The sequence below is a fragment of the Crocodylus siamensis genome, chromosome 7, assembly GCF_052110815.1.
Source record: "Crocodylus siamensis isolate JL-2025a chromosome 7, ASM5211081v1, whole genome shotgun sequence".
Taxonomy (NCBI): Eukaryota; Metazoa; Chordata; order Crocodylia; family Crocodylidae; genus Crocodylus; species Crocodylus siamensis.
Genome location: NC_143401.1, coordinates 90,779,844 through 90,851,932, shown reverse-complemented (window position 1 = coordinate 90,851,932; position 72,089 = coordinate 90,779,844). Strand labels below are relative to the sequence as shown.

The 72,089-nt window shown below is 41.9% G+C and overlaps 1 protein-coding gene and 1 long non-coding RNA gene across 5 annotated transcripts; one reads left to right on the top strand and one right to left on the bottom strand.

Annotated features, from left to right (window-relative positions):
• Window positions 1–13,451: 13,451 nt before the first annotated feature.
• GPAM (glycerol-3-phosphate acyltransferase, mitochondrial) lies at window positions 13,452–52,147 on the bottom strand. Of its 2 annotated transcripts, none has more exons than XM_090057224.1 (21): window positions 52,005–52,147; window positions 49,814–49,944; window positions 48,198–48,320; window positions 44,506–44,579; window positions 39,666–39,779; window positions 38,556–38,705; window positions 37,847–37,943; window positions 36,699–36,835; window positions 35,360–35,459; window positions 34,387–34,599; window positions 33,858–33,971; window positions 31,130–31,215; window positions 29,934–30,049; window positions 29,005–29,075; window positions 27,356–27,620; window positions 26,542–26,684; window positions 24,930–25,007; window positions 20,172–20,309; window positions 19,043–19,232; window positions 18,855–18,913; window positions 13,452–16,742 (listed from the first exon to the last, which is right to left on the bottom strand). In XM_090057224.1, exons 1-21 carry the CDS (start codon window positions 52,129–52,131, stop codon window positions 16,626–16,628), a joined length of 2,643 nt encoding a protein of 880 aa, XP_089913350.1. In that variant the 5' UTR covers window positions 52,132–52,147; the 3' UTR covers window positions 13,452–16,625. The 2 variants fall into 2 exon arrangements, with proteins under 2 accessions (XP_089913350.1, XP_089913351.1); XM_090057225.1 differs by having other exon boundaries at window positions 20,172–20,312; window positions 52,005–52,146.
• A 36-nt stretch (window positions 52,148–52,183) lies between these two features.
• On the top strand, window positions 52,184–65,502 carry LOC149860122 (uncharacterized). Of its 3 annotated transcripts, none has more exons than XR_016443470.1 (4): window positions 52,184–52,352; window positions 53,736–53,912; window positions 64,015–64,129; window positions 64,630–65,502. It is a non-coding gene; the product is annotated as an uncharacterized LOC149860122 (long non-coding RNA). The 3 variants fall into 3 exon arrangements; XR_016443469.1 differs by having other exon boundaries at window positions 52,188–52,352; window positions 64,015–64,270; XR_016443471.1 differs by lacking the exon at window positions 53,736–53,912 and having other exon boundaries at window positions 52,191–52,352; window positions 64,015–64,270.
• Window positions 65,503–72,089: the final 6,587 nt, after the last annotated feature.

The window sequence follows — 72,089 nt, the reverse complement described above, 5'->3', positions numbered from 1 at the left end:
CAGAGCAGCAGCCTCTCTCAGGACGTCTCATCTACTCAGTCATGCTTTTCTTGTCTCTGGGATAGATTATTTTAAGCCTTTACCATCAATCATGCCAGGATGTTCTGCTAAACTGGATGCAGGTGGCATTCAGCCCTGCCATCGGCCTTGTTAGCAGGACTTGAGCTACTGCTCATAATTTCCAAGTCTTGCTTAGAAGCCTTTACCTTGGCTGCTTCTCAGAGGAAGAGAATTGATTTCCAAATGCTTCCTGATGAGCTGGCCTTGTTTTTATTTATATTGCTGACCTTAGAGCACTACAGCCCAGGCTTTTAAATCATCTGCAAGTAGGTACTGCCTGGCAACTGGGGCCAAAGCTTTTGATAGCTATTCTCCTAGGCTCTGAATTTCTGCAGCCTGCCTTTGCTGTAAGGGCAGCATACTCTGTGTTGGGCAGTTGGACTATTGATCATATGCTAACTTCTGCCAACAGTTTCAGTCTGGGAGGAGCCCGCTGAGTACTAGAGTCCATGTCGTGCCAAATCAGACTCAACTTCAGAAGTGGGACATTGCAATAGCAGTCTGTTGTTCTTTGTCCTCCTCTGCCACCTACACATCTTTCAGAGTTTTATGCGTTCAATACTACAACAGAACTGACCTGGTCCCTTAACTCAGGCAACAGAGGCTCATACTTATCAGAGCTACTGCAGTTTGACTCCTGCAAATAACGCTGCGTGAAGTGACTCGTCCAAAGGATGAACCAAGCAGAGCTGGTAACTGAGCTCAGATGGCTTGTATCTTTGCAACGAGAGATGCTGTGGCCTTTGCATAGTGGGAGAAAGAAAGAAAAACTCCACGAGATTCCTGCTGGGAAACAGTGTGGGGGTTTGCTACCTCTCCGAGACTTCGGTAAAGCTTGGCAGAAAAAAAAAAAAATTATATTCCTCATCTCCCTACTCTCAAGACAGATACTCATCCAGAGATGAGCGTTTTCCTGTTTTGACTTAAAACCTACTTCAGAATCTGAAAACAGCTTGGGAAAGTCGAGATTTATCATTTGTTTTACAACTGGATCCAATGCAAATAAGAATGATGTTACAGCACAGAACTGTGCGCTATTCTCTGGAGTCCCTTCCAGCTGCTCCTCTAGCAGCTTTACAAATAACCAGGCAGGCGCAAAGTCCTCTTCTTCCCAGATAAACACTGCAGCTAATTATGATTGTGATCATAGCAGGTCCACAATGCACAAGGCTCTTGTGACGATGCACAAAGAGTTCCTAGGCAGGCAAAAGCCATGTCAGAAAATAGACCACAAGTCATAAATTCATAGGAAGTTAGGGTTGGAAGGGACTTCAGGAGATCTAGCCCAGCCCTCTGCTCAAAGCAGGACCAAGCCCAACTAGATCATTCCAGCCGAGGCTTTGTCTGGTCGGGTCTTGAAAACCTCCAAGGACAGAGTTTCACCACCTCTCCAGGTAACCTGCTCCATTGTTTTACTACCCTCCTAGTCAGAAAATTCTTCCTAATATCTAACCTCAACTTCCCTTGCTGCAACTTGAGCCCATTGCTCCTTGTTCTGTCATCTGCCCCCACTGAGAACAGTCCAGCTCCATCCTCTTTGCAGCCCCCCTGCAGGGAGCTGAAGGCTGCTACTAAGTCCTCTCTCAGTATTCAGTATCCTCTTCTCCAGACCAAATTATCCCAGTTCCCTCAGTCTTTCCTCATAAGTCATGTTCCTCAGTCCCTGAACCATTTTAGCTGCCCTCCACTGGACTCTCTCGTTTGTCCACATCCTTTCTGTAGTGAGGGCCCAAAACTGAACACAGGACTCCAGATGTGTCCTCACCAGTGCTGAACAGAGGGGAAGAATCACTGCCCTTGATCTGCTGGCAACACACCTACCAATGCAGCCCAGGATGCCATTAGCCTTCTTGGCAACAAGGGCACATTGCTGGCTCATACTCAGCTTCTTGTGAACTGTCACCCCCAGGTCCTTTTCTGTTGATCTGCTGCCCAGCCAGTCACCCCCAGCCTGTACTGGTGCATGGGATTGTTTTGTCCTAAGTGCAGGACTTTGCACTTGTCTTTGTTGAACCTCATGAGATTCCTTTTGACCCAATCCTTCAATTCATCTAGGTCGCTCTGAATCCTAGCCCTACCCTCCAGCATATCTACTACTTCCCCCAGCTTGGTGTCATCTGCAGACTTGCTGAGGGTGCACTCTGTGCCATCTTCCAGGTCACTAATGAAGACATGGAACAAAACCAGCCCCTGGACTGACCTCTGGGGGCCTTCACTTGATACCAGCTGCCAACTAGACATCGAGCCATTGATTACAACTCTCTGAGCCCAATGCTCCAGCCAGTTTTCTATCCACCTTCCAGTCCATGCATCTAGCCCATACTTCCTTAGCTCACCTGCAAGAATGTTGTGAGAGACCGTATCAAAAGCCTTGCTAAAATCAAGATACACCACATCCACTGCTCTCCCCGCATCCAGAGCCAGTCACATCATCACAGAAGGCAATCAGGTGGGTCAGGCATGACTTGCCCTTGGTGAATCCATGCTGACTGTCCCCAATCACCTTCTTCTTCTCCAAGTGCTTAGAAGTGGATTCCTTGAGGATCTGCTTCATGATTTCTCCAGGGACTGAGGTGAGGCTGACTGGTCGACTTTGTGCACCCTCACTGTAGCTGTGAGGGTGCATAAGGTCCTGTCCATGAAGGAATCATTGCAGGATCAGGCCCTACAAAATCAGACTTGTTGGAGCTTGCTACATCTTACTGTTGTGGTAGAGAATAACTTCTGTAGGCACCCTCTGTCACTAAGAGCTGTCCATTTGTTAGCAAGGCTAACACTCGGCTTCCACACCTTCAATTAGCAGAGCCAGAAAGCCATCCATGAGTCCATCACTATTGAAGGGCCATTGATAAGTGACAGTGGACATTCACCATCTGGGATGCTCAGACATGCAATTCTACTTGGTCTTGGTTCATCTTTAATGTGGAAGAATCCTTGTCACTTCTGGTTTGGATTTCAAACACCTCTGTCCTGTATACTATTGCCCTGACCAGCGCTGTTTTGCTTGGCAAATGCCGAGCTCGTTCAAGTAGTCAGGAAAGGTCCACAGAAAGTGCTTGACTCGCTGTGCTTGGAGAGCAGGCAGTTAGGCACTCCAAGGCTGGGAAAGCATGTTCATGTGCTGAAGTTAATTTAAAAATAGAGTCGACTGCACAACTGCTGGGTGGGAGTGGAGTAGAGGTGAGAAGGCTGCGATCCCAGAGGGCTGCTGACTGACAGCACTGAAAATGTTGGCATAAGAGACAGGAAACGTGCAAGAACAAAAGGCTGGCTGCTTAGGATCGAGACTCAGTATTGAATCCTTCTAGGACAAATTACCTATTCTAAGGAGAGTTGCGAATTTAAAAACTGCCCTCCAGTGGCTAAATCAGCTAAATATCCCTAGAGCTTAATTAGCTTACATTTCAGATGCAGAGCAAATTAAAAACTGTCAAGGTTTTACTTACATTTAAGCTACTCTTTTTTTCCACTGGAATTAAGGGTTGTAGGCAGTCTGGCCTAGGACTTTGACCAGATGTGGGGGCAGAATCCAAAACACAGACCAAGTCGGGCATCAGGAATTAGGGACTAAGGTACCAGGTCCACGGGGAATAGGCATAAAGCCAGAGTCCAGGAACAGAGCCGAGCAGGGTCAGAAACCAAGGGAGCACAGGACCAGAGCAGACTTTCAGAAGAGCTGTGGCTGGCTTCCAGCTTGCCACAGGTGCAGCTGAATGGGGGGCTGCTGTCCCTGGCACACAATCAGGAGGCCGCGATAGCGGCCAGGTGATTCATTAGCTGCCAGCCAGAGTCCCACAGCAGGTGTGTCCAACTAGGCAGTTAGCCCAGGCTGGACTGCCTGTTCAAAATGAAGCTTTATAGTGATAAGTCTGGCTGTGAGCAGATGTTACCAATGCCAGAGGTCCAACCTGCTCCAGGGAGAGGTGTCAGTGCAGCCAGCACCCAGGGGGAAGTCAGCTTCATGCCCTAACCCCTCTGTGAAGAGCCACTGTAGCGGTCAGGGTCGAAGGCAGCAGAGTTCAAGGCAGCCTCGTATTGCTGTGGGTGGGGAGGGAGGCGACACAGCCAGCAGCTACTGGAGCAGCTATGGATTGAGAGACCCTTGCATGTGCTCCGATTACAGCCGCTGCTGAAATTCATCACAAGCAGCAATCTGGAAAAGGGAAAGCTGGTAGTGAAAAAAAATCAGCAGCTGCAGTAGGGGAAGAGCCAGACCTGGCATTTGATCCATTAGCCCCTCGCTGCTGGCTGCAAAGACCCCACCTCCTTAGCAGACCTTCAGGTCTAGCAGCATCGCCTCGCTCTGCGCCCAGAGTTCATGCTGCTCTCCAACACCAACTCACACCCTGACCAGCCCCAAAGCACAGACAGGGTTAAATCTGGCCCTGTCTAGTTCAAAGCTCACCTCTAGGTGTGGGAAAGCCGGAGGCATCAAGTCAGAACAGCCTCTTCTCTCTTGTAAGACATCTTTAAGATACAAGTAGTAAGGAGCAGTCTTGAATGATTCATGCCTAGGCCACTGTTTGAACCATCCAGAAAAGGAGTAGCAAGGGCAAACGATACACCGTACTTTTTCCTCACCCCTCACTTTTAGGGCTCAGCTGGTAGCTGCATGGATTTCCTTTGCAACTTGAAGCTGCCTCACTTGGTTATTCACCAGCTGAGAGTACTCTGCAGCGCTCTGCGCTCTCCCGGTGCAAGGAGTTTAGCGCCAACGAAACTGAATCTACTCCTCTAGAGAAGGAGTTCATGCTTCAGAGATCCTTAGTGTCACGTCTGCTTTGAGCTACTGCATCAACTGAGGAAACACTGTGCCAGAATTAACGTTGCCAGCCATTGTTCTTCCAGAGGTATTGGTTCAGAGTGCCTCATAATCAATGGTTCTTGTTTGGACAACTGTCTCCCCTTGACGATGTTTTAAATTAAATTTGACATTTGCAGAGTCCTGCGGAGATCCAAGCATCTGTGAGAAGACTCAGTGTGCGCACGATTTCAAGGACCCTGCCATTCCTTTAAGGGTGGTGGTATTTAGGAGAGAGGGTTTTATCTTTTTTTAAAGGAAAAAAAGAAGCAGTTTGAGAATTTGGTTCTTGGCTGGCAATCCTGGACGCCTCTATACACAACAAGACAAGGATACACAGCGCTCGCTTTTGCTCGGGCCAGAAACGAACAAGTGAGAATTCAACCCATGCAACTGTGTGCGATTTTGCTGGAGGGGCTTTCATGTTATTCAAAGAGGCCAAAAAAATTGGTGCAAGCTACAGTGCTCCAGTGACAGATGTCAAACACCTCAGAAACAAGGGTGTTCAGAGGCAGACATCGTGTGTGGGACTATCCTCTGTAAATGCATATATGGGATCACAGAAAGGGAAATGCTTCTACTATGCCCTTACCTCTATCCCTCAGATTTATTTTCAGTCTCAGAGTAAGAGCAGTTTAAGCGCGCATGCATATTTGTAGGAGTTAGAGTAATGCTGCCCGTCTTCCCCTGAAAGTTGGTGTTCTCGGGTGCCACTGCTCATGCACTTCTCCTACGGCTGCCTGGCTCCTGTGCTTCTAAAAATCAGTAATAGCTACAGATAAAATCAGCTTCAAACCAAATGCTTTCTGTGTTAAGCAAACACTGTATCTGGTTGCCAAGGGGATAATTTTTTAAAAAAATGAGTGGCCTTCAGAGTGCCACGTGCTGCCACTGTTGCCCTGCGATCCGACAGGAAGGCGGCGGTAGACGAAACCTCATTGCCACCTAGTGGGCAGAACAAATTCATTCCGAATAACACAGCTTGGATTTCAATAACGGAAAAGCAATCCAACATCCTGGTGGAGAAATGGTCAACAGAAGAAGCATGCTTTTTAAAAGTGCAGGGGCCAAATCCCCACCCCATGCCAGCCAACAGGAGTGTTGCTACTCACTGAGGTCCAAGATTTGGTTCTTGGGCTTGCTTTATAATGCGTGGAGTGGCGCAGCTGGTTAAGAATTGCAACTGCCAAAAGAGGACACCTACCCTGGTTAAAAGTACATGCTGCCCACCACCCCCATCCTCTCAATAATTACTTATATTTGAGCAGCACCTAAGGTTTCCAACTGAGACTGGGCATACTTTTTTCTAAGGCTTGTACAACCACACTCAGAAAGCTTGCCCTCCACTCAAACCCATGAAAAGGCTGGAGGATAGGATGCGTTATTGGGCAACATTTTTCAAAATGCCAAGGTGACTTAGGTGCCTACGGACCAGGCTTTCAAGAATATTTAGGCACCTCAGGAGGGGCTAAGGAACAGGCTTTCAAGGGTATTTAGGCACCTCTCTCCCCTGCGAACAGAATGAGAAATGTGGATTTGGGGGCTTTAGAAACTTGCAAAGATGATCTCTATTTTGACAGAAGGGAAATTGAGAGTGAGAAAGATGATTCTCCCCAAGTTACGTGGGTTATATCAGAACAGCACAATACAGTGCTGCACACGGATACCTGAATTAGCTCTGAGCAAGCCAGTTCAGGTACTGGAAGTGGTATAGATGCACTTATATGGCCTCCACCTGGCAAGCAGAGCTTATCAGCTTGGGCTCATACCAGCACTAACCACACTAGCAGTTTTACCACTTCCAGTCCTGGTTAGTCATTGCTAATGTAGCTGTCCTTGCATGGCACTACGTTCTGCCACATAGAGCGATCCAAGAACCTACCCAGAGCAAAAGATGTATTGTGCATTGCAGTCCATGCTTATATCTTCTGGCTGCATCCCTGCTTGCATAAATAATAAAGGCCTCGAGGCAGAAATCGGACTCTTTCACTAGTCTGGTGAGGAACCAGCCTGCTTGGCACAACAGGTGGCTATCAGGACAGTTCAACTAGGTTTGAATCATGGCACCAAACTGCAAAAGCATCAATAATCTGGTACCAGATACTCCAGTTTTCTCCAAATATTGCAAGAGACCACATGTTCAGTGTTGACCCACTTGCTGGCTTATCCTGAGCTCTGAGTCATGCAAAATGTGCTAGGAGGTTATTGCCGCAGCAGTGGCCAAGCTCTGTTGCAGGGCTTGGATCAGATTCCTTAATAAAAATGAAGAAGTGAGGCATTAATAAAAGATAAGGGAACATCACTGTACGTCGCTGAGCTTATTCTTTTAATGGTTGCAATTGATGGACAAGTTGCTCCAATTCCTAACTTTGGCTCTGAAATATTAATAACCAATTTGTATATAATTTACTTAGTACAGGAGATGAACTACATGTTGCCTTAGACGAAGAGTTCAACATTTTTCAATTTTATTGCCTTCTGCCTCAGTCAGGAGAAAACTTTGTATACATTAATGAAAAATAAATTTTGATGTGCTCTTTAAGCTCTCGTTAAAGGAGCACATCCCAAAACACTAGTTAATCAATCTGTGGGCTTTGGGGGGGCTTTGCTTCAGATTTTTTTCATCTAATATTTGGGTTAATGGTTATAGCTTGTATATACATAACACTTTTCAAAATGCCTAAATGATTTAGGAGTAAATCCGATTGCAAGCTCGAATTTCCATCTCACAGGAAAGTCTGATATGGCATCTCTCTTTTCATTCCAAATTGGAATGAGCAGCAGAAATGTTGATATTTTCTGCAAAACGAAAATTCTGAAAAATTTTGATATGGTTAAAAAACTGTAACATAACTTAAAAGATGAAATACAATATATTGCATAGTAAATGTATTGCATTTAATGTCTTAATGGAAATAAGGAAACAAAGCATTTCAGTATTTTTAAACAAAATGAGAAAGAGCAAACTTTTCCCCCACATCATCAATTCTATTAAAATTATCGCACAAACTGTTTTGCTTAGGACAAAACTGCATTTTCCAGGGAACATGGTTCCTTCAAATTTTTGTTTCTATCCGCTCCATTTAGGAGTCTCTATTCAGTTCTCAAAAGCATCTTAACAGCCTATTGAAAAATCTTACCCTTTGGAACCCAAGCAGTCTAATCATTTTTTAAACTTAAGCAATAAGCATCTATGTAATTTAGGAGATTTTGAAAATGTTGCCCTAACTCTTACTGCCAGTCACAGTATATGTAGCTTGGGTAGCGTTAGCATTGTATTTACAACAACAAGGTACTGAGCACGAACCAGTTTTACCTCAGTTCCCCATCTATAAAAGGTGCAGAACATTTATTTAAATGTGTATTATTCACGTTTTTGAAGGTGTTTGAAGGATGCCATGGAAGATACAGGCAACACACTTTTACTTTCTCAGGCATTTGATGATAAACACATAGGGCATAGGCAGTCCTCAAATTCACACTGGTGCATTTATATAGGATAACATTTTATTTAGGAAAAAATATTACTGGATTAGTTCTGATCCTTCCAAAAAGGAAGTGGTATGCGTTTCCTCTTCTGTTTCTCATTTACCACTCTTTGAAAAATGAAAATTGCAGCTGGCTCTAATTTTAGTGTCTGGAGCTTAGTTTCTCCATTAGGAAAAATATATTTGAAAAGTTGACTCAAGAAAAGAATGAAAGCAAGAAGAGGCACTTACATCACTGAAGTGAAGGGTAGTCAAGGGATCACAAGATCTGATATTCAGGAGAAGGCAAAAGTTTGGTAGTGGAAACTGGAGGCTATAAATGGCTGACAGGATGCAAACAGGAGAGTTCTGGAGTCAGATGTGTTAGGTCATGACAATTAACTGTAATTAAGAGGAAATATCAACATTGAGGACTTCTGACTGGTAGGTTAATTGGTCTCCTCCATCCTGTGGAGATAATATAGGAAGTCTGATCCCAGAAGGTGCCAAATCTGCTGCTACCAAAATTAAGCCTCAGCTAAATTTAGGGAAAGCATGCATTAATATTGCCAGGTGTGGCTGGGAAAATTTCCACAGGCTAGATCACAAACAAGGTGCTTAGCAGGAAAAAAGCAATGGCTCAGCAGCCCTTTACTAATCTCCTCTGAATCTTACACATACAGACAGGAATATAGGTGTGTGTCTTTAGTCAAAGGCTAGACTACAGCCCATGCAAAAATGCCTGAGCTAGCTTTAAGATAGCTAGCTGATAGCAACATAGCTCAGCACAAAGCTCAGCGTGTGCAAGATACCGAGGGTCCCAGGTTGGTATTACAAGCCTACACTGAATCCTTTGCTGCCATGGTTATTGCTTCCCATCTAACCAGTTTAAACCTTGCTCTGCTGTTTGGTGTGTAGACACAACACGATTCTCAAAACGGTTAGTGGCATTTGTCTTCTATTGGTGTGACTGGTTAAGGGGTGAGGGGAGGTGTGTAGCCACAAAACTCCCACTAATTTTGATGGGATTTGAATACTCACTCAGTGGCTTTGAAAATGTAAGCCCATTGTCTATTTATGACCATTTTACATATATAGATGACTAGAAACGTGCTGGGAACTTTATAGATCACAAATAGCCAATGGCTTACATCTTCAAAGCCACTGAGTAGGTCTAGCTATGCAAATCCCATTCCCTTAACAAGTCACTGGAAGCCGCCAAAAGGGTCAAGTGAAAAATAACCCGCCTATAATTTTCTTCACGTGGTATTCAGCGATTTTTGGAAGCTTCAGAGCAGATAGGACCACTCTGTATGTATATTTGCTTATAATTTGAGAATGGTTGGTCCTATCAACTCTATAAACTTTCTAAGATCACAGAATACCACCTGAAGAAAATTATAGATGGGTTATTTGTCACTTGACCCTTTTGGGGGCTTCCAGTGACTATTGAAGGTAACGATGCTTTTCACACGGACAGTTATATGTGGCTTGCTCCAGAGCTGGTAGTCGAAGAGAGTTGTATATACTGGTGCCAAGAGGAAACACCGCAAACATTGTTTACCAAGGGGTTCTACAATAAAGATCATTCATTTGGATGTCATTTGAAATGTCGCTCCGCGTTAAATATTAAATGTTAAATGTGTTGTGCTATGTTCTTTAAGAATAAGCAATATTTTTGACCTAAATATGTTGTACTAAGTCCTTTGAAAATAAATAAATACTGCAATTACAAAAATAATGGCCTGGGCAAAGAACAGGTCCTTCTGGTAGTTGTTAATAAATCAGAGGACATTTTCCCTACTTCTCTTCGAAGTATAAAAACTCTTGAAGGGTTTGGAACAGTGTAGCACTGTTTCCTTGAAACTGGCATTTGTCTCTATATGCACAACCTGGATTGAGCTGATGTGCCTCTCTAACAGCTCTGATAACGGCCCTTTTATTCTACTCCAGATGTGAAGTAAATCTCCCAGATGTGTCACCATAGTGCCATAGCATACCTAACACTAATGCAAAGAAAGTGACCAATTACATGGATACTAAGCTACATTCTCTGATGGGTGACACTCAACTAGCAAAATAATTTTGAGTTCTCTCTTCAGATTGTGCTGCTCTCCTTTGCCACAAGAAGGCCACATAGGACAGTGGGTAAGGCCGCCTCAGTTCAATTCACAGATTTCCTGCTGCTTAACCTTGGGCATGCACCTTTGAGTCTCTGTTTTGCTGCAAAATGAGCATCTGCAAAATGCTGCTGCTTTGTAATACACTAATTCAGGGGTATTTGAACCTCTGGCCTGCAGGCCAGATCCAGCCTACTTACCTGCAGGGGTCTCCCTGGGTCTTAAAATTTGGCAGTGGGAAAGTGGTGGCACCAATTGCCCCTCTCCTGCTGCCAAATTTCCGGACCCTTGGAGAGCCCCCAGGGCAGACTGCACACTGGATTGAGGTGTTGGAGGTGACCCAGGACCCAATCTGGGCACATAGCTGCCAGTGGAAGGCATTGTGGGGCCCCAGAGAGGTGGTGCAGGACCCCAGGGAGGCAGCACAGGCCCCAAAGGGACAGTGCAGGGTTCAGGGAGGCAATGCCAGGTCCTGATCCAGTGGCGCAGAACCTTAGTGAAGCAGCACAAAGCTGAAGGAGGCAGTGCTGGGACCTGATCTGGTGGCATGGGGCCAATGGAGGCAGCACAGGGCTTAATCCTGGTGCATGGGGTCCAATCCAGCCCATGAACTGGCCCTGCACCACTCTTCTGGCCCACAGCCCCAAAAGGTTGAGCACCACTGCGCTAGCTGATGTACAAGGAAACATCAACAGAAGCACTATGATTTCTGTGCTGAATCCCACCTCTACGCAAATCACTTGTAGAACTTATTTCAATGGTACCTGCTAAAAACAGGTACATTACGTATCTGCTTTACTTTTCTGTAACTTTCAGGGAAAAAAGGTAGATGGATTTTAAAACCCTGGTACGACCCACCTGCAAAATGCTGGCCACAAACTGTTACACACCATTCCTGCACCGGACAGAATTATTCTTCGTTTGAGTCAGAAATTTCTCCATTCTAATCGCAGCACTGGCAAGGTCAGCCTCATAGAAAGATTTCATAACAGATGGGGGGGGCAGCTGCCAGAAAAATTAAATGGGGATAATATTTCAGGCCCTGAAGAGATGCGAGGCCTAATTAATGTTTCCAAAGACCTTTGAAAAAAGAAGTATTATTCAGGACAACATAGACCTCTTAGCTTTTAGCAAAGGGCAGCTGAGAACATGCCCTCGTCTACAAGAGAACATAATGCACAGCTCCAATTAAGTGGTCGTTTTAAATCAGCTTGATGAGATGTTATTACAAGCAAAATTAAATTAAGAAAAAAATGGAGATAAAGCATTTAATTTGAAATTTTGGAGTTTTAAATAGATTGGGAAATAGAAAGATATTTACACAGAAAATAACCCAAATGTAAGGTTATCACTGATAAAAATTAGGTTTTAGACAAACGCTGGGAGACGATTGATTTTTAGTTTCCTATCTAAGCCAAGATTTCTCAATTAATTTCTTTTTAGCCTCTAGCTTGCATGAGGCTTGCAGCTAGAGGTCTCTTACAAACAACAGTTCTGGTAAAAGTTTGATTCATTTGCAGTCATTGTACAACAAAAAAAAAGCTCTGAGTACAAATCTGCTCTATAGGTTTTACTGCATTAAAGTCTCGTGCAGATGTATTTGGTTATTTGCCGGGAGCCGTCAGACTTACGGCACAACACGGATTGTTCAGTCACGGAGTTTTGAACAGCCATACAAAGAACTGATCTGGAAGAACAGAATTGGGAGTTTCACAGCTTCCTCAAACTCAGATTAGGAGTTTAGTGACCCTCTTGGACAAGCAAACAGAACTGTGTAGGACTCCAAAAGGAAACAGCAGAGTGGTGGAGCAACCTTTGACTGGAAGGCAGTAAAAGGGGTACAACAACAGCACTATTCACTGTGACAACAGATGCAGCAGCAACCCAAAAGGCTTTGGAGCTAATTCTACAGCCTTTTGAAACATGCTAGCACGGGAGAAAGTCCCATCATCTCCATTCCCATCATCTCCAAGTCCCACTCAGCAGCCAATCGCCTTCCCTTCTCCAGTTACTTTAACACCAATGCCAGCCCATGTAAGGTCTCTTGCGTTAATCCACATCCCACAATCCCTTGCAGCAACAAAAACTTGTAGAATATGATACAACCGACTTGTCCTTGGGCCAAAGAAAGGTTGCACCCATTGCACAGTGCTCCGACTGTACTTCAAGTAAAAGTTTTATTCCTGTTCTAAGGCATTCCACCCATCCCTATGCAGCGAGAAGACTGTATTCAGCACCGTACGGTAGCAATGCGTTAACATGCTTAAATGTGAACAACAAAACTGAAGAGATGAACTACTGGCTGGATATCAGAAAACACCATTGAGGGTTCCAAACTCAACCCTTGTTTACAGACTGGGCTGAAAGGAAACGCATTGTCTTCTAGACTCCCACATTTTCAGAACCCATAGGGAAATAACTAAGGGGCTGTCAGGCCCATAAAAACTGCCTGTGACATTTGTTATCACAGGACATCGTACAGGTAGGTTTGTTCATCAGATTTCATGTTAAGGTCTTTTAGTCCTCCTCCTTATCTTCTGCTGCTCCCCACTGAACCCCCATGCTTTGGACCCATCCACTTTTAGTATCTCCAGTTATAAGGCTCATATCTTGTTGGGAGATTAATTCTAAGAAAAAGAGACATTGCTTGAGGTTCAGTGGAAGTTTACCTTTTCTTGTTAGGCTCTCATGGTTTCTTGTACCATCCTACACTATTGTCTACACACAAGCATGAGAGCCAACGTGCCAGATCAGACAGTGGTCCTTCTAGCTCAATATGCCAGCTGCTCTTTAAGAAACAAGGCAATGGACAGCAAGGAAATTATAAGTTGGCATAATAAACTGGTATAAAAATTCTCCTCGGTCCCAAACTGTTAGGAGATTCCTTTCTATTACTTCATAACACCTGTCAAGATAGAAAATATTTGGTGAAGAAGAAAGTCTTAAAGACTTATTTTACTACATTATTTCTTAACAAAATCTACAAGTTGTCAAATGTTGTATTAGCACAAAACAGTTTATTAAAATAAAACTACAGTTCACCTTTGTGCTTCTTAACAATAGGTACAGTATTACATGGAACAAGCAACAAAATGTGTTAACATTTTCATGGAAGTAAGTGTCAAAGCGCACGGACACAGTCGCAGTCATATTTAACAGCACTTCCAAGCTCAATATTCTTTTAAATAAGATCATTCTGACATGTCTTTACAGAGAAGGCAGTTAGTTAAATTCAAGTGTATGCACTTTCAAACTGAAGATAATAGAATTAAGTCCCGTATTGCCAAAGAGAGGGATTGTATGTTTAATACAGTTATTGGTAAGGTGCAAATGTGTCCACAAACTTACAGGCTCTTGAAAAAAGGGAGGTTTTAAATCTCAGTTATTGCAAAATAAAATTCACAGAACTAACACGGAAAGATTTATCATCTTGTTCATGCTTCAATAGATCCTGATCCTACAAAGTCTTTAAGCACATAAGTATCTACCAGTATGCTCAGAACAGCATGGTGATGTGTGAGAGTATATTTTTTTTAAAGTAACTGTTAAAATACATTTGTGGCATTCAGGGCCAACCTCCTGTTGTTTGTATTGATATGAAAATTAAAAATCGGTAAAAGGAGACTGCAGAGGGCCAAATCCAGTGTAAAAGTGTTCTTATTATTATAGCCTGCTAGTTTTTAAAGATATTTTACTATCAGGGAAAAGCGTAACCATCACACATCTTATCTGCACATACACATGCATACATACAGAAGACACACTTGCCACAAAAAGGAAAAGCTTCTTAGGCAAGCATGTCATTCATTACACATAATTTCCCTACATACTGAGGTTTTCAAATGAAAATTCCATACTAGTTTTAAAGGCATACCCTCCCTCCGTGTACAACAAATATTAATATTTATTTACATGCATATTACACCACCCACTCACTGCCTTAGATAAGCCAGTTTTCCATAGTCTAACAGAGAAACTGTCTTCTGTTGTAACATTTAGCAATTACATTCAGGTCTCCAAGTTAGCTCCTGGATCTTCTATCTAGTATCTCTAAATTAGGCAGAACATTGTCATTAAAACCTAGTTTCATTAGCTTCATATTGCTTGGGTTTTACTTTTCAGTTTATTTTATACACACGCTGTTATTGTATACACTTCAAAATTTACTGAAGTGCAGTAAACTATGAGACGTTATTGATTTACAAGCACCTAGTCTCAGTTGACTTTAAGTGGAAGTCATCAGCCACCTTAACAATTGCTATGGAGAGAGTACATCTGGTTAAGAAACAAAGCACAATTACTCGGATAAGATGAAATTGCTCTCTAAACAGCTGGTCAATTTTACTAGAAAAATCCCAGCTATCCTGCTGGAGATGGTAAAGGACGTAAAAGCAAAAGCAATTTTATGGTCAGTTTCCTTCCCTGTGTTGATGCGACTTTGGTTCAGATTCTTTTCTTTTAAATGTTGAAGAGCACCTGGTTTAGTGACAGCACACATGCAATGCCTCACAATAGTAAGTGATGACGCTAACAAACCATACGCTGCAACTTTCAACTGTTAATAACATTTAACCAGTCAATTCATAGCAATATTTTTGTTAATAAATGTATAGTTAAATACAATCTACTCTGAATGCAGACTCAAATTGCATATAGCAGTGACTGTGCAAAGCCTGTCATTCAGGTACTCTTTTCCAACATTAAATTAAGCAACATGGATTTTCATAACTGTAGTGTTTATTTTACCTGCAAGACTGAGATGGAAAAAAAAATCACATGAAACATTACTGGGGCAGAAATGTTTGATTTCTCTCAGGAGCCAGAAAAATCAAATGAGGAAACACACATTTCACAAGCAAACTGGCTTTCTGCCTCACAGATTTATTGCTTCAACTCATATCCAGTGAGCCAAAGTGCAAGATCACAGCTTGTAATCTGATATGTGCCAGCATAGAGTTAAAACTGATGCCCACAGGGTTCTGGAGGAGAGTGAACCTCTGCTCAAACAGCAGGCTGCAAGACCAGGGTGATCTTGTGTTAAGACAGAACCCCTTAATGAACATTTCAAAGCCCAAACTGGGTCCCAATCAAAAAATGTGTGTGTTTTAGCAAAGGTTGCCAGTGCATCACAAGCTAAATCTGCTCAGCAGCAAAAGGCAGCATGGGAATATGCTCTTCTGGAGTTTAACAGGGGCTGGAGAATTCACTTCTGCAAGACTGCAATGTTATTGCTGAATTTTTTATAGTCAAAATGAAAATACCTTCACACAATACAATGCCATCCAGTAATACGCACTAAGAACCTGATAGTTCATCTCTCACTCTTAAAATACTCTAATTCCAAAAAAAATCTGTCACAGTATTATCTAAAAACATCAATGTCTTCTTATCTTTTTGTAGTAAATACAAAATCTAAGTGGTTAGAATACATTCATGTTTTAGGAAAATTATTTTCTTATTTCTATCAAAGGTTAGAACAACAACCCATGATAAAAAATGCTACTACTCTGTTCTATTATGATAACAGAGATTAGTGCAATTTACTATTGCACTATGCAGACTGAATAGTGCTAGTGTGTGTCCAGTAACAGATAATTTTACAGTCATCTGCTATTCAACTGACTATTATTCTCAAGTGTACATACCTGTTATTCTCATTAGGATTTTGGCATTATGTTACATTCTAACATTTATGAAAAACTATGGCTTTTTCCCAAAGAGTGTACATGGACTATGCAAACCTTTATAAACCATTTACTTTAAACAATAAACTGGGCTGAAATGGGGATTACTTGATGATGTCAGAAGCAGTGTTTCCACTAAACTGCTCAGGGTTAGATCACAATTATCTGCATTTGTGCATCTGTCACAGTCAGTTTTTAAAAGTAGTTATGCAAAATGTAACACTGATAAAATTCCAGTTTTCTAGCTTTAATCTTTTTTTTTTTTTGCAAACATGATTAATCACTTGTATCCAAAGTGTCATCTGTGCGTAACTGAATTATAACTGGACTGGGACTGTAAGAAATCCATACGTCTAAGGCACTTGTCTTCCAGTGATTCAAGTCAGATAAGGCCTTACCAAACCAGTCGCACCTTACACTCTGAATGCCCTCAGGCTCTGCAACAGTCTCCAAACCTGTTTCCACTTCACTCGCAAAAGATACCAAATGTGGTTTACAATACAACAAAGCTCAGAATGAATTCCAGCAGCTTTTGTCGGCTGTGCTGAGGTAGGAAAGTACTGCTCAGTTCCAAAACAGTCTCCCTCCTTTGTTTGGTCTCCTTGAAAACCTAAAGCATAGGGATGAAGACATGGATGTTACTGAACACCTTCAAGCAAAGTCCCTTATTATTTGTAATGAAGAATGTAGAGAAGTTTATGAGCTGTCTTACAACAGCTGCTCACTACAATCAAGCATACACTATAGCAAATGACATGTATTTTTCTCTTTCTAGCACAGGAGCTGACAGTCTTTGAGATATCTTTTGAATCCACTTATCATTGAGGCATAAAATAGCATGGAAGAAAGAGGAAGTATGACACAGAGAGAAGCTGTAATCTGGAAGAAAGGTCTGGAAAAACCCATCTTTTGAAAGATTCTTTCTGAGCAAGGGAGCATTAACACTAGTCAATGGAAACTAGGGATGGCAAGCCAATCAACCGACCAGTCAAATACTGTCAACTGACTAAGTCAATTGGCTGTATATTTTTTGACCAATGATAATAGCAATTTTACAAAAAAAAAAGTACTTCTTTGTAGTTTTCTTGACAGAAATATTTTTTTTTATTGTTTTATTTTATTTTATTTTATTTATTTCATTGTTTTTTGACACACTTCTTAATGGAAAATTTGTTCTTTTTTCTATGTATTATTTGGATCTACTGGCATTTTTTTTACAATTTTTAATTGATATTTGACTGGTCAATTGACCAAGCTTTATTTGACCAGTGAAATACCCAACCTTAATTGGAATTCAAAAACAAACTGCAACATCTCCTGTAAGGAAAACTTTGGCAGGCAGGACTTTTTTGTTCTCCATCTGCAAGCACCTTGTTTATGAGAAACTCTTTGTGGAAAAGCGTGCAGTGTATGATAATCAGAGTAGTACTCACAGCTGTTATGGGATACAATGTGATTGAAGGCAATGTGTAATTCAAACTCAGTTGTCTACTTTTAAAAACAAGTGTTTGAATTAAATGCTATGAGCAGATGCAAGAACAGATGTCACCTAGTACCATTATCCAAACAGCACTGCAATATGCTAGGTTTGATGAATGCTTTCATAAAAGCAGCTTCCCAAAGTGCATTTAACACTCTCTAGAAACTTGCCTTCATTCCACTAGCTCATTTAAAACTCAAGAAATCAGGACCAAAGACCTGAAAGGTGTTTACTAACTCTTACTTAATATTCTTTTGCCTAAACTCTGAAACTTTCAAAATAGGGGGGGAAAAGGTCTTCATCTTACACTCAGGAAGTCCGTAAGATTGCACAGCAGTAGACAAAAATGCCACTGTGGAAAATCCAGACACGCAGTTCACAATTCAAGGTGTAAGAGATCATTTCAGATGTCCTACATGTACCAGTTATGGAAGAGACCAATTCTATCATGATTTTCCCTTGAAATTTGAGGTCTATACGGATGGTCTACTAGCTGTCCCACCATCTCATTGACTAAGACATAGCAGCACCACAGTCCACCATGAAAGTTTCTCACTTCTTGTCACTTACTCAATTTTTCTCAGCAGCAGGAAGTGCAATATTACCCTTTCCCTGAAGCCCTAAAATCTATAAAATGAGAATCTCCTAGGATGACAGGCTTCCCAGACACGCTGGCTGCAAACAGATGCTGCTTTTGTGCCAGCATATATTTTTTTATGGTGGCACAAAAACCAGACTAACACCCACGTTCCTTGTTGCATCACATATGCCCAACATTTCTAGTACAGTAATTGTTTGTGCACTTTTTGCAGCGGATGTCTGTTCATTTATGGTGTGGTTTATACTTCCTCCCCAGCCACCTGGACAGGAAGTTCTGGGGATTCAGGGTCCTAATCCTACAGGACAATGGCCCCAGGCAATGTTGGTCACCGCCCATCAACTAGATTAGCTGTGCTGGGACATAACCCAGCACAACTGACCCTGCCAAAAAGATTAAGTGTGTTGCTTGCAGCCTATTTTTCCAGGAGGACTCTCTCTGGTGCAAACAGTCAGATATAACTCTTTTCTACATTCTGCCTTTCAAAAACAAGATGCATGTCTTATTTGGGGGTGTGGAGTACGCAAGAAAACACAGAAGTAAGGCCTGTCACTGCACAGGATTCCTGGGCAGTCGGTCTGGATTTTAGTAGGTCACCTTTGAATGGATTCTGCTGTATCAAGTTTTGACTATAAAACACTTACCCCCATATCCTTGAAGACTTTCACAGCATTTTTCACAAGGCAATAGGTAGCACTCTCAGCTATGAGATGGTAGGGGAGAAAACATTTGTGGTTACATTTGGGACACTGATGCCATGAGGAATGATAGAAATAAAATCAACAAATGAAATTATGACTCGTTTTTTTCAGGGAGATGCTGTCAGACTTACCATACATCGCAACATTTTTCTCTGTCCTGCTTATTAAGTATTTGTGGAGCTTTTGTAGATACTCCCTTTCTGATACGGGGCCGCTAAAGTTGTGGATAAAGGCAGCAGCAGAGCTGTACGCCTCCAATAAAGGCCCCAACAGCCTTTGCAGGAAGGTGATGTACTGCTGGTGTTCCTGAGACTGGCTCACCTAAGTAGGGGCAATGGAAATGCATGTGAACGAAGCTGGCAGAAGTGAAAAGGTGAACAGACACACACTAAACACCAAAATAGTACACATGGGTGGGTTACAGCCAGTCACTAGGAATTCTGGGAGGCAGTACACGAAATATAACCGCTCATTATTACTGTAAATGAAAACGCAGATGTTTAACAAAAAGAAAACCCCTCTACAGATACTCACACTCACATTCCCCACCCTCCTCAGGCCATTAACTGTGTAATATTATTTTACTAGTTAAAAAACAGTTAAAGAGGCCATTATGCTTCGCAATAAATAGCACAATCACATTTCATTCTTTTACAGATGAGCGCTGGCTTCCAAGTACTAATATCTCAACTGTACTTCCGTTAGCTCAACAAGAAAATGAATAATTTATTTTCCAATAAACAGTGGAATCAGGTTTCTAGCCAGGATGTATGCAGTGGCATTTGTAATCAGAAACCTTATTTTCAGGGATGGTTTGGGTCACTAATTAGTTTGTGTACACACATACATACACACCATAAAACACAATATACATAAGGAATAACACACCACAAATCAGAAAAAATACACACTAACAGTGTATGCCCACCTTTGGTGCATGTGTTATTAGTAATCTAGTACAATCTTTAGGACACTTTGGGATACTAAAGCCTGTAGCAGCTTTCACCACACTGGCCATTCCACCCCAAGTTATGTAGACTTTGCCAGCAGATTATCTGAAGTTTCCTCAGAGAGCTGGTCTTTTTCAGGGAAAAAAGGAGGTTTTACTGATTGTAGCAGACTATTGCTGACTTTAATGCTGGGAATGATCAGAAAGAGAAGTCTTATTATTTTCCCCCAACTGAACTGATAAGCTGAGAGTTACTTAATTTTAACTCTAAAAACATGCCTCACTCTTGTTGATAGCCTTAAATGCGGTACCTTGAGATAACAGTCCCTTTGTTCTTCTCCGAAGTCACTATCCTCATCCTCCTCATCACTTCTCCAAGACAAAGGTTCAGGAAGTTTTTTATCCCATTGCTGCTCTGTAAGACTTGGGCTAATATCCTCCTGATCATCCTGCTTAAATTCAGAAAGACAAAGGGGTAAATACACAGAAAAACAAACTCTGTCTCTTAAATTGTCCATGGCCCAGTCAGTTTAGTGACTTGCAAGTTCTTAATGCACTGGATAGTGCAACAAGAAATAGCTGGCTGAGATACTATTGAGATCAGACTGAGGTACATGGAAGGTTGTTTTTGCTCCTTTGAAAAAGTTGCCCCATCCAACTTGCTACGGCAATTCCAAGTACCAAAAAAAACTAAGATATGTCCTTCCTCTGTGTTTAGGTAGGAGGTTAAGAGTTTATTTGGACATGGACTTTGTTACAGTTGCCCATAACTATTAACTCAAGGATGAAATGCTGAACTGGACTTACATGCTGCTATGTATGCAGACCACCTTGGAAATTCAGCTAGTACAGAACACAGCATACAGCCATAAGCTTGCAAGTAGTAATTACAATCATCTCTTTGCTTTGCAGTAGCTGAAAACTCCAAGAGTTGATTTTAATCTAAATAGTTTGAATCCTGCCTACCTGAGATATAACCTCTCTCTGTACAGTGTATCACATCTACTTGAGCAGGTAGCATTCAGGTTTAACGTGGCAATGCATTTTCAGAGGAAGTCTCGACTCTAACTTACTTGTCTGTTTGCAGTCTCTGTGCTGATCATCAGAGCATGCTAGTGTATCCTTCCTCTAGCTTTGGACGGGATGCATGTTTGGCAGTTCTTTCAGTGAAGTGATCTTTATACTTCTGAAAAAATGAGGGGCTGGGGAGATTTCATAATTTCCCTAATTTTTAATAATGTTTCTTTAACATAGACCTAGGACAGGGACATATTTAGACATCCAAAAATGAAGATATGCAAACAAGTAAATGAGCTGCCATAAGACACTAAGGTTTTCATCTGGGTAGCTTCTGACAAAGCAGTATGTCCAGATTATGCTGTGAAGTGCAGCAGCCTTATTATGACTCTGAATACACTGCATTAACACTATACGCAACACATTCTCATGCAATTGTGTTAACCAAAAAAATAATCTCAGAGGATAGGCTTCCTTTGGTTCTGTTGATTTTTTTTTTGGCAATTCATTTAGACTGAACTGCTGTATCTTACATTTCCTAATAATGTACCCTGAACTGAAGCTGGCTGCATAAATGGGCATTTTACTGACTTAGATAGGTATGACGTCAGCTGTAGATCAACTCTTGTACTTAAGCAAGAAAATGTCTACCTGCAACAAGAAGGGGTTTCAGATTTTTTTTGAGACTAAAGAGAGTCTCAAATCTGTAGGCACCTGTGTTGTCCTTGTGTTAAAGAGTATTATACTCACTGACATGAAATTTTTACAAAGGCTGGTAAAATAATTGGAGGGCTTGTATGAGATCAATACAATTTAGAAGTAGATCCTGGTGTCAAGAAAAGGAGTGAAATATCCAAAGTAAATGAGAAAAGTGAGTTAAGGAGCCGATTAAGTTAAATGACCCTGAAAGAGCTTTAGGCTATGACGGAAATGGCTGAAATTTAACTGTGTAGGAGGAGATTTTGAAGAAATTCATGCTGAAACACTAAAAACCTGTCCTAACAAAAAAAAAGAAGCATTTTAACAAGGTGACATACTTCGTAGGTATGTGAAGAGGTAACCTAGTGAGGTACAACTAAGTCAAAAGTATCCAAGGATCAGTATGTTGATAAACAGCCAATTGAGAGGACATAGTATGGAAAACAACTGATATTTTATTCCTCAGATACAAACCCCTGGAAATTTTAAGCACATGTTCAAGAGAAAAAAAAGTAATCCTTATCCCAATGTTTTACGCTCACATTTGTTTGAAAAATGCTTTAAGATCTAATGAGTGACAAGTATATGGAGGCAGACTCCACAACAATTCTTATGCTGAAAAGCGTGATTAAAGCCTAAATTTACTTGTGAGAAGCAACAAAAGCAGCAGAAAAGGAGAAAAAAGGAACTGAAAAAAATAATGTTATGTTAGGAGCGTTTCAGCTAATAATGGGCAACAGAGGGGGCCCTGGAATAAAAGGGGAAAAAAATCATGAAAACATACAAATAGCACTAGCCAGTTCAACTGACTAGGAAATTTATGTATATTTTATGGTATCCACCATAAAGAAATCAAATGTAATAATCAAAAGATGGTAAAGTAGAAATCTCTCTCAGAGATAAGGCTTAGAAAGTACCAAGAAAATATATCCAAAACTGTGGGGAACAATCCGCTTCTCACAATTCACTGCTGACAGCAAAATAAATTGGAAATCAACATCTGTACCCTTTTCTTCTAGTCGATAAAAAAGATTTACACTGTACAATGGCCTTGCTGAGTGAATTAAGGAGAAACACATAGGGCAAGATAGCACATGGGTTTTGCAGAAAAGTAAGTAACATCACCACAGTAGGTACAATATCTACGTCTGATGAAGACTGAAAACATCAGAATAGAAAATGTGAGCATAAAACACATTTAAAAAGTAGTGGAGTGGTTTGGAGACAGTAATGAGGATACCGTTCAGAAAGTGGCAGATCCAATAGATCAAGAGATTATATTAAGACAATTGCGCAGAATAGTCAAGAAATAAGGATATCAACGTGTCTGAACTGATACAGTAAAAAAAGATGCTAAGGCAGAAGAGTCTGTTCTCATTTGGGTCAAGGGAAGCACCGCAAAAAATGAATAAAAACATCCAAAAATGTAAAGCCAAGAACAGCAATACAAAAGCCCGTATAAAAGAAACCAGAGACAATTGAAATGCTACTGTTTCAGTCTAAGAAATGTGATGATGGGAATGATATTCTCTTTTTCTCGCATTCAGATACCACACTAAGGGGTCTACTATAAGAACCCAGACAAATTATGCGTGTCACCATTTTTTTAGATGATGGGGCAGCGTGCAGCCAAAGGTCAATAAAAGGACTGGATCAAGGAAGAGGCTACTCAATGTTCTGGCAAAAGGATGAAACTCGGATAGAACACACCAGAGAAGAAAAACAAAAGGTGATGGCAACAGAATCTCAAAATCAGTGCCACAACTAGCACAGCTTTCTAAAGGATTAAGTGTTAGTTGCAAGCAAGATGCTTTCCGTAAAACTCCCTAATGGCTGGTCAGAATACAGGGTATTAAGGATGTTTTGCGCAGTAAATAGACAGGGATTAAAGACACCACAAGGAATCTGATATTAGATAGTTAAGTTGAGAGACGGTTCAAACTTGAGTGCTACCCATGCAACTATGTGTGCTAAAAATGAAACTGGGACAGAACAAAAGGCTGTCAAATGTAGTGTAGATACATGAGGAGAAGAACAACAAGAGGTACAAATGGGAAGAATAGACCAAAGGCCATCAAAAAGAGGATGTTCACCCTGTTTCCTTGCAGACTGAAGAGCTGCAGAAAAAAAGTGGTCAAATATGTGTTAAGTTTCCAAACTTAAAACAGTTGTGGTGCCATGACCCAATTCTGACAGGTTAGAAAAACACAAAATTGTCAGTCACTTTTAGTTAATAAAAATAGTTTGGCTAATGGAGCCTTTGGGCATAAATCTGGAAGTTAAGGAAGTACTGCCCTCGTCCATGGGACCAGCCAAGGTGCATCTATACCACACAGAAGAGCAAGGGAAACAAATATATCCTGAGCCTCCAGTCCAGCCCCCAGGAACACACCAGGATATTGGGACACTAGTTAGAGAAGTTTCAAGACTACTGCTTTTAAAGATTTCTCCAGGTGAGTGGAATCCCTAGTTCTTTCCACTAAATGAATTAATAGACTCTTTGTGCTGCCAGATCAATGGAAAGGAATCAAACAAGGGGTAAAGATCTAGACCTCTCATGAATATAAATGTTATGTAGGTCTCAGTAGCATTACAGAGAGTGCATCTACACATGCCTCTTTTTAGTGGGTTTAGCCAAAAATCACCATTTTTAAGGTGCATTAAGGACACGCATTTACATGTACACACCCTTAATCAGCCTTAAAAATGGCGATTTAAGGCTACGTGAGCCTAAATTTGATACCTGCATGAAGCAGGTATCAAATTTAGACACAAATAGCTAAGTCACATAAGCACGTGTGTAGGTGCACTAATGAGCATTAATGCGGTGTGCATCAATGGATAGACATCATGTCAATGACACATTACCACATCTCCACGTGTGCTAATGCGACTTAGCTAGTTGCACTTAAATTTAACGTGCCTTAATGCACATTAGCATGTTCATATGTAGACATGCACCTAAATCACCTTACTGCACCTTAGGCAAAGGCACGTTAAATTTATGTGTGTGTATATACACATGTAGACACGCCCAGAGTAGCTCAAATTGACAAAGGCTCATGTATCAAATCACTCTAAAGAGGTACTGTAAAATATTCCTTACATTCAGAATTAATGTTAAGGGCTTCCTGGACCTATGAATAACATCATCCACATCATCAGAATGAGATTGTACCAAAAATTCCTTGTTCTTAGAAGGTGGAGACATTATACTTCAGGGTTTCCTTAATTTTTCTATGTATGAAGTGATAAATTAGAACTTAATGTAACTCTTACAGCTAGTAAAGAACAAAGGATTCCAGGCTAAGATGAGAACAAAGAAACAAGTTTTAATATCTCTATCACCTTACCTCAGCCACCAAAAGAATTCCATATTGTATAAACCTTTCGACTACCTCATGGCAAACTTGATATAACATCTGGCAGGGCTGGATGAAAATAAAAAAGAAGTATAGTAAAGTGTTAAACAAACAATTCTGTACAGTTCCCTCCCTTCCTGCTCAATGATACTGTTACGTGGCATATTGGTGTTTTCCCTTTTAAGCAAGTTCCTCAACTGTTCACAATGCCCCTGTCCCTACTTCATTACTGCATTTTTTATTCTTCAGTTGCATCAACATATGCTTCAAAATTCTATGGCAGTAGGATATTTAAATTAGACAATACAAAGAGTATGAGAAATGCACTTTCCTGTACTGGTAAGAAGATGGATCTGCTGACCAAACAGTTACTTTCCGTCTTTCTATGATTTTGTTAAATGAATCGATACTAATCATTGAACAGCTTTTAACAAAAGGCTTCATAAATCTGTAAGATAAGATCTAAAAACTAAAAATTCCCCTACTGTTTAAACAAACAGTTAAGAAGCTTAAAACTAAAAGTGACTTCCTTCCCAATGGTCATAATCTGGTAGGGAATGTACAGTAGATTAAGGAAACAATCTGTCATTAAGTCTGAAGGCAGAATGAGCACAAGGTTACTAATCAGCTCCATTTCACAAACCATACTGCTGTCCTGAAGAAAAATTAAATGGTTTATGCTCAATTAACAAGCAAACAAAAAAAAAAGCCAAACATCCCATGGTGCACATAGTGAGGAGGAGGGGGTGGAGAAACAGAAATGCTTGCCAGCGTGAGAAGTAAATCAGTAGGGAAAGGACACCATTTCTCAGGTTCCAAATAGGCATTTGCAAATAGCAAGGAAAAGAAGATTGGTTTTGTTGTTTTAAAGATATACAATTAATTTATAATGCTAAAGTTGAGATGCCTGCCAGCAACCCTCTATTGGTTTGCAATTGCTAATAAATGTTAGGAATGGCAAAGCATAATTACTGCAGTGTCCTAAAACTTTGATAAATTAACCTAAATTCTGGAGGCCTGATTTCAGCTTTGCTTCCAGCCACATATGCAATGGCTCTGGTGGTCTTAATTTCATAGTTTTAAGTTTATTAAGGTCACAAAGACATCACACAGCTTGGCAGCATGATAGAGACTAGCAGATTTTGTTTAGCAGAGGTCTGTCACTAAAATAGCAGGAAAGTTCCAGGCTCACTGCCAGTATTAGCAGTTTGTCATTTATAGAAGCAACAAGCATTCACTAAACATGCCTTCAAATCCTCCAAGCATGTTGTAAGCACCATACCCATTGATATCATCTCATCTGGCTGTGAAACAAACTGGTAAACTGACTGGTTATATTCACATCATGTTGGTTGGTTCATATGATCTGAAGTACACTACTCTAATTAACTATGTTAATTCAAATGTAGAGGCATTTTGTTGAAGCAACTACAAACAATGGTATTTTCCTTCTTTTTATGGATGCCCTCACCCAGCCATGGAATGAATCAAAATAAAGTAAATATTAGAAAAACAGAAAACTCTCTCCCTCTAAAATAATAAAAGCAAACATTGGCAGAGCAGACTTTAAGACATGGAAAATGCGGCAATGGAATTCACCTACCAGGGAGACGGGGCCTTCATTGGAAAGCAAGTAACACAAGCTGGCAGCTTTGCGGATCAGTTGTTCTTGGCTAATCATGTTGGGAGAAGTACCATTGATTCCATTTCGAAGCCTTTTACTTTGTACTGCATGAAGACTGCAAGCTACAGCAGACATGCGAACACAAAAGCAGGTCGTTTTCATTATGGATTTTCTAATAAAGCAAATTTAAGCTTAATAACTAAATTCTGAGCTCTAAAACTGGAAATGATTAAAGCATGTAATTGAAAAGTCTATCAATTAATAAAAATAAAATTATCCTATATACAATACGATCAAATGAACAACACTACTGTGTAACTGAAGAACCCAGAATTGAAAAGATAACGTGAAGTAAAGTAAAAGATTATATCACAGTCTCTAATTTAAGGAAGGAAGCTCGTAACTGGGATCTGGATCAAATCACTAACAAGCATTAAGAACAGTGTGGAATACAAGCTGAAAGAGGAAGCTGCTAACCCATTCATGACCAGCTAATGAAAAGTAAAACAAAATATTATCTTATTAAAATATTTAAGATGAAACACAGCATTGGTCTGTAAAGTCAGATATCCTGCTTCTGGCAGTAATCAATACATGGATATTTTCAAGAAAGACTAGGCAAAAAGGAACTTGGAACCCATTCAACTATTTGTGCTTTGTGAACATGGGGGAAAGCACAGAGGGAAAAAGTTTCTGACCCTAAATAACTTAATTATGTAGAAAGAGCTCTATAAAAAGAACAAGAAAGCAATAATAAAGTTCTAGCTAGATTTGCTGAAATATAAACATATACCAATAATGGCTTCATTAATGAAGACGTGGAGTACTCCATTGCTGTAGAAGTTGAGCTCAAAGACAGCAGGGATAGTTGTGCTGGGAGTGATGAAGAACTCATTGTTTCGGCTGGTATTCGTGATAGTGACACAGTTCCCCAGCAGGTGGATAGCATGCATGACGACATCCTCAGAATTCCCGGAAAATCCCAAGTCAAAGTCACGGGCCAGGACCTCTTCCTTCATGGAGAAGAAGTCTTCCACCAACTTGGACAGATCAATTCCCTGAACAACCAGAGCCACAAAGTTAAAAAAACAAATTGTGCAAGACAGAATTTTAAAAGACTACCTAAACTTACCCGCAGCCCCAAACACAATAGATAAATCATAAAGGCATAATTTATCATCAATAATCTAAACCACAACTGAGTCTTTTCTTTTAATACAGATTTTGCTGATGTACCTCATGATTTTTTTCACCTCTGACCAGACATGTGCACATAACTTAAAAGCCCACAGCAACTGCAGCTAGTGCAGGACGTGACTGTTTTGTTTGCTAAGTAGTTTATTGCTATAAAACCTTATCTTTTCCTTAACCTGGCTACTTTAGAGATCTCATCTTCTCTCTGTGCCCCAGTGTCATAATCACCCAAGATAACGTAGCTGACAGACCTTTTGCTTAATCGGTATTGGGCTTGAGGATAAGCATTTCCTTGACTGTCTAGTTTTAAGAACACGTTAAACCAGGGGTGCACAGCCTCTGGCTGGCAGGTCCAATGTGACCCTCGAAGCTATCACAGATGGTCCAGTGGCTCCCCACTGGCTGGGAAATTTAGCAGTAGGGTAGCAGTGGCCAGTAATATGGCCACCCTCCCTCATCAAATTCCCAAACCCCACGCCCATCACTGCCAGTTGCAGCCAGGCCATGCCTCCTCCCCTGCACCTGAAACAGGGCAAGGCCATACTCCCTTTCCCCCTCTGCATGGCCAAATGGTGTCCACTGCTCCATCCCCAACGCCAGATCAGAACATCCAACAGGATCTGGAGAACAGGCGGATGGAGCACTGCCCATGCAGCCCACCAGGGGAAAAAGGTTGAGCACCACTGGGTTAGATCAAGGCTTACAAAGAACATTTTAGTCAGGGACGATCCTGCCTTGAGCAGGGTATGGACTAGATCACTTCCTGAGGTCCCTTCCAGCCTCACTTTTCCGTATCACTTTAACGGAAGCTGTATTCCACATGTTCAGATGTAGCCCAAAAAACACCCTTTTCCTTCAGGGTCTCTAGAGGAAAAGGGAACAAATGGTTTGAACTGGATGAAGCGAAAGTCCTACTTGGGAAGGATTCTATATGTTGGCCATTTTTTCTCATGTGTATGTTGTATACTTCCAGTCCTTTAGATGCACAAAAAGCTCTGGATTACAGACGCAATGTATTTTTTTTTATAAAAAGGAAAAAACAACTGTATCTCAGCAAAATTCAATAATTTTCAGTAATTTAATAAACACATGCACCACCATCTGGAATGCTTATTGAAGTATACTACCTCAAATATATTTCACATATTCCTTACTTCTAAAACACTACTAAAATGCACACATCTTGCACCACTGCCATTTTGCAAGCCTGCATGAAAATAACGTATTGCAGCAGCACTGCAGTCTTACCTGCCTATGTCGGTAGAGCAGCAAACAGGCAACTATATGCGTTGACATCACAGCACATGACTTGTTAGCAGCTAGAAGCAAACAAAATAAAATAAAGCTATGCGGCACTTTGTTAGAAATCAGGGAAACATTAGAAACAATACAACAGCCATAAATTAACTAATAATCATAATCAGCTATCACTGTAGGGGTCTTGACACTTCCAGTGGGCTGCAGTCAACTTCAAGGAACTAATCAATAGGCAAGAAGTGAGAAGTCATTCAAAAATGCAACTCCACCCAATCATTAACTTTTTGCATAGTCTTTGTAAGACACCATAATTCCCACTGACTTAAGTTGCATATAAAATATGGTCATCCTCACACTCACCTTTCTGGCAGAGGTAAAGTATTCTACATGAAGCATTTCTTAAAATATGTAACAACTAAATACCATTTTCATGCACCTTGGTGCACAAATCAGCTCCAGTGCTTATACCACTTACTTTCCAACACACAAAACCTGGCAATGTGGGATAAGCAGACAGGCTAACTCTAGTAATTCTTAAAAGCTTTTTGCATTCAACAGCTGTGTTTCAAGGAGCGACTTTTTATGGTCCAGGGGGAAAAAAAACCTAACTATACCAAAAGGAGGGGAAGGGGGGAGGCACAAACTTATGGGCATAGCAAGTGAGCATTCCAGCACAGAAACTTAAACATCACAGAGGTTTCAAAGCAATTGAAATAAAAGTCCTGTAAAATGTCCAAGACCACTTCATAAGAGAAGGGGAAGAAAAAGAGGAGAAAAACTATGTCAGGAAAATTCATATCTGAAAGGGCAAATACAAAGAAGTCTCCTTAAGTCACATAAAAACAAAACAAACAGCCAAGCAGTGTATGAGGTTGGAGGACCAAAACCAACAGGCACTGTATGACTGTTCGAATACTTACTGAACAATATATGCTCAGCCAAATTGGCTATCAACTGTCTTCTAAAGTGTTCATTACTTATGTCCTTGGAGTTTGGCAGTGCAGCCTCTGTACCTTCTTCCACAACATCATTAGGCCTGAAGATGGAATGGAAATAATTTATGGTATGAAATATCCAACTCTTGGCTAAAACATTAAAAACCAAGGTATTTATTGGTCCTCTACAAGTACTAAATGAACACACACAAAAAAGTGAAGACACTTTTAACAGAGAGCAGAAAACCTTAAAAACACTCTTAAGTTCCATTACATCCCAGATAACAGCATCTCTACGTGTATTCTAAATTCCTTCCCCACATCAATCACAGAATCCTAGTTCTACTTTAAAAAAAGCAATACCAAGTATTGACACTATACTCTACTGCTATTGATTTCTCCATTACATCAGACATGCCTTTCCTCTTCAGTGAATATGGACAACTAAAAGCACATTATGCAAACCTTCTCGGAAGGCAGTTTTCAATCCAGCAGTTTTGCATATTAAAAAGTTTATTCAGATTGTCTCTAAACACATCTAGTGGTTCCTCAGAGGCTTACATAAATTATGCATATTATTCAAATATACTAAAACTGTCTGAGAAAGTAGGTACATGTCCACAGAACTATTTCATATTCTGAGCATAATTTAAAATTATTGGGTATGATAGCAAGTAATATTGGTAATATTAATAATAAGAGCAGAAAAAATCATAATACAATCCTGAATTAGAAAACGTCAGGAGGTAAAGGAATATTAAGTGTTTCACCCTGAAGTCATTAAAAAAAAAAAAAAAAAAAAATCAAATCTAGTTTATATGGAGAATTTAATTTATAAACTTTTTTCCTCAATCCCAAAAATGTTCTATAGAATTTAAAATTAATTAAACCTAGAAACAGTCATGAGAAAATACTCTAAAATACAGATTTTAATATCTTGATCTATTTCTGCTGTAGAATACTATTTGTCTAATAAATTCTATAGCATAATGAAAAAAAAAAAATCACTAAAATTGTTGCCCGTAGTAAAATGATTGCCTTTGGTAATTCTTAATGAATTTTCCACAAGACTTGCAAGTAAAATATTCTGACTGCTCTTAAGGCTATAGCTGCCAAGCACTATTTGAAATATATTCTACTAAAAAACATACTCTCAACAAAGTTTTGAGACAACATCCTACCTTGATGGAAGTAGAGTTGGTAATAGAGCTTGTTCCAAAGAAAGTGAAGCAGGTGCAGGTTTCTGATGTTGGCTGTCTACAAATTCCTGTAAATAGAAGAATTGTGGTTTGTATGTTCCCACTATTAGATGCAACATCCAATAGCCAACCTAGCTATCCCATTTGTATGAGAGAAAAGGAAGCCTTGCAGAAGAGCAAGTAAATTCAAAAGTGATTTTAAGAAAATGAATGAAACAAGTAGCAGGGTTTGGGAAAGAGAAAATTGCTAGTTTATTCACTGGCACATAGATGGGTCTGGAATTGGGCAGAAAGGAAATACACTTTCAATGTGAACAGGATTCTTACTTGGAGGAAAGCACAACAATAAAAAAGCATCTATGAAGATATTCCCTTCACCTGCACTGCTCTGGCAACATTTCCCTTAGGGTTAGATTCTGTAGCAATAAAATTAATAGTAGTTTTTACTGAGGAATAGGAACAAAATCAAAGTGCCTGTGCATCATACTGATGTCAGTGACGGTGCAACAGGGCTCTCTTAACAAACCCCAGCAGAGAGGATATCTTCACTGCAGGCAATCTGGCTCTGACATAACCCACAGTACTGTCAATAAAGCTCAGAAACCAGGTGTCTCCTTTGGTTTGTGCCTTCAACCTTGTGCCATTAAGGAGGTGCAGCACACAGCTGGAATGCATGAATGCCCAGCTCTTCAAGAATAAGTAAAGCTTCTATCTTTAAGGGTTTGCTTTTACCATTCAGTCTTCAGGACATGATATTCTTCTAGTTCCTGTACAGATTGGCTCACAAAACCAGAAAACTTAGCCTGCACATGCAGTAAGCATTCCTCTTACAGAAAAGCTGTTTAAAGACTTAAGATAAAATTTTCACACCAAAGTTACCACCTACTTTCCAGGTCTATACCCACAAGAGTTTATCAGGGGTGACCACCAGGATCTGGGGGAACGTCTGTTCACCTGAGCGCCCCAAGGGATGACGAGGTCGAACGGTCACAAACTCCTGCAAGACCGTTTCAGGCTGGACATAAGGAAGAATTTCTTTACTGTCCAAGCCCCCAAGGTCTGGAACAGTCTGCCAGCGGAGGTGGTTCAAGCACCTACATTGAACACCTTCAAGAGTAAATTGGATGCTTATCTTGCTGGGATCCTATGACCCCAGCTGACTTCCTGCCCTTTGGGAAGGGGGCTGGACTCGATGATCTCCCAAGGTCCCTTCCAGCTCTAATGTCTATGAAATAATATGAAAAGATTGCAGGAGCTCAAACTGATGCCAAAATGCTTGTCTACACTAGAAAACCTACCCAGGTCAAATTAAACTGATTTAACAGCTATATTTATTGCAAACCTTTAAACACAGACATGCTTAAATAAGTTTCTTTCACATTTAACCCATTATAGAGTGCAAGTATCTTAACACAAACAAGGCATACAAGGTTACTAGCCATGTTACAGTTAAAGAATAGATACAGGCTAATTCTGTATTTCAAAAGTGTAAGAAGGCACAGATAGTCTATGGGCAACTGCTAACTTCATTCCAAGAATAGCTTAGAATGGATGCATACTTTTTATGTAGAAGTGTATTAAACAGCTCTGTCTACCACTAACTACAATGCATTATATTGTTTGGAGCATAACTAACACTCAACATTCTCCCACATAAGTCTTTTCTACAAGAATGAACACCTAAGCAATCAGAAGCCTGCCTGTTCAAGTGCTTAATATCATTAAAGTCACAGACTGTGGCAATTCAGCAAAAAATGTCTCTACTCTCAAATAATCTGCATAAAATGCTAGCAAGCTTTCCTCACACCTCAGTAAGATACTCTATTAGGTTATACTTTTACAACATACCAAACATTTGACATACTGGTGTGTTCAGCATTATCATAACAATTTACTGTGAGAATCAATATACTTAAGCATGAAGGGCACCTATACAGGTGCAGAGAACTTGCTCCAATGCACTGTAGTTACAGTGTGCAGGGGCCAGCTGAGGCCACATGGGCCCAATCTGGGGGTGCGGGTGGGGCCCAATGTAGCCCCGAGCCACTTATCTGGCCCATGAGGCCAAAATGCTAAGCACCATTGTGCTAGCCCTAATAAAAAACCCTATGTGGTGGGGATATTTTGCTTTTTCCAGGCTTGTGAAAGAGAAAAAAAATGAACTAGGATTATTTAAAGTTAAATGTTTCCCAAAATAGAATTTAGCTGTTCTGCTGTAACTGGGATGAGAGGATGGAAACTAATCAGACATTTAAAAATCCTTTGATATTTCAATGTTTGGAATGTCAAAATGAAGTTCTATATATTAAATGCACATGGCAGAATGGATCCAAGGATACAAAAACATCTATTTGCAAGTCAGCTATTGCATAGCACTACTATTTTTGATCTGCACAACTAGTCAGATGCATCTTGGGAAATTTTGTTTCTAAAGTATTTGTTATTGCCAACTCCTGAAGGCAAGACGCTAGCAAGAACTAGTTTAAGATCTTGTCTCCTTTATCACAATATTTATATTTTAGAGAACATGTACAGCTCTATATGAACATACTAGTAAGTATCAGCCAGTGGGTTTCTGGAAAAGCATCATCACTCTATTGATGGGTTGAAAGCAATGCTTGTGGACTGAGAGAACTCGCCTGCAGTTCTCCTGAATTATTAATAACTCAGAGTTCACAGGAGACGGATGTTTCCACGGTATCAAACTTACTTTTAGAGAAAACGGCTGTGCAAAGTCTACTCTGACACACCCATAATTCTTCCGCAGCATTCTGAAAACCCCTCTAGCTATACTCCAAAGGCTTTCATTCTTCTTAGGTTTGCCCTGCAAAACATTATAAAGCACAACCAATATTCATCTGCAATGAAAAGCTTTTTGATTTTTCACAGAATCAAGAACACAGTTAAAATCAATCCAGATCTCTTGACACATATTTAATCTATAAAAGGGTACAGCCATCATCATAACCTCAGGATTCTTTTGGGTTTTTTAGCCTATACAATTGTGTTTATTGTTTGGTATGTGATAAATTTGTATCTAGAAGTGTGACAGACAAATATCAACTCTGGCACAGACAGCTATATTTCTTGGCACAGACAGCTATATTTCTTTGCATTTTACTCATACACAATATGAAGGCACTGATGGTAAACCAGTGCTGAACCAAAAAATAGATAGGTTTTTACTGAATATAAACAAACTCCCCAAAGCAGAGCACTAAGTTTTCAGTTGTCCTTACCAGCTGTTCACTGTTATAATGACCTTCAATGATGCGATCATATGAAATTCCCACAGGGATAATCAGTACATCAGGGGTGGCATTTGCAAAGAGAGCATCTACAACCACAGACAGGAGACCTGCTCTGGCATTGGATGTTTTTCCACTGCGAGACCGTGTACCTTCCAGGAATATCTCTAGGAACTGCTGCTGTCTGAGCAATTCCTCAATGTGCTAAATCAATGGCAAATACAAAGGAGGAAAAACAAATATCTAATTACACAATCTAATCTAATGAGTTACATTAAACTCATTGTTCCATATCACCAAAAGCCTTCTATTTAAAAAAAAGGTTGGAAATAGTTAAGATATACAGAAAACTACATGAATAATCTAGAGTAATAATTTGTGTTTGATAGATAAACGGCCCAAACTCTGATTTCATTTCTATTAATATAAGTTGAGCACTTCCACCAAGACAAAAGGAAGCAACCTGACAATAGCTATATATTTTTAAACCATCTAAGCTCTTCTCTTTTATTGTTTCCCACTGTACCTCATCTTCTAAATTGCAATTATCTTTTTGTTTTTCTATACTGAAACCACAGAAAATATAAGCAGAAATAGGTGAACTTCAGCTGAGCCAATGGAGTTACAAGAAATTTACATCGCTGCAAAAGGAATCTCAGTCTGGCTCCTAGACTTAATTTTGTAGAATCACTCATAAGGACTGCAGGGAGTAAAAAATTAACTAACTTTAAAAAGTACACACAACTCCCACATGCTTGATGGGTAAAATAACCAGGAAATTTTCTTTTAAAAACACATTATAGAAATAAATATAATTCACCGATCTATCAAAGTTGGTCAAATTAATTAAGGTTTAAAAAGCTACTGAAATATCCCCTCGTATACATGGTGCAGACTCTCTCATCTATCAGATAACTGAAACTAAATTAATGTATTTATGTTAATTCAGAAGACAAATACATACCACATAGAGCAATGCTCTATACAGGGCATCTTTACGTCCATTAGTGTTCTCATCCAACTTCCGCCGAATGAAAAAGCCTCCAAGGTTGCGGATTAATGTGCTACATAGCAAAGAAAGATATGGTTCGCTAACTTTAGTCAGACATAAAAAGAATACATTGTTAAAACCACCCAGAACATTTAAGAGATGACTGCATCAGATGAACGCTGCATCTCAGTCACTCTCCCTCACAAAGTGGTTATGGAAAAATTTTAGACACTGTGAATAACCCAGTTTCAAAAACTCAGGTCAGTGATCTCAACCTTCACATATTTCACTCCTCCTAATTAGCGATGTACCAAAATTAGCCTCTTTACCCATTGGGGAAACTCCAAAAGCCCTTGGGGAAAACAGATTGCTTTTGAATCCCTGGATGAAAAAAACCAAAAAACATGCTTATGGTTTCAATTACGATTGGACTAAACCAGATGGGGCATTTTCTAGTTTGCATGCAACTGAACTCCTTTATGAATCCTTCTTCTTAGGTGACAGAGCAGAGTAGCACCTTAGAGACTAACAGTTCAGAAAGGCATTTTAGGAAATCTGTGGTGTCTGTCAAATAGCTGACAGCTAGTCACTCAGTAGAGTGACTCAAGACATGGAAATTTTCAAAATCACAAGATTAGGCCGAATCATATTTAAACCTGCCATATGGCCTAATCAAGGCTCAAATATCACCGATTCATTCCCTCTCTAGTCAAAATCACTTAATGAACTTTTCTGTTCTCTACATAAACTATTAAGGTAGTTACTGGTCCCTGAAGCATTACCACACAGATCCCACTGGAAGTTCCAGTACCGTGGAACCATCCAACTCATTCTACCACTGTGTTACACTGCACTTTTCTCATCATTTTACACCTTCCATGTTGTTTCTCAGGTGAATACTACAGAATTTAAGAAAGAAAACAGGACTTTGAACAGCCTCATCTCTATCACTCTCCTATTGCAGTCACCTACTTCACAGCCTATGCATTCCACTTCCTAATAGCACCTCCCTGCTTCCCAATGACTCTCTGCAGATGAAGGGGGAAAGAATTTCCCTTAAGCTTGTGCAACCCCATTTGTGTGTGAAGAATCTCTGTAAGGATTTTGCAAGACTTTTCTTGAGCATGCTGGGTCAGAACCAAACACATTCAAGCAGCGTGAACACAATGCCCAGATTACTAGGTATGTATCTGCATTCACTGGACAAGATCCTCAGCTGACGCGGAGCCATGGTAATTCATACCAGCTGAGGATCTTCACCAGTGGCTTTCTTTTCGAGAGCAACTGGAAGCTTAGCTCCAACTGTCCTTACCTGAAGATGGGGATGCTGAGGTTATTCCCTGCAGCAATGTATGGTGCTTTGATGTTATGGCAGAAAAGAATGAATGTGAGTAGCAGGTAGTCAATGTGGGATTTGTGAACAGGCAAGAAGATGAGAGGTAAATTCATCTATTTGAGAGGGAAACAAAAGACATAACAAAGTTAACAGGAGTTCATTTCCCACCTACCTTTCTTTAATGAGATTGCTAGAAACACCTTAAATTAGTAAAACTTAAGAACTTTTAAAATTTCATCTCTCTACTGCTTTGCTCTTATCTTTCATCAGCTTGCAATGAGAACAGATCCTTATTTTTCAGGCACTAACAGCGCTTACATTGTAGTTACTATGGGAAAGTACCAAATTCATACTTTCTAAAGATACATAGTATCAGACAGTTTATTGGTGGATGTACCAGAATTGTCTCTGCCACTGCCCAACAGTTGCTGAGTTAATGTGGAAGATACAACAAACCTCAACAGAAAGCCATAGGAAACTGATCTACAGCTAGTCAAATTGTACCAGAATGACTCTGATCACTCATTTCAGAGTATTTGTTTATATTAATGCTGTATACTATCCATACTTCACTTTTCTGAAGTATTTTCTCATGGAAGCAATAGAAAGTTCAGAATATTGCAAAAAGGGCCTTTTAAGAATAATGCCTCCCTGGGGTAGAAAGAATGGTAGAATCGGACAGGCTGCTTTAATAAATGTAAATAAATGAGCAATCAGCTGGACACTTTGCTGACAAGTATGTAGATAAGGTCATCCTGGGATGACCAAGGTAAAAGCAATTTTGAAAGTTTAAAAAACTAGTAATATATTAACCTGCTGTTGCACTGGATTGGGAATAAAAAAGGGTCAATCACTCCACAAGCAGGTCACACCATATAACCTGACCGTTTATGGCCTTCAGAGTATATGGTTACACAGTACTTAAAAATATTGCACAATTCCTAAAAATACCTAATAAAGTCACCGAGTCTGTTGAAAGGGCACACAGGACTTGAAACTGAAGCTTGCTTTTGATCTCATTTAGACTAATAATACTCCACTGAATTCAGTTAAATAACTGGTTTACACTAGGCATGGGCAACATCAGAAACTCTCTCAGTTTCAAGAATCAGTTTTTTTCTTACCTCAGTTGCGGCTTTGACCATTTCCAGTTGACCTTTGTGGATCTGAACGTTCCAAAAGAAGCTGTTAAATAATTTCAGCAGGACCCAACCAGTCAACCTGAAGAAGAAAATGTCAAACCCCAGGGAAGTTAAAGTTTCATTCAAAGTTACCTTCTTTTGGTGTCGGCTTGATAAAGTTGATAAATACAATGGCAGGACTTTGTAATCTGTCAGACAGCAATACAGGAGTTGATACTACCACCTCAATTCATTAGTCAATGAAGGCTTTAGAGAGTTCCTGCCTAACCTGTTCGTGATTATTTAGATACTGCAGCATGGGATTTTATTTCCGTCTTAAGAATCATAACTAGAAAATAATATTATTAAATTGCCTGACAATAAGAGCTTGCAGAGCCTAAGTTACTGAGACAAGGTACTTTAAGCTGATTCAGGCAAAAACTATTAGCTACGCTGAGCTAATAATATGGAGCTTAGCTTCACGGGGAAAAGTACACTCATTTCACTGTATCATAACTTTTGTTGAAAAGTCTGCAAACACTCCTATATCTGACATGAAGTCAGGTTGCAATTCATTTTTCAGAACAATCCTGGTGCTCTTGGATATCACTAAAGGTGGGTTTTGTGAGGCAGTAAGGAATTGCCACTCTACTATATTTGTACAGAGCTTGCAGGGCCTCAGCACAAATCTCTGGTGAACTATTTTTATTACCTGATCAAAGCAGGTGAAACAGTTGCTACCATTTCCTGCAGAATCCTCCTTGCTTTCTTCTTCACCCTGCTGATGGCCTTGGGGTCCACCTGAGCGAAGCTCCCTGATGCACTTGTTTCAGTAGCCTCCTCTACAATGGCCTTCTGCACTCTGATTTTAAAAGAAAAATATATAAAATGGTACTATAACAAAGAGTTCAGTAGATAATTTCAATTCACAAGCAAGCTGGTATGAACTGGTCAACAATTTTCAGAAACAGAAAATATGAAGAAAAAAAAGAGTGCAAAATGCCTTTCACCATCTTCAACCAACAAGGACCAACCTGCTTTGGAAAAAGCCTCAGTTTAGAACCAAAGCACCCAACACTCCCAACTCTGATCAACTGTAGGGTAGAGGGCACTTGGCATCTTACAGAACTGGCCTGGAAGGCAGAATATGTGCTAGAGCTTTCTTGCACTCAACTTCAAGAGAATGAATACCATGATTTCAACAACTTGAAAGAAACCAGACAAACCATCTGGGGTAGGTACGTCAGTGGAGACAAAAGAGAATTCTCCCTTTTCTAAAAGATGGAACCAGCTCTATGAAAATGGTTCTTGTTGGGTGAAATGAAAAGCAAATGCTTCCCTCTCCCACCTTCAGAACAGTCAGAATATCTGATATGTTATAAAGTATGAACTAGATTAATCTGGACAGTAATATATGAAAGTCTACCTTACTATTTTTAAAATGTAAGCAACGTACAACAACCGCAGCTGATCCCTTACAGTTGGTGGATGTAACATAGCACTTCTCAGAACTGGGTAACAAAAGCTGAAAGGGTGAAACGCTATTCATTATATTTTGTATTAAGCTAGTTGCATGTCTACCTGTAGCCACTCTAAAGACGTGGAGGCTAAGATGTGTAAACCCTGCTCCCATAACTGTTCTAAACAAAAAATATATAACTAAAAGGAGAAGCTGCCATAAAAATACTGTACTTTATCTTACTTTAAGCATCCCTGCTTCCAGAATTTGTTGCACTCATTTTGCAGCAGTTTTACAACAACATTCTGCGTTAATCTGGAAAGTCAAATCTTAAGAATGGCGGTTTACTTTGCAATATCTTACCTGCCACTGTTTAACACATTTTCCGTCAGATTCTTGGCAAACATACCCTTATGCACATCACGTTCTTGCACAAAGAGAACGTAACAGAGACGTCTTGCGAGCCACCCTCTGTACCTGCAACATTAAAAGGCTATGTAGCAAGCCAAAAAAATGAATCACTTAAAAAAAAAAAAATCTTTATTCTCAAATATATTCACACAAATCCATCAAGGCAAAAGGCGGTAAAACTCTGTAAGTATTTACATAATATCTTCTGAAAAATTAGTAAGTAAACAATGTTACAGGCATAAGAACAAATATGTATCAAGAGCTATATGAAAACAGCAGCAACATGAACAACCCAAACTCTTCCCCGCCCCCCACCCACCCAAGTCCAAGCAATACCAACTGGGTGATGCTGGCATCAGGTAGCACTGTATCACCAATCAAACCTCAGCTTAAAGTCATGTACTTTCTCAGGCCGCAGTTCTTAGTTACATTTGAGAACTGATATGCTTTGCAAATGTCTTCCAAGACCAGCCTACACAATTCAATAATGATGGGGAACCCACACAGCATCAATGCTTAACCATCAGCACACTTGCTCAGTGGCTCAAGCGAATCAACTTACTAAGAAGAACAAAGGCTGTGGCTGAGACTGACAGAACTGTCTGAGCCACATCAACACTCAGTAACATTTGTGAGTATCTTCTGTCCAAATCTTGGCCCAAATCCTCCACTTGGTCATAAAGAACCATTCCGCCACGTACAACAACCGCAGCTGATCCCTTACAGTTGGTGGATGTGAGTAGTCCCAGTGAATAAACAGGGCTCCTCACAAGTGCAACTATTTGCAGGAAGTCAAGTTATCTTAATTCTTCTGATCTTCTCTGGTTCTTTATTCCTCTTCCTTTCCTTCCTCTAAATCCTTTCCCTGTCCAAACAGGTCAGCAAATCTTCCCTTCCTAAAATGATGGCTGTACACTAGTACTATGTGCAAGAAAACGCACATCTGTGCTAAAAAGTCACCGCTTCCATTGCATTCTGCTGCTCAGCACTTCTGAGTATCAGACGTCATGGCTCAATTTGCCCTGAGAAACAGAGGACCAGACGAATGGAGAACACCTGACACTTCTTTTTTAAAGAGCTTGCCTGGAATCGCATAAGAACTCTAGGCCAGAGGAAGAGATAAAAGCCAGGCCTTGAAGGAGCAATCAAGTTCCTTCATCACAAAACCATCTTTGCTCCTCCTGCAGCTCCCATCTCATTCTGTCTCAAGAGAGACAAGGTCTTGCAAATAAGTACTTTCCCAACATAGCCCCAAACTACTCTATACGCCCAACTCTGATCCCTTCACAGGAGATCAGGTATTCTGTGTTAAAGTAATTAAGGAGTAATTTAATAACAGGCAGCCCGCATTCTAACATCTCCTAAATTCTGCGTGTTTTTAATATTTTTTGATAAAATTCTGTTTTTAAAAGAAAAAATGGTCAAAACAAATTCAACTGCATGCACCTATAACAACCCCCACCTGTGTATCATTGACCACTTATCATTGACAGCACCTTCAACACCGCAATAAAGCTTCATCATGATACAAAGCTCAAAACATTAGCTGGCAGCAGCAGAAGGATGTTATCCTGAACAGGCTATGGCCACAGGCAGGCTTGGGGCAGGAACAAAGTCAGCCTGGCTTTCTCTGTCCCTCTCTCCCACATCCCCACTAGGTCATCTAGCAAATATGCTTCTCCCATGTGTTGAACCTTGGGAGAGGAGTAAAAGATAAAGCAGGGAGGTGGAGGGCACAGTAACCCTTTCCAGCTTCTTGTAAAGTTGCAACTTTGGCACTTGCCCAAAAATGTCACTGACAATATAAATCATAAAATAGAAATAGCAGGCTCCTCTCTCTCAATCACACCTGACTATAATTTCATAGGACAAAAGAAAAAAAAAAAGGCAATTCTTTTGGTCCCAAAGCTGGCCCCTGACAAATTTCAAAATCCAAAGGCAAACAAAAGAAGTGCTTGCGCTTACCAAGAACCACTAAAAGAATCTGTTGCAATGGAAAGTGTCAGGCAAATAAATACAAAGGTCATGGCATTTCAAAGTTAGGCTGTTCAAAAAACAGTGCATGTATATGCATGCAGGGCAGGCACATACACAAAGCAAGCAGGTACATAATAATGCTATCAATTTTAATTAGTTATTCTGGGGACAAAAAGCCTTCGTTAGCCCAATGAAAAGAACCTCTCTCTAAACTCTCTGGGGTCCACATTTTCATTGCTTTTCTAATTTTTTCTTCTTTTAAAAGGGCGTTTTTCCAGTTCATCCCAGGGCAAAGCTGAGGAGATGGGTTAGCCACTGGTAAACAGTTACGTGGCTGAGAAATCTCTCTTTGAACAGCCTGTCAGAGTAGAAAGATTTGCATATGCAGTGCGTTCCCTAGAAAAAACTGTAAGCTAATTATGCAAATCTATACTATTTAATTTGGTAGTGATGACAGAGGAAACTGAAAACTGCATACAGACTGAGGGTTCATTATGTGACTACTAGCAGCTAATCAGAGCACATGGATTTTCACAGCTAAGGAAAACACAACGCCTAAGTAACTACCTTGTATTCTTGGAATCGATTTGGTTGAGATCATTCAATTTTAATACAGTACTAAATACTCTGCTGAACAAAGAGGGGATGAAACACAATGATAAGGATGATACTCATTCATGAGTTGTAAAGAAATTTGAAATGGCTGGTTGACTTCTAAACAAAAGTGTACACTCTTGAGTTAAACAGGTGAATCGCATTACTGTCCACTGGCAATTAGAAAAATCATCCTTTGACTAAAAATGAAAAAACAGCCACAACAATAAGACACATAGAGCACCACAACTTCCTCTGTAACTACAATTAAGCATAAAGTATGTGCACACTTTTTCATCTTAAACAGAATTTCAGGTATTTTTCAGCATTCTGGGATGCTGGTTAAACTCCCTCTCCCCATTTCTCCCCCCACAAATAATCAATTTTATCAAGAAGGAAGAGTCTATAGAACTAGCTTCTGAATTCTCTCCCACTCAAACGAGACACAATACTGTCTTTCTTTCACTCAGACATTTTGGCTCATTTCCTTCAGCCTACAGGCCTGTTCTTGTTCGGTCTGAATGTACAATGAATACTACTACTGAATTTCCTTATCTTAATGATTATTGTAAAAATATTAGCTGCCAGAAGAATCAACTTCTCAGGCAACATAGTAACGGAACATTTTAATTTACTTTGAAAGAAGTTTCATATTGTGAGATGCAAAACCTGTAAAAGTAGAACAAATGTGATAGATCAGTTTAATACCTCATGCACCCTGTACTGAGGGACTGCATTCTGTCATGAAGGCAGCAAGGACTCAAGGTGACACCTTTTTCATCTATAACTGTTATTCTAACTATTATCCTCTAGTTATCATCTCCAAAAGTGGGGATTGTCTGCTAAACTGCAATAAATTGCATGTTGCAGGCTTCAATCCTGCAAACTGGTGAGCACAAGACCAGTTTCATCTCGAATTTCTGGAAGCTTACCTTTAATTTGATGCAAAAATCTAACCATTCAAATCAAAGTATTGTAGGTACCCTGGGATTCATCCTCACCCCTTATTAAACCTGAACTATGTTCTATTCCAGGGGTGTCAAACTCATTTGGCCTGGTACCAGACTGGTCCACAGGCGGCCAGATTAGGCCCACAAACACCCCCTCCGCCTCTGTATGACACATCCAGCACCCATGGCACCTGTTCTGGCCAGTCTGAGGCCAGCATCTATGCAGTGCAGGTTCTGAACCAACTGGAATTGGTATGAGGGGGACCCATGGAAGACATTCCCCCCATCCCCACTGCATGCCAGATCCAGTGCATCCTTTGGCCAGTCTGGGACCACACCCCACATGGAGTCTGTTTTGAGACCTATGCAGCACACAGCACTCACCCCAGGCTGGGTGATGCAGGTGCCACATGCAACTGATATCCTGGACTGGCCAGAGTAGGTGCTGAGGCTGCTGGATTCAACACGGTGGGGGAGAGGTTGGGAGGGTCCAGGACTGGCCCTAACATGGGTGCTGCATGCAGCATCGGTCCCAGAGCAAATGCTATGCACAGCACATGTCTTGAGCCTAGTGTGCACAACCAGCGCACCAGAGCCATTACTGGGAGCCAAATGATGTGGCTCCAGAGGCCAAATCTGGCCCACAGGCAATGTCTTTGACAACCTCTGCTCTACTTAAGACAAACTGAGTAGGAACCTCAGCAGTAGGTGTATTGCTTCAAAAGATACACACAGTTTGCCAAAATGGCATCTTTTTGTTGCTATAAAGTCAGAATGATTCCTGCTAATCATAGTCTCAAGGTATCCCTCAGGAGGTTGTTTAATCCTGCTTCAAGATTTTCATGACAAGAGATCCAAAGCACAGGGCAGCCTATCCCACACAGAGCAGGTTTGCCCAACATGCGGGCTGGTTGATTGATACCTCTTGCTTATGCCGACTACTGTCAAATACTGTGCTATTAGAAGCCCTGAAACTAGCCATGGCCTATTTCACAGCTGCTATTAAAGGCAAGACATGAAAACATAAGGAGCATTAAGGAGATGCCAAAACCTGAAAAGAGGCTGCTCCCATACAAATTAGCAGACACTTCAAATCAGCTTAAGCAGTGTCTTTGATATTAAAACCGATGGTATTTGTCACATGGTCAGTGCCATTTACAGGATTTAAATGGCTGTCCACTACACCTATGGACATCTTGAGTGGCTTATGCTGCAACATTTAAAGAAAAAGAAAATGCCATGAATTAAAATGGAGACAGCTGGTTACTTACCTTGTGTGTGTTTCATTGATGTATATGACATTGCGTAAACCCAAAGAAGGAATACTAGCATTGAAGAGCTTATCCTACAGAAACAAAACGAGTGAAACAACTTAATTGGAAGGCTTCATATTAATTAAAAGACAGCAATGGTCATTTCTTCATATTAACAAAAACGTTTAAGATCAAAGACGAAGACATTCAGTCTAAGACAGAAAAAGCAATGCAAGATTAATTAAGTAGTTTCTCCATGACCAGAGAAGTCAGTATCAGAGCTGTGATGAAAACTCAGGAGCATCCTGGCTCCATATACACTGGTCCGGCTGCACTCATCCTCAAGCGCATGCATAACCAGTGCTTTCAGCAGACATCAGTGCACAATGAAGTCAGAAGACATTTACACATGTGGGGCATTTACTGTGCAGTAAATTAGTCTACAGAGCAATTAGCTAGCACCTGTAAATACAGATACTAGATTAACTGTGCAGTAGTTACTGTGCAGTAGCGCTCGTGTACATGCTGACCAAGAAGACATTTGCTCCAGGTCAGCCCCACCAGAAGAGGGCCACAGAATATGGGGAAGTTCTCTGTCCCTGGTCCTGGAGCTGGGAGCCAATCAGCATTGAGACGGGGTACCTCTCTGCTCCCCCCTTCTCGCCCATCCCATCGCTGTGCGGCTCCAGCCCCTCACAGGAAAAACCCAAGCAGCACTAGGACTGGAGAGCTCTCGCTTCCCTGCTCAGCCAGGAGCTCACCAACAGCTGTCCCGTTTATGGGGCAGCTGTCAATGAGACCACTGCTGGGTGGGGAAAACTCACTGGACACTAGTGGGCACTGGGTACCAGGCTCACTGGTAGCTGTGTGTCCCAATGTGCACATGCAACATGCACGGCCCCATGCTAATCAGGACCCCTCCCAAAGTGCATGAGGCCAGGAGACAGCTGCCACTGCAGCCGGCAGAGCTCTCCCCCCAGGCCCAACAGGACTGGCCCCCATGCCTCTCGCCAGGCCCCAAGCTAGCACCCTGGTGGAGCCTGGAGCTCCCCCTGGCTGCTGCAGGGCGGCAGAGCAGGCCAGGATCAGCCCTGTACTGAGCTGCTCCCAACAGGTTGCATGTAAAGACACATTCCCAAGGAAGGCTTACTGCACAATATTTTCCTGGAAGCGAACAAAAAGCAAGAAATGCTATTAGTGACAGTTTAAGTACATATGCCCCCTGTAAAAGGAAAGAATTTTTTTCCCCCAAAAGGTGAAGTTAGTCAGTCAGTAAAAAACACAGAAGAACCAAAGAAAGATAAGTTTTATCTAGCTCAGCCAGTCTGAGCACACAGAATAGATATTACAGAAAATCTGACCATGGCCAGGGTCATGGAGCTGAGTTTGCCCACTTCATTGTATGTGTGCCACAAACAATGACCTTTTTCCCTAAGCAGAAATATCTTTTAAAAAAAAATTACTTGATGTCAGGGAGTTTAGAGTGTATTTACAAAGCTGGAACATTTTACTATGAGCAAACTATGAAGTTGTGCAAAGACAAATAAGGAGGCAATGTTTCAAGACTGATAATTTTGAGGCCACATTCAAATGGCTCAAAATTTAAAAGCACTGTGGCTCAAGCAAAGAGTCTGTACCAAGATTAGAATTTGCACTACAGCCTGTTTCTCTAATCAGTAACTAATGCTGGTCTTCCCTTGAGTTGAAACATCTGTTGTAACAAGACAAAAACAGAACCCTGTATTTTGTTATGGACAAAGGAATACAAGTATGTGGATCATTCAGGCCCTGAGAAAAGAGAACTCAGTCCTACAGGATTCACAATACAATCAAGTCTCTTATCAGCTCCTACCCCAAACTGAAAGTGCCACTGCAGCAGCAGATACCAACAAATCAGGCAATACCAGGTGTTATATTCTTTATTGCTAAACTGGTCAAGCAAGTTACTAATTAATTCTATTTTTGGTAGACAGATTCTGGAATGTGGCTGAAATAGGGACAGGAAAAAACTACAGTGAGGAACAATGCAAAGTGAGGGAGAAATACAGCATGTGAAGAGATGCACTAGGCTCATGAATAAACCAATGCACTGGGACTCAGGAGACTCAAATTCTATTCCTGGTTCTGCCACTGAGTGACCCTGGGCAAGTCCAGCCTCCTCAGTTCCTAGGTTTTCTTACTCACCTTCATTAATAAAGCACTGTGCAATTCACCAAAGAAAGCCCTTGCATATGAAATTAGGCATTAGAACTATTTGCGATTCTCCTTCCAGGAGCAGGAAGCAAGAAGTGACCCAGCATGTTACAAAACCGTGCCCTTCCAAACTTTATTCAACACAGTTTGTAAAGCATGTAGAACACTCTGATGTTGCCATTCCCCTCAAATCAGACCTGGCATAAAATTCTGTATCAAAAATCACTGGACTGGAATCTAATGATTAAGTATTTTCTTTGTCACCTTCAATTGCGGTTCTCATGTGAAAGGACTGTAAAAAAAAAAAAAAAACATATACATTCCACCTGGAGAAGCATTAAATCCTTAATTTACATATACAATTCTTCCATGGTCCCACTAGTTACAGCATTCACCTAGGCCAAGGGTAGCCAATCTGTGGCATGTATGCCAAAAATGGCACAGGCAGCCTCTCTGTGTGGCTGAGTCTGAAACAGGAAAAGCAAGGATTTGAAACTAGATGCCCCACATCCAGGTGAGCACCCTAAGCAGCAGCTACTGGCTGTTAAGGGGTGCCTAAGTCCCTGTCTCTCCAAACAATTTTAAAGTCTTGGTTGCATCCTGATAAGGAATAAAAAAATAAAAAAGGAACTGTGAAATTTTTGCAGAAAATGTTTCTTACCCAGCTCTAAAATAACTAAACACCTTAGGTATGTGTCACAAGCTCAACTTAGTTACTTATATTTATACCCTACATCCAGGACAGTCTGTCATAATGCATTTACAGTTTTATCCTATGTCTATTTGTTGGTATTGCTCGTTCCCACACTGGTGACAGGTATTAAAGGGAAGCAAACATTTTCTCTTGTCAAAGACCTCAGCAAATGGGCACACATCTATTTAGCCATACAGAGGTTATTGGGCTTGATACAGAATTAACTACACAGCAGCAAGGACCTGTGCTGCCGGCTCACTAAGCAAGCCAGGAATTGTCTGGTTCTAGAAACTCAGCTGCCTATCAAATCCTAGAAATTGCTTCATGAGTTCATAGGTGCAACATATAGCTAGGATTTGACTAATGCTCTGCCTGTACATACTTGAATCTTAGAACTATTCATTTTAATTCCTTTCCTCGAGCACCAGATTCACATTAATAACATGCACCATAATTGATCTTAAATATCAGATAAGGAACCCCTGCATCTCAAAGTTTTCATAGCCTAAAGCCCAGCCCCACTGGGATTTGTCAAAAGTTGGACAGTTTATTGAAAGGAAACATTTGGCACTAGCAGACCATTTCTCTACTTTAAAGACAAAAGATGACTCGCTGGCCTTTTCCATCTCTAAACATTATGATAATTTTTAACAAAGTAGAGCCACAAGGCAAATAAGAAAAGTGACAATTGTTGTCCCAGGACAAATTAGAACAACACAGTGACCTTAATCTGAAAGTGAGGAAAGTGTTGAACTCTGTTGCGCTGTGATCATGTGCTTCAGTTTCTTATTGTCAAACATAATCTAGTTCATAATCTTCTTACCCGGCTTTGAGGAGTGCACACATAGCAACAGCGCCCCACAAATGGCCTTTTTCTGCTTAGCAGGGTCTCCTTCCATTTTAAAGTGGCAGATCGAAAGACGGTAGGCCTGGAATTGCACTCGCCCTAGGAAATCACAAAACACTATGTGAAGACTTACAAAAGTGAGGCATTTCTCATGGATAAAAATTGTAAGTTTTAAATGGACATGTTAACATTTCTTAAACAAAATCTATGTATTTTCCCATGGTTTTTTCCCTAAAAATGTAATTGCCCTAATTGACAACACACACGTGCACTCACACTCAGTCTCCTATGCTATTTGTCTCTCCCACACTGCAGAATTTTGCAGGTATATGATTATATCAAACACAACTGGCAGCAAGCAAATGGGAAACAAGTGGAAAATTAACTGTGCGTTTCATTTTTGGCCATTAGTGAAATGCAAAAAGCAAACCAAAAATGGAATGACCAGTGAGTTATATTTAATTTTAATAATTAAAAGTTATTAATTATGTAAAAAACAAAAACCTACTTTCCCAAGCACGTCCTTTAAAATTGTAGTAATATTAAACATGCAAAACCACAATCAGATCTATGGTCTTTATCAGTAATGTTCCAACTGTCACATGCAACTGTCAAACAGAACTATTATGTTAAAGCCTTCTTGAAAATTACGCTATTTTTTAAATATTAGAAGTACAGAATATCATATATAATTACAGGAACAAGAAAGCTAGAGTTCTCTTGCATATGGCCTATTTAAAACCAGTATCATGACACACCGTTCTTTACAGTAGCAACCAAGTTAGACATGCTAAAACTCATCTCTAGTTTCCCCAAGAAAAATTCCTTCCTTTCCATTTTAACTGCCAAAATACAATCTCTGTTCTCTCGTAAACTCGCCTCAATGACTACAGCCTGCCCCCTCTCATCTCTCCTGCCTCTAGATGGATCCAAAATACAATTGTTAAAATAATAATCCTTTCCCCCAACTCTGACCATGCTTTCAACTCTTCTTCTGTACTAAGTTCAAATTCCTCCTCTTCAGAGCACTGAACAGTTCCATTGTGCATATGCAATTAACTCATATCCTTACACCCCACATCTTGCTCTTTTTGCTCCACCCAAGCTTTTACACTCACTGCCCCCTTTGCTCCAAACCTAGAGCCTCCACACAATGCCCTGTATACTTAAAATAGCCTTCCTTTTAATTTCTACTAAATTCCCTCTCTCTCTGCTAAGAAACTATTGATATTAACCGATTCCCTGAAAAACCCAAGCTATTGTTTTCACATCCCACAATTCCTGTTCCAGCTTGGTCTTTTTCTTTTCTTCTCTGTCTTTGGAACAAGTCCACCCTTAACTGGTTCCCACACTAAGCTGCTTAGGACCATTACAATAATTATGTACACAATTACAATAATTATGTATACAATAATTATAGTAGTCTTAGGCACTCCCTTATGCTGTTGGTTCATCACCAGTTCCTCAGCCAAAGACAGCAAGAACTGGTGCAATGCACAAGAGAAAGAAAATTCCTTTCCTTGCTTTCAGCTGTTAAAAAAAAAAAGGACTCTCTTACAGAAAGAAATTACTGAAGCCATATTTTTACTTACCCACTCTTCACTGGGGTGCTTACATCTCCCCACACTGTATTCCGTTGAAGTGGACAAATAGGAAACATCTATTGTTCCCAGGGACAGAGCCGCCTCATCCATGACAAAAGAGTTAAATTTAGAACCATGGGCTACAAGGCAAAAGGCATATTTATAGTGAAGAATAATTAACCATTCTCCTCATTCCCAAATAACCTGGCATCCTGTCCTAATTCAGACGTTCCAGCTGGACTCTGCACTCTGCTTCTAAAAAATCAGCAGTTAGCCAGAACAGTAAACTGACAATACAGAGTATTTGGTTGGTGTCCATACAGGAGACGCGTTATCCGCTTGTCTGCATTTTTGCTCTCATCCTCCCCTTACTTACTCTTATGCTCCCTCTGTGCTTCTCAAGCTGTAATCTTCCCAGCTGCCTTTGAATCCTTCAAAACCACAAGGCCTTTACACTTCCAGGTACTTATCCTTTTGCTGTGCAGGACCTTGCTCCCTTTTATCAAGTCTCCCTTGTGGACACCTTCCCCCCATAAAACCTGTCAGCAACGCTCTTCTCTGCAAAGTCATCCAGAGTATACCACGTGTCTGTCCTAGGTAGCATCTAAACCAGCTTTTAAATTCGTTGGGGCAAGGGATGCTATGCAAACAAACCGAACTATTGCCACGCAATAACTATTGCAATCCGACAAGCTCAAGCTGCACACAGAACAAATCTACGTTTGGATGTTTATCTTGCTGGGATCTTTTGACTCCAGATGACATCCTGCCCCTGGGCCAGGGGGCTGGACTCGATGATCCTCCACGGTCCCTTCCAGCCCTAACGTCTATGAAATATCTAAGAAACATTAAGGGCATTCTTGTAAACAGAAATATTTCAGATATTAGTACGATAAAGTCCACGAATGCCACCCCATTAAAAGCGAATAAGCAGATAAGTCAAAATCATTACAACAAAAAAGCATTGAGATGTGAGGGGCTGTTTTTACATTTAACCAACCACTAGTATTCACTACAATGTGAACTATGCTCCATAATAAATCAGTTTATTGAAAAGCCCAAATTACACAGGATCAAGTCAATGCTACCTCTCATGCCTGTCATCTCAGAGAAATTATATTTTAACTCCAAAGTCCTGCAAATACATAGGCAAGTGCCACTGACCCGAATGGTTTATTCTCGCAAAGGACTGCATGATTACAGCCTAAATCACTCATCCAGGATTTTACTTTATTTAATCTACATCCCAGTAAAGCAACTCACCCACCAGGGCCTACTAGGCAGAAAGTTTCAAACTTGCACAAGAGTTTTAAACACAGACAGCTTGCAGGATTCGAGCCTGTAAAGATTTACAGGCAGAGTTAACCTTACACCTTATTGCTTATGCTACCAACACAGCCAAGCGAAGCTTTCCTGGATCCCAATCTTCAGCTGCCTTTGGCTTTCCTGGGGCTCCTGCCCACTCCTAATTTCCGGCCTATTCCCCTTAGCAACACTGCTGGGGTTACAGTCAGACATGTCCCCTAAACCCTTTCCAAGGTCACCTTGGCCACACTGGCACATACAACCAACCCTCACTCAGCAAAACGAGCCACGAACTGCAGCGAAAAAAAGACGCGGCCACAAGTCTCGGCACGCAACCTCATACATTCGCTTCCAGCACCTCCCTGCTTCTTCTCTGAACCGTGTCAACCTCGCGTGAAGCAAAATCATGCGGCGGGCTCCAAAAATGAGCTATAAATACACGTACAACTGCAGAGGTGGACGGCGTCCCCACAGCGCACCGGTTCTCCCGTGAAGGCGACAGAAGGAGGGAGGCCCATTGTCACAAGCGCTACACGCCCTGCCGCGGCGTCAGGGTGCAGGGGGCGAGTACCACCACAGACAAGGCCACCGGAGGCCTGAACCTGGGACGCGTGCAGCAGGTGCGCGTGGTCGCCCTCCGCACGCACAGGGCCCTTCTGGAGACGGCGCGCGCTGTCGCCCTCTGCACGGATGGGGGGGGATGCTGAGGAAAGGGGCCGGAGCAGCTTGGGGACCCCCTTCCCCAAACCTCTGCCTATTAATAGGGGGGTTTCTCCCCCCTCATGCACCTGTCAAGGGGGGGCCCGCTAGGCCCGTGCGGTTCTACTCACACTCACACGCTGCAAAGCACGTGCACATGTACACACTCTCTCACACACGCACACGCGGCCGGTACCTCGGGGCACGCTCCCGGCTCCGCTGCTGCTGCCGCCGCCGCTGCCGCACGCGGGACCCGGGCGGGATGACGGCGGCGCCGACGCCGGCGCCGGGCCTGACGCGACTTCCGGAGCGCCCGTCGCCATGGCCGCCTGCACCGGCACACGCACACGCACACAGAAACACTTACACACCGCCCCCCTCCCCCTTACACACGCACCCTGTGGGACGCAGAGACACCCTAGGAGCAGCCGGCGCCTCCCCTCCCCCCGCAGGGCCCTTCAAGCACCCCTCCCCCCCGGCCACAGCCAGGCCCGAGGCGGGGCGCGGGGCCCGACGCTCGCCGAGGGCCCTGTTTCCACTGTAGGTAAGCACGGCCCGGTCAGGACTGCCCCCCCCCCCGCAACAGCCGGCGCCCCCCCAATAAACACAGACCCCTTAAAGCAGCCCTCAGTGCCCCCCCCCCCCCCCACACGGACACAGATATCCCGGAACAACGTACATCCCCCATCCACAGCGCTGCACCCCCTCCATGCACGCACAAACGCCCCAGAACAGTGTGTAGCTTCCCCCTACGTGCCCATAAACACACCAAAACACGCTACAGACACCCAAAAGCACCCTTCAGTCCCTGCACATACACAGCACCCACATACACGCGTGCAAATACACGCAGGAACCTTGAAATAACCTTTAGGGCCCGTGCACCTGTCCCAAAACATGTTATCTTCTACATATATGGAGCATCACTATACCCCGCCCTCAACTTGCAGACCACCCACAAACATAGACACCTGGAAACAACCTATGCTCTCCCACATGCAACACTACACACACACCCAGAAACCCTAAAACAACCTAGAGCCCCCAACTTACAGTTCCCAGGCATGTACCTCCTGAAACTCCCTGTACGCACAGCATCGCACCACCACAAACACCCTAAACCAGCTTGCAGCTTTTACACAGACACCCCAAAACAATCCTCAGTCCCTGAACGTACACAGCGCTGGGCTTCCCCACAGGCACCCCAAAACAGCCTGTAAACCCCACCGATACCCTGAAACAATATACGCTCCCCAAAAACATGCATCGCCCTACACACATCCTGCAACACTCTAGTCTGAAATAACCTACCGTCCCCCCAACAAGACACACATGGACACCCTGAATTTACAACCACCACTTGAGCAGTAGCTTGCCATACACAATATCAATCCTCCAGCCACATGCCCTGTAGTTTCTCCAACCTCCTTCACGGTAACATCACTTTCAGGGGCCCCCAACAGACACACAATCACACAGCACCTCCATCCTCCTATTCCAACATTAATCCACATACCACAGCACATCCAAACTCCTCAATTATACCTTCAAAGCCCATATATACTGCGCACCACCTCCAACATAAGCCCCCATCCCCAAAATGTCTTGACTGAATCCAACCTCCTCCTTTCCAGTCACCCAGGCTGCCTGGCACTAACCCTCCGTCTTCTCCCCTGCAGTCTTGGACCAAACACCCCATTTCCTCCTCCGATTAACATCAGCCTCCACCACCCCTCCTCCTTCAGAGTCAGCCTGCTATCCTATCATCCCAACACCCAAAACTAACCTCTCTGTCTCCTGCTTAGCACCAAAACTCTCCTTCCCCCACCCTTTCTGTGACTTAGTTTGCACTGTCCCTTACTGCACGTTTGTATAAACACCTAACATAATAAAGTTAGGCATAATAATAATTGTAGCCCACCCTCAGAATTAAAGCTAAGAAGGTACCTGGATCTAGCCACCAAACGAAAGGTGACTGGATGCTTCAAGAAGCTGAGTGTGCTGCCAGTATAGCTGCCTAGGAAAGCCAAGTGTAACTACTCTAAGATCCTAGAAAATGGAGAAAATCGTCATATTTGTTCACAACGCCACCCTCCCCTGCATGGTGAGAATTACCTGAATTACCTTTTTCAGCTCACCCAGTTCTGTACATGTTCCAGCCCATGCTGTGAATACAGCAATAGCAATACTGATGGCTACACAAAGCTCCTCTATTTCTTCATACTCTACCATGTGTCCAAAATGATTCTCTTAATCCTCCATAATTGACAGCGCAAGCTATCACATTTCAGCATGATTATTTTCAGTACGGTTTCTACATATCGTTTTTACATCTCCACCTTCTTTAGCAATAATCAGATCTGATTATAGAATGGTTTTCAAAAGGTAATAGGATGGTAATGGCAACCAAATAATAAAAAGAAAGTGTATTCTTATTAGCAGCAGCACTGCGATAGGGATTTGAGGCCTTCAGGAAGACTGGAGGCCCACAGCGCTTGGTTCTGCATAAACGCATGGCACGAGTTAACTCATTGTCCAGCTTTTGGAAATGCTGAGCATTCACAGCTTCCGCTGATTTTCTTGCCCTCTTTCAAAATCTGACCATTAATGACAACCCCAACTATAATACACAGCACAGTAAAATAGTTTAGTATGGTTAATGTTTTAAAGAAATGCATTGTTGTATAGCCTTGCATACAGTATAATAGTAATAATCTTTAATAAAGTTACGGAGTTGTAGATTTCAGAAATCACGAAAAATTCTACATCACCTGGACAGGGGTGAATTGAGTCACACATTCCTGAGGCACTGATAAGATCGGTAAATACCATGAGCAAATATTACTGAAACACTAAATAGGTTCTCACTGTTTTGTTTTCAAATCAGAAATGCTGAATTATTTGAAAGATATATTGCAATATGGTGTTTTCACCTGTTTACGGTGATTTAACAGACCTGAAAATCAGAAAAGAAGCAATCACACAGACTTCAAAACATATGACGATGTATGTCTCTATCCTTGTGACAGAAGAGAAAGAACTAAGGTTTACTAAATACAGTAAATTTATGTTTACAGAGCTTGTGGGATACAAAAACAAATCTTATGCCTGCAGTCAGTGCTGGCTTTAGAGGGCCTAGACTATATTCTAGTCTATGCTAATTATCCATTGGCATTGGTTCTACCTTACTTGTTTGAAAGTCTGATACTCCACTGTTTTCCTCTGTCTGTTATTTAAATCTATGCAAAATGCGTCCTAAGTGTTTCCAAATCAAAACAACAGCAGCTTTCGCTCAACATAGGGTACAAAAGAATCAGCTTGTTTGTGATAGCTTCCAAAAACAACCCAAAATTTCAACTATATTCACTCCAGCTAAAATGTCCATAGATAATACCAGTCCCTGCATATCTGAATAGCTTTGCCCTCCCACAGCTGGAAACCTGCAGAATAATGCTGTGGTGTTGTCAATACCTAGTGGACAGTCTCCTTTACCTCATTGACAAAGATGCTGCTTTTGGAAGCAAGTTTCTAGCACTGCACAAAAGGCTGTGAAAGACAATTTATTTTTTAGGTTGCAAAAATGGAATGTGAGCGAGTGATTTGGTGAAGCATTGGTATTTTCAGCAAAGGAAAGGCACATGTTAGCCGATGATCAAAATAATATTTCACAGAGAAAGTTCTTTATCCCAAATTAAAACATTTGTGTTTCCTGTAGTGAAGTTTAACAATGAATTAGAGCTTAATTTTCAAAAGCTGCCAACTGCTCCCTCAAGTCCTGGTCCCTGAAAGACACCTCAAAAATTGGGTACCCAAAAATCACTTGTCATTTAAAAAAAGGTAGGCCCATCAGTTTACTGATTTTGGCTTTATAACAAGTATTTCCTGGGAACAGACTAAAGGATTTCAGCAAGAAGGGACTCTTCTTTCTCTTTTAGCCACTGAAGCCAGAAGAGTTACTTTGAATTTACACTTAATATAACAGTGATTGGTATCTAACTATCAGCTTAATTACATTATGAGAAAATGTGTGAAAATGTGTGACTCTCACTGATACCTCTTGTTTGCCAGTAGTGCCCTCTCAGTTACACTTCTCGCATTCTCATCTCACTTTCACTTACGCCACTCCAGTCTCATTGAGTTCAGTGGAACTGAGCAGGACATACAATAAGGAAGGGAATTATTTGCCCTTTTGAGTGTCAACCAAATTCAGAGTCAAATCTAAGTGAATTTAAAGTAGTCTCTAGGCTGTTGTCTTTTAGGCTTTCTCCCTGATCATTTACAAGGTAAATTACACTAACTTCAATTCTCCACCTCTCTCCTGATTCAGAGTCAGCTAGCGTAGGCTTCTAGATTAAGCTATGGTCATGCACTTACCATTGTGCAATTTGTACTTTCTTACACATCATCACTGAATTTAACCAAAGAGTTTAACTAACTCCATAGGAATCTAAGCTGCAATGTACATGTCAAGAGGCCAGAAGACATGGGTATAGCTGGAAAAGCAGCATATGTAAAAAGAGTAAGAGAAGAGAAATTTAATATAGCCATGCCATTTTCCTGCCTCACATTTCTCTTTTAGCCCCTTAACAGGCACATTTCACCAACATAGATTTCTCAGAATCTGGTTCTTTATCACAAGCTGCATGTCTTAACATAAGCTATTGTTCATACCTAAGTCCTCTTTATTTTAATGATACAGGCATGTAAAGGATTGCTTTTCCTAATGGAAGATTCTGCAGAAGAAATACAAGAGAGCAGAACTGAGCTGTCTTAAAACAATGGCACAAATCAATCATCATTTTTTATTAATTCTGGAAATCTAAGATTGCAATAGTTGTATTCAAGTAGTATTTGCAGCTGCCAGAAAGGAATCAAAACACAGGAGCTTCAAAGGGGTCATTATATTAATCAAAACCATATCAAGGCTGAACCAATGCATATGAAGATTGCAAGAACAAAAAACCAGAGATTTCTAGCAAAATGACCTTGAATTAGAACAAGTCAATGTATTGGGCCAAATTCTGCATTCAGTTATAAACATGCAAGTCACTTTATTGTTCATGGGATCTGAGGGCAGAACAGACTGATATCCCACATAGTATCAGTTATTTCCACAGCACCTCTGGATTATGTAATATTTCACAAGCAACAGAGGTCCCTGCCCAAAAAGCATACAACATAAGGGCTCTATTGTGTCATTATTACACGTGTTGAATAGCAACTGCTGCAGCAAGTAGCTTTACCGGTGCAAGATGAGGAGCCCATAAAGGTGTCTGACTTCACATTTAAGTCATATCTTAGTGAAAAATGATTCTATAACCGGATCATGTGAAAACTAACATATGAAGAAGAGGTAAAAGTATTTCTGAATGTCATGTGAATTTTTACATCTACAATTTAATAATGTGTGAAATGCAATAGAATTAAAAACTTCATCCATATTACCTAATCATTTCTAAATTTTATGGCATATAATTTTTATAATGGAAGTTTCCAGTAGATGGTCTTGTAGGATAAATTATCTGCTACCCTCAACATTATCAAATAAACAGACTCACCATATAGATGTTGATTTCCCTCCCTATTTCCCCCAATATAGTTTTGATTCCTGCCCCCCCCATTTCACACAGCATTTACTGTCATATATGAGACCACTTAGTGTTCTTGGTTTTGTTTGTATGACTACAGAGAAACCCTACCAAATGCCCAAATGACACTGATGTAACAAAAATCATAATCTTACCCATGGAACATAATAGAAATGGTGGATACCATTTCATTCCTGTATTTAGGAGGAACTGCCAATCCTTGGGAGCAAATTTTTATTTTATTTATACTGATTTTATAACTCAGGTAAAATACTAATTTTACATGTTTTTTATTGATTTTACATGAACATTTTTATATGTTCTGTTCATTACAGAATTGAGACATTTCATAGATTTCACAGACATCAGGGCTGGAAGGGACCTCGGAAGATCATCGAATCCAGCCCCCTGCCCAAAGGGCAGGAAGTCAGCTGGGGTCATAGGATCCCAGCAAGATAAGCATCCAATTTACTCTTGAAGGTGTTCAATGTAGGTGCTTGAACCACCTCCGATGGCAGGCTGTTCCAGACCTTGGGGGCTCGGACAGTAAAGAAATTCTTCCTTATGTCCAGCCTGAAACGGTCTTGCAGGAGTTTGTGACCGTTAGACCTAGTCATCCCTTGGGGCGCTCAGGTGAACAGACGTTCCCTCAGATCCTGGTGGTCACCCCTGATAAACTTATAGGTGGCCATCAGATCACCCCTGAGCCTGCGCTTTTCCAAGCTAAAGAGTCCCATGGCTCTCAGCCTGTCATCGTAAGATCTGTTTTCCTGACCTCTGATCATGCGCGTGGCTCTCCTCTGGATTCTCTCAAGCTTCTCCACATCCTTTTTGAATTGTGGAGCCCAAAACTGGACGCAGTACTCCAGCTCTGGCCTCACCAAGGCCGAGTACAAGGGGAGAATGACGTCCTGGGATTTGCTCGAGAAGCATCTATGGATGCAAGCCAGCATTTTGGTCGCTTTATTAGCCGCAGCATCGCATTGCAGGCTCATGTTCATCTTGTGGTCAATGATGACCCCCAAGTCTCTTTCTTCTGTAGTGCTATCCAATGTAGCACTGCCGAGCCTATAAGGATGCTGCACGTTTTTCCTCCCAGGGTGGAGAACCTTGCATTTTTCGGTGTTAAGCACCATCAGGTTCTCATCTGCCCATTTGCTGAGCTTGTCCAGGTCAGCCTGGATCACCCGCCTGTCCTCTGGCGTGGCTGCTTTGTCCCAGAGTTTGGTGTCATTGGCGAACTTGGCCAGTCCACTCCTGACTCCAATGTCCACATCATTAATGAAGATGTTGAACAGGATGGGTCCAAGGACAGAGCCTTGAGGGACCCCACTGATCACAGGGCACCACGATGAGTGACTGCCATCAATTACAACCCTCTGGGTCCGACTACGGAGCCAATTTCCCAGCCAGTGAATCGTGGTGGAGCCAAGGCCACAACTGACCAGTCTGGCCAAGAGGTGATCATGGGATACCAGATCAAAAGCTTTTTTGAAGTCAAGATATATGACATCAATCTCTTCTCCTTGGTCCAGGTGATAGGTCACCTGGTCGTAGAAGGAAATGAGATTGGTCAAACAAGACCTACGCGCAACAAACCCGTGCTGGCTATCCCTTAGGATGTTAGCCTGGGCCAGTCCATCAAGGATGGCCTCCTTAATAAACTTTTCTAAGATCTTCCCCAGGATAGAAGTCAGGCTAATGGGCCTGTAGTTAGCCGGATCCACTCTCCTCCCTTTCTTGAAGATCGGCACCACACTGGCCTTCTTCCAGTCTTCGGGCACTACACCAGAGCGCCAGGAGTTTTCAAAGATCCGTGCCAGGGGCTGGGCTATGACGCTCGCCAGCTCCTTGAGTACCCTGGGGTGCAGGTTGTCAGGGCCGGCTGACTTGAAGGTATCCAGCTTCTCAAGATGTTCCTTCACGAGGTCAGCATTTATGGAAGGTAGGGGATCCCCATCACCCGGATCTCCCTGTCCCATAGCAGGCATGGGCGTCCCATGGGACTGATGAAAGACTGATGCAAAGTACCTATTTAATAGGTTGGCTTTTTCCTGGGCATCAGTTGTCAGTTGCCCCATCTGGTTTAGCAGGGGTCCAACGTTGCCCTTGCTTTTCCTCCGGCTCCCCACATATCTGAAAAAGGACTTTTTGTTGTCCTTGATGCTTGAAGCTAGTTGGAGTTCAGTTGCAGCCTTGGCTTTCCTGGTTTGCTCCCTGCAGGACTGGACCAGTACAGAATAATCCTCCTTGGAGGTGAATCCCGTCCTCCATCCTTTGTAGGCTTTCCTTTTTAGCCGCAGGAGGTCCGCTAGGTCCCTGGAGAGCCAGGAGGGCTGCTGTGCCTTCTTGCTGCCTTTCCTCCGTGTTGGAATAGATTTAGCTTGTGCATTGAGGATCGCTTCCTTGAGAAGCAACCACTCTTCTTGAACTCCCATCTCCCTGGGGTCATGGTCCCTGAGGGCCTGACCAACAAGCCTCTTGAGCTTGTCAAAGTCGGCTTTTCTGAAGTCAAGGACTTCTGTGTTGTTGACTGACTTGCCAGCTTTACGGCAGATGGTGAAGGTGATCAGCTCGTGGTCGCTGTCACCCAGCTTCCCATCGATCACTAGGTCGCCAATTAGGTCGTCCCCCGTAGCCAGTACCAGGTCGAGCAGTGCTTTGCCTCTCGTTGGCCCATAGACTTCTTGAGTCAGGTAGAGGTCATCCACGCACGAGAGAAAGCTTTGCGACCGCTCGGATTTTGCTGAGTGATCTTCCCACAAGATGTCTGAGTAATTGAAGTCACCCATGACAACCAAGGTCCTGGAGCAAGCGGCCTCAGTCAGTTCCCGGGCGAACTCCTGGTCAAGCTCAGGACTTTGAGTGGGAGGTCTGTAGTAGACTCCCACCGTTGTGTCCCCTGTGCCGTATTCCCCATGAATTTTTACCCAGAGGGTCTCTAGCTGTCCGTGCTGGTCGCCAACATCAGCTTGCAGGGACATGTAGCTTTCCTTCACATAGAGAGCTACAGCCCCGCCTCTTTTGTCAACATGATCCTCCTGTACAGGGTATAGCCCTCTGTACCTGTGGTCCAGTCATGGGTGGAGTCCTACCAGGTCCCTGTTATCCCAATGACATCATAATTCTTTGCACTGAGCAGGAGGACGAGCTCGTCCTGCTTGTTGCCCAGGCTCCTGGCATTAGTGTACAGGCAGGCAAGTGTGCCCTTGGGGGCTCTTGCCTTGCCCACAGATTGTGCGAGGGCTGGGGCAGGGGTGGGCTCCCTTAAGTGCCTTGGCCCGCTGGCTTTGCAAGGGCCCTTCAGCGGGCCAGCAGGGTCAGTAGTCCCCCCATCCCCCAGCGGGCTTAGTTTAAAGCCCGGTGGAGCAGGTCAGCCGGCCTGGCTGAGAAGAGCCTCCTCCCCAGGGGAGAGAGGTGGAGGCCATCTCTTCCCAGCAGCTCGCTGCCTCTCTCTCCAAAGAGCGGGCTGTGGTCATGGAAGCCAAAGCCTTCCCGATGACACCAGCGCCGCAGTCTTTGGTTCACCGCGTGGATCCTCCTTTCCCTCCTCAGCCCATAGCCCGAGACTGGGAGGATGGATGAAAACACCACCTGAGCTCCCAGACCCCTAAGCCCCGCTCCCAACTCCCTATAGCGCCTCATGACCTGGCTGGGGGTGCTCCGAGCCGTGTCATTGGTGCCCACGTGAATAAGGAGCATGGGGTAGTGGTCTGTGGGCCGGAGGAGCTGCGGGATCCTCTCCGCAATGTCTCGGATTCGGGCCCCCGGGAAGCAGCAGACTTCCCGGGCTAAGGAGTCGGGGCAGCAGATTGCCCCCTCAGTGCCCCGCAGGATGGAGTCTCCCACAACAAACACCTTTCACTTTGTCTTGGGGAGAGCGGGGCCAGTAGCTGTGGTTGCGCCTGGGTTGCCTGCGGGAGCCGGCTACTGCGCAGGCCTGCTGGAGCAGCGGGAGGTGTGAACCTGTTGCTAAGCTCCGGCGGGGCAGGGGCCTCGGTGCAGCGGGCCTTGGGGCCCTTGACCACCTTGGTCCATGCCCCTGACTGGGCAGAGCGGGAGGTCCCAGAGTCCTCCTGAGTCCTGGAGGGAGACGGTGCTCTCCCCTGCGGCTCCCGGGGGAGAAGGGCCTGGCAGTAGGAGTCTATCTCCTGCTCGCAGTCCCTGATGGCACGCAGTCTCTGGACTGTGGCCTGGAGCTCCTCCAGCTGGCGCGCCAGAGACCCCAGTAGGGAGCAGACCCCGCAAGGGGAGGTGGCCATGCTCCCGGGCCCCAGAGTCTGAAAAAGGGACAGGCAGCCCCCGCAGCCAAGAGCCAGGGGCTCCGTCTGCGTGGAGCCCGGGACCAGGGGCTCCGTCTGGGTGGCCGTCTCTGCGGTGCCCAGTGGGGGGGCCGCAGAGCCCGAGGGGACCCTCGGGGTGCGGCGCATGCCCATCCGTGTCATGCCTCTGGTAGGCTGGCTATGGCTGGGGCTGGCTATGGCTGGGGGGGTCGCAGGCAGGGTCCCATGCCCTCCCCTGCGCGAACTCCGCGCTAACTCGAGCGCTTGTTTGCGCAGCCTGGTCGCGTGGCTCCCTGGGGGGCTGGGCGGGGGCTTGACCCAGCCTGGCTCCACGCAGCCGCCTCCTCCCAGGGAGCGAGGAGTTAACATGTATACTAATATAAGTAATAGGAGACAATATGACAGTCTTACTGGCTTAACTATTATTTTATGGTACATTTAGTGAGTACTCCACATTTAGTGAATATATATCTTTGGGCAGAAAATGGTTACTCTACTCTCTCCCCATCTGAAAAAGGAGGAAATAGAATCTGCTTTACATCCTAAGGAAAAAAAATGTTCAAGTGTAGTTTATTCTATGTAATACTGTCGATCCAAAAAGAGCCTTTGAGTTAATTTCTGGTGTGGTTTTTAAATGATTTCTCCTTGTTTTGAAACAGTGCTGCAGTATTGTTTCACTGTAAAAGGAATCCAAGATAATTCCATCACTCCTCTGAAAGGGAGCTAGTACTTTAGAAAATAAAGCTCTTTGGAAAATAAAGTATTTTGAACAGGACACACTTGCCTAAATCCTCAGTTTGAGTAGTAAAATCTCAGTTCAGTATTCCCCCCGTGTCAGTTATGTGTTGTTGCTATGGAATCGAGCAAATAGGAATAGTTTTGGACTGCCCCGTGAATGGCAGGACTTCCAGGGCTGTATCTGTTCCAAAAACGGCATTCTCCTTGCCTTGTGTGAGAATTTTGCAAAAGGCTTCATGATTTTCTCAGGAAAACAAAGCTGGTAAAGCGGCTATTTTATTTTGTAATCATTTCTAAAATTCTCAATTAGCCCTTCACCCTACATAAGTACGATTCAATTAATCCTGAAAACGTCCAACATAAAGCAACACAGTATGTCTGTTTGAGAGAGAAACACTGTTTTTTAAAATAAAATCTATCCCTATTATGTGCCCCTGAGTAGTTTTTAGTGATTCCCATCATGTCTCCTTTACTAATGGAGACATGTTTATAAAAGAGCACACAGTATCCTGCTGAAAAAGAAACTTTCAAACCAGGGAGTGTTACAAAAGTTTGGAAACTAAAAGCCCTGTGATGAGAGAGTAAAGTTATATACAAAGATCCTTTGTTTTTAGTGACCAGGCTTGACCTCACATGACTATAAACAATTACAGATATGTAATTTGGCAGTGGAAAGTTTAAATTTCAGCATTATTTCTTTTTCTATATAATATATTTGGAATATTTGACCATGGCAAAGGGCCATGAACTTGACTGATAAGATTGTAGGCAGTAATGGTTCAGCTATCCATTATACCTCCTTTTAAGACAGCTGATTCCTTTTAATCTGTTTCATCTTCCTTATCCTGAAAACAAATACCAAATTAATTAAGACTACAGCAAATTTCTCCTAGATAACATAGTACATTGCATAGCTGAAGGATTTTTTTCCCCTCCCAAATATCATCTTTGTTAATGTAATCTTAAAAGATACAGGTCATTTTAGTCATCAAAGCTATTCCTACTTTTTCCCTTACTTGTTACTCACTTTGCTTAAGCACAAGAAAGACTTTTGTTCTAACAGAAAGCATTACTGGATTAAAACCAGCATTGCAGATAGTACAGAATGATTAACTCTTAAACTTGCAATCACAGCATTGGTCACCCATTAAGTTGTTGGAGCAAAAATATTTACAAAGTCTTAGCTTTCCATAGGAATTTCTTAGCATTCTTGATTCAATGCTGGTCACTGACACCATTTCAGGCAAGTCTTCTTGAGCCAAGTTGTTTATCCTTTGAATTGGAAGATGACCATGACATCAGTTTTGAACACGAGTGGCTGATCAGGCCAATTTGTGCTTTGAACTGTCACTCTATGGCACACTGAGCAAGAGATGCTGCTTTGGGTTGCTTGATCAACAGCGGACATGCTGCTGTTTGTGGTTCTGCTCTGCTTTAGTAGTCCTTCTCTGCTCGTGGACTGTAGCTCCAGTAGGGAGGAGGCTTCGTCCGGTGGAATGATTATGAGCGAGATCTTCTCAGGGCTTCAGGTCAATGTTGAAATGTTTCAGGGCTGACTTGAGGGGGTCATTGAAGCGTTTCTTCTGACCTCCTTTAGCTCACCATAAAGGATCTTCTTTGGCAGTTGCTCATCTGACATCCTGCTGACACGGCCTACCCATCTCAACTGTGATTTCATCAACAGAGCGTGGCTGCTTGGAATACCTGCTTGAGTAAGAACCTCAGTGTTTGTCTTGCCATCTTAGCCTCATCAGTTTCCTCAGACAGCCCATGTGAAAGTGGCCCAGCTTCATAGCATGGCGTTTGTACACCGTCCAGATTTTGCATGCATACATCAGGATCAGCAATGCTTGGTAGGTTGTGTAAAAATACAAGCTTCCCAATCCTCTCTGCTTTTACCCTGTCTGGAGAGACACCCTGTTAAGAACAAAGACAGAGCTTATAAACACTCCATGTAGTTCTTGTCTTTCTTTGTTGAGACCACTTGCAAAGATCTCAGTTGATGCTACTAGTAGTTGTGATCATTTTTTTTTTTGGTATGAATATGTAGAAAAAAATAGTTAACTGAAACTACCATACAGGCCACTAAATATCTAGGGACAGCAAAGAATCATATTCATAGTTCCCTTTGACATCCAATTGTAAATCAGTTAAAGATTGGTGTATTTATGAGACTTTGGGCATATTATGGGTAAATCTGTTTTTTTTTTAGTTCACAGACATCCCAAGTTCCAGGAAATGCCTTGTGTTGGACTCCAACTCGCTGCCAAGCCCCCCTGCAGAAGGCACCATAACTGTTTACTCCTCTTTCAGCTGTCTGGCACCTTGGCAGAAAACGTAAAGCTGTCTCTTTTCCTCCAAGGATACTATTATGGAGACTATATGATTAAGAAGCTTAAAAGCTGGAGGCAGTACAGATCATTTTGCAAAAAAATGCACAAGTGAATCACAAATCTGTGATTTTATCAAAATGTGTCATGACTCATCTACCACTGCTTGCAACAGTGCTATGGGAGAGCACAGCTCCTAATTACAGATTGATATTAGACAAGCCATTCATCAGAAATGAAGGTCTTAAAAGGCAGGGCAGTTTTCTTAGTGTCTCTTTAAAGTGGGATTTTAAGGGGGGGTTTTCCCCATTTTTCTTTGTAATGACATCAGAAATCTGTTTGATTTATAAACTGCAAGTTAGAATCTTTTTGTTTGGTTTGCTGGGGAATTTTCTCAAGAAGAGAATGAAAAGATTATTGGAAATATTTGGGGAGAATTAGGAAAAATCTCTGCGTAAGTATAATAATTCTTCCACAGACCATTGCAGCTTTTAAAATCCACATCAATCCAGAATTAGGGCACTATAATCCTAGCATTTTCCAATCGTATATCTCATCCACTATGTTATAAAGGGCATGAGAAATGTCCAAAAGCCAAGAAATGGGGAGATTCAAATTTAATTACCTGTGATACCTATGTACATGTTAACATATACCTGCATTAAATGACCTGACCAATGTGCGATTTTGTAAAAGGTCTACAGAAATAAGAATTCCCATCAATGTTTTTATTTAATCTTTTTTTATAAATAAACTACTGCAACTATAATTCAAGGATGTCTGGGTTAAATTATTCATAAGTAGCTACAGTTTAACTCCACTTAAATGGAGTTTTTGTCTGTAAATATAAGCAAATATATACTTGTTAATACAAAGTATGAATAATGATGACGTTTGTTTCTGCATCTACAGACTAAGCCACCAGAAAATCTACATTCATTTTCTCCCTTTGACCTTCTCTTTTCATGTATCTAACTATGCCACTAGTTACATTCCAGGTCTAATATTCAAACTGTCAAGCATTGTTCCAGTGCTCTCTGTTAATCTGTGTTTCCCAAACAAAGGGGTATTCCCCCCCCCCCCTTTTCTCTCTTGTGTCTCCTGGACCTGAAAAATCTGGAGATTAATACTGTGAAACCTAAGGCTGGACAGGTGACAGTTTTATGGTTCTACATTTCACAAACCTTTAAAGGTCTGTAAGTCTGAGCACTTTCAGTACCAGTTAATCATATACAACCATACCTGGCCAGTTATTACTTTCAGATAATAAAACAACATTACACAGATCCACTTAAGGGCCATATCATTATTAGCACAAACTTTTTTTCTTACATGCAAACCCTAATCCCCTTGCACACTGCAGTTTTTACATCAGAAAGGGATGGCACACTCAGGCTGCAGCAACATGAGAGGGCACAACACGGGGAAGCACAGAGTTAGCACTGAATTTTTCATAGGTCCCTGAGAGCTAAGCTAATACAAGTTCACAAGCTCCTTTCCTTTCCTTACTCAACAATTTTCTCCATTCCTTTAATAAGTCTCCCACTGGCAACAGCAATCCCTCCATTCAAGGATGATCTGTACCATAGCTTATTGATGGGTCTTGAAGTGATTTAAATGCCCAGTCCCTGAGGCACAGATCTGTCCACAGAAGTTGCAGACCTTTCCACAGGGAAAAGCAGGCTGTAGGCTGAAATGTCTCTCCTTCTTCCTCTGCTCTCTCTTCTCTGCTTTGAGGGCAAGTTGCTTTACCTTGAAGCAGGCTGCTGCTTGGTTGAGGTTGTGGTGCTATTGCAGTTGATTAGTATCCAGCTCTTCCAAGCTCTTTAAGTCAGCGTCCATTTTCTTAAGGTATTCCTTCAATGTGTCCTTGCTGTATTTCTTCTGGCCATCACGAGATCTTCTGGCCATCACGAGATCTCAGGCTACAACCAAACTGGGAATAGAGCACTTGTTTTGGGTGTTAAAAGTCAGTATGCATCTACGCACAATGTCTGGTTCAGTGTGCTTGAGGATCACTGACTCAGTGCTGGTAGTCTGGTATCAGCAAGAATACTGGCATTTGTACAACAATCTTCCCATTTAATGCAGAGGACTTTCCAGAGGCATCATTGGTGATACCTCTCCAAGCTCTTGAGATGACGAATGGTAGGTCTCCCATGTTTCACATCAGTAGAGGAGAGTGAGGATGATGACTGTGTTGTAAACCTGGATCTTGGTGTCTTTCCAGGGATCACAATCAATGAAAATACACCTGAAGAAAATCCCAGATCCTGAAATGGATCTCCTCATTAATCCTGTAGTGAATCACCTCTGAGAGAGGTAGCTACAGAGGTAAGGGAGGTGCTCATCTACCTCCACAGCCTTTCCTCAATGGGAAGTTGAGGGGGCTGGTCACATTCATGCCCTCAGCAGGCTGATAAAAAACTTTAGTCTTCTTGATGTTGAGAGAGGCCCAAAGTTTGGTAGGCTTTTGTGAGGAGATCCAGCACCGCTGAGAGGTTTCCCTCAATATGTACAAGGATGGCACATTTGTCATTGTTTTAAAGGTCAAGGTTGTTTGATTTGAATACTTTGGTCTTTTGAGTTTAAACATCCCAGGCCAAAAAGCCCTCCATCTGTTCAGTAGTCAGTGTTGATTCCACAACAGTGGTGGTCCTTATAAGAATGAGGGTGACGGTCAAAAAAAATGGAAAACAGCATTTGGGGCAATGACATATCCTGACTTGACCCCAGGTCAGATGACAAATGGATCTGGCTCCAATCCACTACAAAGAATAGTCTCAGTCATCTGGTTGCAGAGAAGCCTCAGGACTTTGATGTATTTTCTAAGCCTCTACAGAGAGGAGATAATGCATACGGTTCTTTGTATGATAGAGCCAGGTCTTTTCATGGGATTTTTTATTGGATCAACTGTATAGCTGAGAGAGAGGCTAGATAAACTTTTGGGAGCAAGGCGTCCTTCCTTTAAAGCAGTGGCTTGCAACCTGTGGACCCCTAACATTTTTGGAATGGAGGTACAGACCCCTTTCCCAACTTCTTTCTCAACTACATAGTTGGTCCAATAAAAGATATCACAACCCCCCCACCCGGTTCTCATGCATTTCCTGCACAGAGGGATTCTTCTATTGCAAAGAACTCAGAAAAATCACAGCAGATCAGAAAGTTTTAACACTATGGATTCCTATTTGAAATATCTGGGTATATCTTGTGAATCGTGTTAGCACACCTAACAGTGATAATATCATGTGGCACCCTTGAAAGGATCTCAAGGCACCCCAGGGTGTCATGTCTCCCTAATCGAGAATCACTGATCTAATCTGTCATTCTATCCTGAGGTAGGATCAACTGTACCTAAACTAATCCCAGGAATTAGCACTCCCATAAAACTACATCCAATCCTGTCACCCATGTTAAAGGAAAGCTGAATTCAGAGTAATTCAAGGTGCAGAGGAGGGCTAGGATAATCAGGGAAATGGAGAAGAGAAAACACTAGTGGTAGGTCATCATGGCATAATGCAGAGTTGTGCAGAAATATCTGAAGTACCCATTACCCCCCACAAGCTCCAACACCTGCAAATGCACTTATGACATCATTCTGGGGCACCAAACTCATGACTTCCATTTCCAGAATGCTACAGGGCAGCCCCGACAGATGGCACTGGGGCAACTCAGCCTTGCTCTCTTGAAAGCTTTTAAGTGACTTTGTGACATGAATCATAGGTAAGAACAGCTAATGGATCTTAACCGAGTGAGTGCCAAAGGGCAAGGGCTAATACTCCATGCAGCAAGGCACTGAATAAAGTACTACGGCCATCAGGGCCAAACCTAATCTCAATGTCAGGACAACAATGTGCAAAATAATGAATGGAAAAGAGGAAGTAAATGGTGTTCCCTTGCATAAACATCTAGATGGCAATCAGTGGGTCCATGACAAAACCTTCCAAGGCACTTAGAAAAGAAAACAGAACTCATAAAGGATCAGGTATGTTGGAAACATCCACAATTGTATTCCGTAGACATTTAAAAAAAAAAAAAAAGGCTAGAAAGCACATACGTGTCAGGAGCTGCTAAGGACCAGAATCTGGCGTCTCTACTCTGAAGAATCCTCGATTCTGAATATAATCCCTACCAAAGTCAAAGGGAGTCCTTGCAGACTGGTGTAGCCTTTGATGTGAAGGAGGTGAAATCTTGTTCTCAGCTAGGCAGGCTAGGTAGCAATTTTCCTATGGGCAGGGTTTTTTTAATAACTTAATTTAAAAAAAACCCTTAATTTTGCATTGGCAGGTTTCCTTGAACACTCCTCTGAACAGCTGGGATGGGCCACGATGGTGATCTGTAATTGGTATGAGAGAAGATGCTCAACAGAGGTCTGCTTCCTTCAATGTCTCAGCTCCAAATGCCTTTGAGTTACTCAACAAGCCTCTGCGTTACATCACACGTGGCTCTTGAAAGGTCGTGCATCTTCCATTCCCAGTCAAACTTCAAAACACCAGAGAACAAGCAACCTTTATATAACAGAATTATAAATACTTATAACCAGCCTACAAACTAATCTGACTAACAATGTTGAATTAGCCTATCAGGAACCCATCAGGGATTTCAGAACCTGTTCTTGAGAAACAAAGTCCATTTTGCCATGTCCTGGGCCTCATCTCTCCTCATCTGCTGTTACTGTTGCCTTCTCGAGGCCTTCTTGAGCAAAAAACAGCCCATGCAATTACCTTTATTCTCTCACTTCTGGAAGCGATGTTACCAATTCCTCTCCCTGGGGTCACCGTGGGGCCACTTCTTGGACTTGACAGCCCACCGCTCTTTTTCATCGTAAAGAGTCCTTTGTTCTGGTGTCTAACAACAGCATTTGGAAATTATTTCAATTTCAAACCCAATTATGAGGCATCGCACGTAATCAGTCAGGTAGGGAATGAAAAATAAAGGAAATGAATGAACTGCAAATTTTGTATCAAGGAGGTCAAGGCTACTTTAGCCACCCATTTACCAGGCAAGGCGAGGCAAGGTTATCACTCTGCATACTCATTCCCTTTCGCTGGTCTAACGGGGATCTCTTTAAAACCTTTTCATCTCACGGTTTTACAGGAAGCAGAAAACAGCCTTATTTTACTATTTAAAAATACGTCCTTCCCACTTTTGTTTCACTGTCTGAGATATACACCTAGTTCAAAGGTTTCTCAGCCCTATCTGCATGTTAGGCCTCAATCCTGCTCATTAAGACCTCTCATGTATTTAATATTAAGCCACTAGGTAACTGTTTGCTCGATTGGACATTAGAGCTGAAGTAGGCTACTTTTTAACGCCTTTGCCATAGCGTGAGTTTTAAGTTATTTTCATGACACCCTTTGACTCACTCTCTCCAACACTGACCTTGCTCCAACATAATTAAAATCTAAGCCTTAGAGAGAGAGTTAACACTGTTGGTGCAGCACAAAACTCAACTGCCTTGTGATCTTCTACTGTATAACCCTTATCTCATCATCTCCTGCAGTTTTGTCCATCCTAAATGAAACTCTTTGGGGTGTAGACTTCTGGCTCCACTGAAGTCAATGGTAAAACATGCATTGACTTCAGCCAAGCTTCTACCTATAGTTCTAGCTGTCTATTCAAATTCCTATAACTCTGGATGATAATAAAACAATGATAATATAAAAATTAGATAAACCACCTGGGACCCATCTTAAATTCACACCTCCATTAAATTTTAAGCAAAGCATATGTGTAGGTGAGGATTTTAATGACTAAAAAGTGATTCAATTAGTCAAATCCTTTAAAAAACAGTCTGTCGTTATTAGCTGGGCCCTGAGCAAGACAGCCTGTGTAGCTGCAATCTGCATGCCATTATATAATTTACCTTAATAATAAAGAATCTGTTATATAACCGCACAACGAACACAAACAAACAATACATTATACCATCAGACAGCATCTTGAATCATGGCTGCAAGCACAGGCAAAAAAACAACTTCCAAATATCTTGATATAGAAAGGGATTTTCAGATGCTGTAGTGATAATTTACAGTCCCAAGGCTTTGAGTACTTTCAGAAGCATCAGTTTAATAAAAATGTCGTATCAGAGAAAATACCTAAATGACAAAATGAATAAACCTGTTGGGAAAACATATCTTTATGAAGTCCTTAATTTGCAAATTCTCCTCCATTTAAAGCAGCACATATTTCTCTCTCTCTCTGTCCCTTTGATAAATATCTTCTCTTTTGGATTACAAACCTAGTCTCCCAGACTACAGCATTTTGTTCTAAATGTCAAACAGATACACCAGGATGTGTGTCCTGAATACAGACGTCCCAGTCCTACTATCACTTATGTGCTTAACTTCAGTTGGATGATATTTAAAGTTATAAATATGCATTAAAAGTTTGCAGGATCAGGGTTTGGATTACAACTTCTTTGATCCTAATGAGGATACAGAAACTATCTCATTGCTCTGAAATGTTGTTATTTCTTCGATAAAATTTAAGAAATGAATATTAGGTCCAGTGGATATTCCTGAGCTTTTTCATCCTAAATTTAGGCAACATGCTTCAATGCATCCAACTTGAATACTATCTTGCACCAAGCATGGTGCCCAAATTTAGGCACATTAGGCACCTATACACATGCAGCGAGGCAGCTCCGAGACACTGTAATTACAGAGTGATGGAGCAAACTCAATTTATCATGTCTACTGGAATGTGGTAATTACCGCACTCTAACAGACTCCACCATCATGTGTATTAGCGTTCCCGCACTGAAAAATAGATGCAGGGGCACTTTAACTAACGCTCATTCGACAAGCTTTAGTTGAAGTGCCCCCGCCCCCATTTTTCAGCACGGGGATGCTAATACACATGATGCTCTCGGCACTTTAATTAGAGTGGCTCTCAAAGCTGCTCCAATTAAAGGTGCCCCCCACCTCCCGCCACTCCCGGAGCACATGTATAAATGCCTATTGATTCAATATATAGACCTAAATATGGCCTACTTGTTGGAGATGCGAAACACTCTCATTTTCCATTGACTTTAAATTATCAAAAATTAAAATTGAAATATTAAAAGTGTGTTTCTAATGTTATAAGAAACAAAACTAATAGTATGTAGAATGGGCTTTTTTTAAGACACCTGCCAGAAAATGTACTCTCTGTTATTTAGAGAGACTGAATTCTCGTACACAGTTCAGTTAAGGGCCAGTTTTCAGAGAGATCAGGTAGGTTATATGAGCCCCTGGTTCTTAACCAAGGACTTAACAGTGATATTGGTTTTATGGCTGATTATAACCTACCTGATCCCTGAATTCTCCCCACACATGAAAGGTAAGAAAGACCTCCTCCC

Coding starts and splice junctions, on each gene's coding strand:
- GPAM (XM_090057225.1), bottom strand. CDS start 52,131: ATGGCGACGGGCGCTCCGGAAGTCGCGTCAGGCCCGGCGCCGGCGTCG. Junction 20,313..24,929: donor GAATTCTTTTGGTGGCTGAG/GTAAGGTGATAG, acceptor TCTGAATTTAAG/CAGGATGATCAGGAGGATAT. Junction 18,914..19,042: donor GAAAAATGTTGCGATGTATG/GTAAGTCTGACA, acceptor ACCATCTCATAG/CTGAGAGTGCTACCTATTGC.